Source organism: Raphanus sativus, chromosome 9 (assembly GCF_000801105.2).
Source record: "Raphanus sativus cultivar WK10039 chromosome 9, ASM80110v3, whole genome shotgun sequence".
Classification (NCBI taxonomy): Eukaryota; Viridiplantae; Streptophyta; class Magnoliopsida; order Brassicales; family Brassicaceae; genus Raphanus; species Raphanus sativus.
In genome coordinates, this window is record NC_079519.1 from 12,256,087 (window position 1) to 12,323,622 (window position 67,536).

Genomic DNA, 67,536 nt, shown 5'->3' on the forward strand with positions numbered 1-67,536 from the left:
TTCCAGTTCTCGAAATACCAAAATTTGAACCCGTTCGGATATCTAACCAATTTTGGTTAAAGTTCAGTACTACTTTTTTAGATTGGATTTGGTTCAGTTTTTTTAATTCAGATTTTGTCCAACTCTATATTTTTAATCATAATAAATTTTTAAACAAAAGTGATGATGGTTGGTTCATATTTATTTTTGGGCATGCAATAGTTGAATTGAGTATGTAGTGTCCTTTAAACGTACACTAATTTTCAGTCTGATTAGAACACATACGAACCTCCCATGATCTCCCAAAGTTTTTGCAACATAACAATTTCTAGATATCTTGAAAGTGATCTGAAGCTTTCTTATTTTTTCCGGAACTCCAGCTTGGCCATAATATTTTGCGTTTTGACTTAGCCCAGATTTGAGCTGTTTCTTCTAATACTTGCGTAGGAAACAAGGCTCACCACAACAAAGTCATTACTCCAATGACAAATACGTCAATTTCTGTGGCTTCCCTGACATGTCATGTATTAAGTGAATCTCCGTATAATGATCTCCCATACTCATATCTGATCGGGATCTTTCTCTCGAAAGTCCATCTCAAACTGTGTACTTCTTCATCTTCTCCACCTTTGTTTCCTTCTTGTCTTTGCTCCGAGCTATTTCTGTCTTCACACGTTGAGTGATTTCTCTTTCTTTTTCTTTTCTTTCCTCATTTCTCACTCTAGACTCAGTTCTGCCTCCATCTTCACACGTCGTTTCTCATTTCTTTTTTTTTTCTTTTTCCTCCTTTGGTTATATAACTTCACACGTCGAATGACGTCCCGAGAATTGTTTAGATTTTTAAAGAATGTAACGTTAGAAAACCTTGGTTGTTACGTCGAAGTTTCTTCGATCGTTTCTTAAAACGCATGTGTTCATAATAGAATTCGGAAGTTACATCCATAGTCATCGCTACATGAAACTCAAGTTGCTTCTCGTTGATAATTATATTGAAGGTAAAGCTAATAACTCGCAACAGACTATATATTCGAGTTGTATTTTCTACTGGAAAGTGATCAAGGAAGAAAGAAGCTCAAGTTTGGTTCGAAACAGATTGTTCCGGTGATATTCTTGATGGTTCAAAACAGGAGGAATAAAACTCGAGTAAAAAATGATGTCCCGAAAACTGTTTAGATTTTTAAGGAAAGTAACGTTTGCATTAAATGCAAAATTTTGTGATCAACATTCTCTGCGTGACACATAGGCGATTTCTTAAATAAAAGCTTCTCATGAAGCCACGTCATACATTATCAATTCACCGTTAAGAAAACTTTTAAAAATGCTTCTCCTTTAATATATAGGGGATTATTACAATATTCTAAGCTATTAAAACAGGAATACAAATAAAATTTAATCCTGAATTTTCTTAAACAATTACAATCTAATGCCACTGATCTAAACACAATAGTTTTATATTTTTCCTAACTCATTAATTTCGCACTACATTATGCCAAGAAAAGTGTTCTAAAAAGCGGTTTAGGCGGCCGCCTAGGCGGCACTTAGGCGCTAGGCGTTATAGGACCGTGGCGATTACTCTTTAAACGCCTAGATAATTATAATATTGTAATAATAAATAATACATAATTTATTATTCATAAATTGTATTAATTAATATATTTTAATATATATTCTTATGAAAATAATTTTTATCATATATAAATAATAGTTTTTACTATTATTAAATATAAAATATTACATATATTTAATATATTGCTATAATTTATAAATATCTACACCGCTTAACTAATAATCTAGACGTCCACTTAGTCGTTCTAGGCGCTAGACGTTAGGTCGCTGCCCGCTTAGCGCCTAACGCTTTCTTGAACACTGCAAGAAATTTTCCAATTATGCCAGTAATTTCTATATTAATGCAGTTATGATGATATCGTCAACTAAGTAAAGTAATAAACGTAATTAATACATTATGCCAATAAATATTCCCACTTAATCAATACGAAATATTTGCTTTAGACCAAAAACAGTTAAAATTATTTATTCAATATTTGTGTCACCGGTAAAAATATGGACAAACTAATTTTATATTTTTATTTTTACTAAGATAACTGATGATACCTATACATTTTTTAGTTTTTATCTACTTTATTTTTTTATTTATTTAGGACATTATTAAGTATCAACTAATAACTCATGAGATGAATAACTTCAAATTATAATGTATTTGTTTAATTATATATCAAGAAATTTTGGGGAAGATATTTAAAATATATGAAAACAGAAAGTAACAATACAAAATATATATTATATAGATTATATTTTGTTTTTTATTTATTCAAAAGACCATTAAAATGAAACTATAAATTATTCTAATAATTTTCTTCAACAAATTAATAACAATCATACAAACCCTAAGAAGAAATATTAATTGTATTTTGGGTCATAATGATCTATGATTCAAGTTAAGTCATTTTCTTTTTCTTTTATCTATGTTTCCAAACAACATTATATTTTTTCACTATTCTATTTGTTTCCAAACAACTCTAAAGCGTACTTCAGCTTTAATAAGATAAATGTATTTGTTAAATTATATATCAAGAAATTTTGGGGGAGATATTTAAAATATATGAAATCAGAAAGTAGCAATACGAAATATATATTATATTGACTATATTTTGTTCTTTATTTACTCAAAAAACCTTTAAAATGAAACTATAAATAATTCTAATAATTTTCTTTAACAAATTAATAACAATCATACAAAACCTAAGAATAAATATTAATTGTATTTTGGGCCATAATGATTTTTGATTCAGGTTCAGTCCATTATTTTTTTTTTAGTATAGTGTTATCTATGTTTCCAAATAACATTATATTTTTTATTACTATCTTTGTTTCCAAATAATTCTAAAGTGTATTTCAGTTTTAATAAGATAGATGTGACAAGTAAACAAAAATAACATTTTATCTATCTTCTCTATTAAAAGAGATGTGCGACCATTTTTATCTATTACAAAATAGTCATACTAAGTCCATATATTCAATTACATTTTTTGATTATTTACATTAGTTTATTTAATGTATAACATTTCTAAATAAGTATAAAGATATTAATAACAAATCTATTTTAACTGTAAATTTAAATTTTAGTTCTAGTAATAACAAAATCTGTTGAGAACAAATTTAAAATTTAAAAAAAAAATTAATTAATGCACTGATTAATTTCGTAATTAGTAGTATACTATTATTATAAATTAATTTTAATTAAAACTTATTATAAATAAAATAATAAAATTATATGCAAACTTTATATAAGTATAGTCTATATTATATTAAAATAGAATTAATAAATGAATTATATATTAAAATTATATTAAATTGGTAAGCAAACATATTTTGAGAATACTTTCATTTATATAAATAAATAAAATATCATTCACCGTTTAAAGTGACTAAAATATCATTCACTTTTTAAAATGATTAAAATTCGTAAATTGTGTAATAAGTTTTACGAAAAATATTGTTTAACTTATGCTAAATTTTTATATTTTAGAACTAAATATTATCTATTTATTTTTAAAATGACAGCAATCTATTATCTAAAAATGATTATATATGAAATAGTATAATATTTTATATTTATAAATGAATTAGTGCTGGTCAAAATCTAGTATATTATTAAAACTAGAGTACAAAATAGAACAAACATTTTCTCACCAATTTTGTTACACTTTTTCCTTCATTTTTCACTCTTCATAATTTCATTATTAATTACTTACCATAATAATATATCCACAGTTTTTCATTCCTTTTTACTCATCTAATAATTACTCATTCTGTTTCAATTTAGTTGTCATCATAGAAAAAAATTTCGTTTCAAAAATTCTTTTACGTTAGTAAATCCGATTGCCTTCACTGAATATATCATGTTAATACCATTAATTGTCGCCATTTAGTATACCAAAACTCTAAATTATACTAAATCTACATTGTACACAGGATGAAATTTACATATTACTAGATGACCGGTCCGCACCCTGTGCGGGCATTGTACATATTCAAATTATGGACTAAATAGTACAAAGTTTTAGAAGTAACAGATTTTATATCATGAGACCACCGTCTTTGGGATAAAGCATCAGGCACAGGAAAAAAGTAGATAACAATTGAGTACCCTGCCTACGAAATATTCTGAAAAACTGGTTTGTAGATAACATTCAATGTTTTTGTCTCCGACTTCCTTTCTTTACCAGTTATTAGGATTTTTAATCCAGATCTCGACTTAATCTTGAAAGTGCAACATAGAGCTGACCATGAGAGAACACTGTCCTAGGCAGAAACAAACCAACACTTTCTAGTGTTTGACCTCGACTTTTGTTGATGGTCATCGCAAAAGCCAATGTAACTGGAAACTGTCTTCGACGCATTCTGAAGAGAAACTTTGTGTCAGGTAGTGTGACAAACATTTTAGGAATCCAGACCTTGTCTCAAGCAATATTGTTTCCAGTTATAATTCTACCTTCTATCACATGGAGCAGTAACTGAGTAACAATTAGCCTAGTACCATTGTAGGGCTGTTCGTTTGGTCGCCGCCGCTACCTGCGTCAGCGGCTGCGTCAATTATTTTTAAAAACTCTTGTTCGTTTCGTTGACGCCGATAGGTGCGTTGACGCTGCGTCTGACGCTGCGTCTGTCGCCGATTACTTGCGTCGATCGCTGAAAATTTCGGCGTCTGCGTCAAATTTTTCCGCGTCTATTTGTCTATTTACGTTTTTGCCCTTAACCTAATTAATTTTTTACACATTCTTCTCCTTGGTTAATTATTTACGCAGACGCAGCCGCTCTCTTCTCCTCCCATTGACGCTCCTTTCTGTGCTTGATCTCTTCCATCTCTCTCGATCTCTCTCTCCATATCTCTCCATCTCAGCTCTCTCTCTCCATCTCTCTCGACCATCTCCATCTCTCTCGACCATCTCCATCTCTCCATCTCAAGCCCTATCTCCATCTCAAGCCCTCTATCCATCTCTCTCGATCTCAGGCTCTCTCTCTCTCGACTCCAACGCATCTCTCTGTTCTCCGACAAACCCATCTCGAGTTCTCTGTCTTTTAGGTAATAGGTGCATTCTCTGTTTATACTGACAGTGATGGGCTCTGTTCTAAAACATTTTGATGGTATGTTGCATACTCTTCAAGTGTGAGATGAGTTGATAAAAGTCTCTGTCGAGGATTGTTCTGAGTGGTAAGTGTTTTGGTTTCACATTAGTTTTAGTGTTTGAAATCTTTTAGTGTATTAATGATGTTGATAAGATTTGAAGATTTAAGTTTTCTGTGTGTTTGTTTATACAGGAGTTGGATTTGCTAGAAGAAGACGCAAACGTCTGCAAGTTTGATTGGTCAAGTTGATTGTTTAGGCAGTACATCATCACTCATTTCTCTGAATATTTTTGAGGTTTGGTGGAGACGGGCCTTCTGGAGAAGGAAAGAACAGAGTCAAGAGCTTACTCGGCTAAGAATCATAGCTTCAGTCACAGAGTAGGTTTCATATCATAACTAGAATCTGTCTGAAGCATTAGTTCTCTTCATGAAGCTTAATGGATTCCAGAGATATCCAGGCTCCAGTTTAAAGACAGTTGCTGACTAAAAAAAATGAGACCTGATTATATGGTACGGTGCTTTGAGGCTGAATGTTGCATGAAGCTGCAGTGTTAGTCTCTGCAGATGCAGTATAATATACATTAGTTTATCACCAGAATTCAACTCTATAAAATAAATCAAATTACTACTGCATACGTACCAGGTTCTGCTGAAAGGGAAATACGATCACGTAATATAGAAAGTTCAGGTGACAAGCCACCAGAATCCAAAACTTTCAAGTACTTCATTGCCGTTGTAAGAAGCCCTTGGCTGGCCAATATCTCAGCATAACTCTCAAAGAGTTTACAAAGAGATGCGCTGAACTTTTTGTTGCCAGTTGCCAAAGCAAGAACAAGAGTCTTCTCCATAAGATCCTATTGAACGAAAAGGGCAGAAAATATAAGTAGAGAAGCCCAACTTAATTTATGCACAAAACCTGGAAAGTGATACACACCTGAAGAAGCTCAGCATAAGATCTTCCTTCACGCTCGTTTGCAAGGCTCCTTGACCAAATTTCTACTGTTCTGTCAACATTGCCTGCGCAAATGTAGCACAGAACTGCAGCCAGAGTGTTACCAGCATCCATCAACTTTGAGGCAAGTACATCACACAGGGTGGCCCATTGTTCTCCTTGTGCAAACTGTTTGCCAGTGAATACAAGAGCAGCATTCATTAAAAACTAGTTTTATAGTGACCAGAATCACATAGCAGTTCCATGCATCATGTCACACTGACGAGTTGTTCATCTCGGTTCATGAGTAAGACATGAAAAGTAAAGAGTTCGAGAAGCTTACAGTACAGAGTAGAGCAAGAGTTTCTTTCCAGAACTTGGGTGACCTTATTTCGAAAAGTACAGAGTAGAGCAAAAGTAAACATATTTGCCTTATTTGTTTGAAGTGATAATTTCGAAAATTAAATGTATGATTTTGATGTATTATTTTTATTTTTATTTAGCTTATGATTTATGACATCAAATATTTTTATATTTGACCAAAAATTTATTACCAATTAAACATAATATTCTTATGGATGTAAATATATTTAAACTACATTTTATTTATTTAAAATACAATTTTACAAATTTTTAAAAATAAAATATGAATAAATGAAAATAGTCGCAGCGTCAACCAAACGAACAACCCAAAACAGCGTCATGCGTCGGCGTCATGCGGCTGCGTCAATTTCATGCGTCTTCGAAACGAACAACAATCGGCGTCAGCGTCAGCGTCGGCGTCGGCGGCAACCAAACGAACATCAGATAAACGAGTTTGACGCAGCCGCTGACGCCGACGCCGACGCCGACGCTGACGCTGAAACCGGCGGCAACCAAACGAACAGGCCTTGTATAAGTCATCTGCAAGATCCAGGTTACAGAGACACATAATAGGAGCACCAACCTTCAGCTTCAAATAATGTCTAGGCAGTCCAGCCACTTTAACACTGTTCAAAAACTCTGCAGGATATACTACATTTTCTTCTACATCAACATCGGATGGGATAATACTGACAGAGCTAAGGTAAACCTTCTCTTCACCTGAAAGCATATGTAAATCATTTACTTTAGTGACATGTAAAAAGTTACTGGAACATAAGAATAAACACAAAACATGTTACCTGGCAACTGTGAAAGCATGTAATCATTTATTGTATCCACTTCATCATTTGTGGGAGTGAGAATGGCTCGATGTCTATACAAATCCTTATCTTTTGAGGTTTGAAAAGCTTGTCCATAAACCTCTTTTGCCATAGTCTCAATAGAATCTTCTCCACTATTTCTTATCAGAAAATCAGAAGGGATGTCAATCTCAACTTGACCGTCGTTAGGCAAATTTATTTTTCCATCTCCAATATCTAAAATCCATTTTGAGAAGGATTGAAGCTCTTTTGCTGAATCATCAGTAAGACCAGCGAGCAATCTCATGTTTTTTGTTAGCTTCAAGACTTTGCAGTGCTCCCAAAGATATGACGAATTCAGAGCCGTCAAAACAGTCTCTCTCTCTCTCTCTCTCTCTCTCTCTCTCTCTCTCTCTCTCTCTCTCTCTCTCTCTCTCTCTCTCTCTCTCTCTCTCTCTCTCTCTCTCTCTCAACATTTAGTTTCTCTCTATTTCACTTGTTTCATCTATTTTATATCTCTTTGTGTCTCTCTCTTACCCTCCCTTTGTCTCTCTCTCTCTATCATAATCTTTAATTTCTCTCTATTTCACCTATATATATATATCTCAGTCTCTCTTTCAGTCTCGCTCTCTATCTCTCTTTATCTAAGAATTGGAATGGTAACGTGCGGGACAACTTTGGGACGAGTACGGTGAAGTCGTAATAGTAACAAAAACATAAAGATATATAGGTATATGTAGAGATTTTTGTTACTATTCACAACGCTGCAGGCGGTTCGTCACCATTCGAAGCCTAAATACCTCTTTCTCTCTCTCCCTTAAAAAATAACAAAAATCATTAAAATAATATTTTTATTCTTTATTGTGAACATACATAAAGTAAATTCATTAATTTTTAAAATCACCCAAACAAAAAAATTTCAAAAATAAATTTAGACGTTTTAAACTTATGGTTTTGATTGATCAAATAAATATCCTAAAAACATTACTTTATTTGGTAGCCTAATTCATTGTTACTTACTGATCTACATCTTGATTTGAATGTATATTGCCAGTCTTTTCATGTAATTTTCTTTATGCAGTTTGTTGTGTGTTATGCACTTCTAACCTGTCTTGTTGGTAAGTTATTTCAATTGTTTAATTGTAGATGTCCGGTGACTTTTTTCACATGAAATATTCTCTCATTGGTAATCATTGTTTAAGCAAGTGTGAAACACCTAATATCAAGGCACACATTAACACATTCCATTTTCGGCTGTCTGGCATAACTATAGTGATCTTTAAATTTGTAAGGTCACTACACAATCTAGAAGAAAACGATGCAGCCATCATGTGGTCAAGTTAGGGCATTTTTCCCGCGACCATGGTGACAGTTTACTTTTGTCCCCTAGTAATATTTGAGCAGTCTAGGTTACTAATCTGAAGAGAATCACTATTATTTTGTTCAGTCTCATATAAAGATTCTCTTAGGGCCTGACTGGTTTAACCGTAGCGGTTGCGTTTGCGGTTGCGGGAGTTTACGGGTGCAGGTGGTTGCGGTTTCAAGCGTTTTCTAGAGATTTGTACGACTGGTACAACGGTTAGTAATTATTGCGTTTGTGGGACTCTTATGACTGGTAAACTACCAAACACAACATCTGTTAAATAATAAATTAACAATATTTACATTTTATATAATTATAAAAATATTTAAAATTATAAAAATATAATAAATATAAAATTTATATTTATAAAATCATATTATTAAAATTTTAAATTTATAGAAAATAGTTTGGTTTTAATTTTTTATAATATAAATTAAAAATAATATGTATACATTTTACAATTTCTATTATTTCAATTTAAAAATTTTATTGGATATTTTTAGTATTATTTTTATTGGTTTTGTTTTTAAAGAAAAAAAAATTATCCTCCCGCAACCACCCGCAACCGCAAACGCTAGCTGGAACCAGCTTTTGATTTTAAGAGGTTCGGAGCGGTTTGAAGCGATTTGTAGCGTTTTCTATGATTGTTTCGAAACGCTAACAACCGCTGCGAACCGCAAAAGCTGCGTTTGCGGGTGGTAGCGGGGAAACCAGTCATGCCCTTACATGCTTAGCCAAGTTACTTCGAATTGCTCAAGTCTCCACCATTGTATTTTAATTCCAAATTTCAACAGAATAGCTGTCCTATTCACAGCCAATAATTTAAAATTCACACTAGTATTTTTAATATATAAAATGGATCCAAACAGAACACAATTGTGTTGGAAGTAAAAAAGTTAGAAATAAACAGAGAGCAATGTCCAGGAGAGCGAATGAAAAAGAGAGCAAGTAAAAGTTTGAAAATAATCAGAGAGCATTTGATAGCTTATGCTTCTTTGGCCTATCTTCACTCTCTTCGTCATCTTCTTAATCACCTGTCACAAGATTAGTCATGCGTACTTCAACTATAACACCCTATCCTTCATAGTCTCTTGCCAATGTATCGATATTCTTCATATATATCTTTCCTCTCACCATCGTCCTGCAATACTAAATCCAAGATTCAGATTGAAACTCTTACTTAAGCTAAGAAATGATAAAAAGAAAAATACAGACAAACCCAAGAAAATATTTCTTAAGAAAAAATGGAGATTCAAAATCAGAAGTCAAGGTGAGGAAACTGAGGAAAAATATATAAACTGAGAAGATTCACATAAAAAAATACAAAGGACTTACTTCGAACTTGAAAATAGTTAGAAATTCTATAATTTCATCACCACTCAAAGGTCAACTTGAAAATAGTGATACAGTAAAAAAATGAGAACTGATTTTACAGAATATGATTTTTTTTTCTTTTGTGATAGTGATTTTCTTAAAATATCCTACAACATGAAACTAATCACACTTGGACATAACCCAAAAAAAAAAATCAACCATGATGTATAAATAAAGCTGATTGACCTTGATTTTTATAGAAGACAACAGTCTAATTCATGTAAAAAAATTGAAGAAAATAAAGAGTGATCTAATCATATATGACTTGAAAAGAAAAGTCATTGTCATAATTCATCTACAAATTAACCTGAGTCTATTTAAATATGTCTCTGCTTGATCCATTCTTTGATAAACTCTCACTTCTCAGAAAATCAGTCAGGTTCAAGACACCTTGTAGATGTTGCACAGTGCTTTGTAAGAAAACAAAAACAGTTTGGTGTATTGGAGAACAGAAATCAAGCTCTATAAGAAATGAAACAAACAAAGTGGGTTTGGTTAATAAGTACCTCGTTGACACCAGAGATTCTTTGTGTGAAAACAAAATGTCTTCTTCAAGATTGCCCGTTCATCAAAGTCCTCCGTACTTATCTAAACAATAAATAAAACAACTTTTAGAAAACATACCAATCTGTTAATAGGTATATTTCCAACATAGAAACCTATATACATATGATCCATACTAATAAAGTTACATATAGATTTTTACCACAAAGTTGTATCTTACTTAGTGCTGATACTTATTGGTAGTTCGAAAACCTTCAAAAGATCACAAACATAAAGTTTTTAATTAGAAAACAAACAATCAAAATGTGAATATAAGATAAGAATTCATGGGAAAGAAGCTCATTTTTTCAGCATAATAAAAACAAATTCGAGAAAAACAAAAACAGATCATATCATGTATGGCTTCATAGGTTATTAGAAGTAACAAAAAAAAAAACTAAAAGCATACAAAGTTCAGTGCTTTTGTTTTCTGCTGAAAATATCTTTTATATATAATAAACTGATTAACGTTTTCAAATGATCAAACTTCCCTTGGAAGTGAATGTTCTCATACTAATGACGCCAAAGTAATATTTATATAATAAATAGTGAAACCGTTTAAGGAAAGATATTAAATTTGTATTGTCATAAAATGATATGCATATGATATGATGCGAAACTTGTGCAAGTAATCAATATTAGTAAGGTAAGTTAATAAAAATAAGTTCCTAATTAGATACAAATCGTAAATGCATTAAGCAATGTAATAAATATGATATCAAGAGTGAATGGTTTACCGTATTTGTAATAAGGAAACTTATTAATACACGTATTTATTAATATTCTTGCGCAAGGAACGAGTTATGAAGTTAGTAATTAGTGTTACTTTCCTATTAGGTTGTCGATGAACAAAGAAACAGCAAAAAAATAAGGAAAAAAAAAGTTTTGACTTACCTCTTGAACGATCAAAGCAAAGGAGAAAACATCAGTTTTTGTGTCATATTCTTCGCTAGTGAAAACTTCAGGAGCAATATATGCTTAATCGATGGATCCTGTAAAGATCAATTTAGTGGCTGTGGATGGGTCTGGATGGATAGTGGTGGGAAGCTTCAACTCTTGGGAACAAGAAATATACCTAGACGAGAATCAACCTTGCACTTGGAATTAAAAGCACTGCGATGGGCGATGGAGAACATGCTTCAATATTCGACATGCCAGAGATTTGGTACATACCGCAAGGATCTGATTGCTATGATCAAAGAGCCTCACGCTTGACCACGCTTTGCTACGGAGCTGGAGAGGATAGAAACGCTACTGATTTGCTTCTCGGACTTCAAAATCTCGTATGTTCCTCGAGCGCGCAACCAGTTTTCAGATTTTTTAGCTAAGACAGCGAGATCGTTCTATAGGAAGTTACTTTTTATTAGTTGTTCTATTCCGGTCTGGTTACCCAGACCACCTCAAGTTTGAGTAATAGAATAGCCGTTTGCCGTCAAAAAAAAAAAACTTCAGGAGCAATATATCTGCCTATAATGTGGATATAACCACAATAAAACTTAAATTAAGTAATCAAGAAATCTTGGCCAAGCAGATGGGTGAGAGATAAAAAACAACAAACAAAAACTAAATAATTTTACCTTCGAGATTCTCCTGCAAAGCAATGAACTAAAACACCTTTCTCTTTGCGGCCACCATCAATAAAATCCAAGCAAATATCAAAAAAATCAAGCAGATTCTCCCATTCTTAAGCAAAGCAGCCATAAAAAAAGATATGTGTTAGACAACTAAATGATAAGAGTTCGGTTAAAGGAGAATAAGTATATATCACTATATTAGTAATAAACACTACAAAAGAAAATAAAAATGAAACTGTGTGATCTTGACTTTCAAAAGAGAAGAATGGTTGTATTGCTTGAACTCGACATTGAACTCTATATATATAAAGTGAGGATGAAGAGTATTAATGACGTCAAGAGTATTACTTGCGAGACTTGCGCAAGTAATCACTATTATTAAGGTATGTTAATAAAATTAAATTTCGTGTAAGAAAAGATATTAAATTTGTAGTGTCATAAAATGATTATGCATATGATATGATGCGAGACTTGCGCAAGTAATAACTATTAGTAAGATATGTTAATAAAAATTAGTTTCGTTTAAAGAAATATATTAAATTTGTAGTGTCATAAATGATTATGCATATGATATCATGTATTACTTACACAAGTAATCACTATAAGTAAGGTATGTTCATAAAAATAAGTTTCCTAATTATATATAAATCGTATTATGCCATTAAGACATATAATAAATGATCGACATCAAGAATAAATGGTTTTCTGAATTTGTAATAAGGAAACTTATTAATACACGTATTTATTATTATTTTGCGCAAGTTATAATTAATGAGATTAGCAATTAGTGTTACTTTCCTATTAGCATCTCGACCACACAAAAAAACAAAAATTACAAAAAATCAACCAATAGAATCGCTAGATTTCGGCTGAGAAGCTCTTATGAGCGACATGTGTCAAATGTACTTCGCTTTTAATATATAGGAGGATTTCTCAAAGATTATGTAATCCCAAAAATTTGGTGTAAGTATCTATATATTCCAAAGATTCATAAAATATATGTTTAACCATAACACTAACCAGTGATAAATCAAAGTTTTCCGCATAAGTTAGTTAGGTTTAGAAGTTACATGTGTGTTTCTTAAGAAAACTGTTACAATTTTCTTTTAGTTTTTTCTCATATATATTAATATATAATTTTCAAATTATATATATTTATGAAATATATTGGTTTATTTAAATGAGTTACATTGTATAAATCTGTTGAACAAAAAAATTGTATAAATCTAAGGTTTGTATATGTATGCAAAACAGTAAAATCTACTTCCAATTTATATATATTTAAATATATAATATTGTGTTTTAATAATCAGACTTCAAATTTAACATATTAGAATCATGTTAGATGTTTTTTTCTTTGTAGGTAAATAGTCTATGTTATCATACACATAAAATAATAATAAATATTTAAATATTTATTTATAATATTTAAAAAATTTGTAATATATAAATAATTATTTAATTTAAATGTATAGTATACATGTGAATAGTTAACTTTTAATACAATATAATATTTATATGTGTTGTTTCACATATATATTCATTTATCTTATAATCAAATAAAATTAATAAGATAAATATAAAATAAAATTATGGTTTATAACAATAAAGTCAATTACAAACATGTTACGTATTCAATTTTTATGTTTAAAAGGCATGTGATGACAAAAAAAAAATGTTTAAAAGGCATGTAACCTTTTAATATATGGTAAATATTAGAAATATTAACCACTACACACTTTAAAAATAATTAATATATATAAAAATCAAATCAAATATCTGCACACGTATGCGGATAAAGTTCGAGTTTGTAATTATGATAATATGATTATGTATGAATAATTCTTTCGCTCATCTCCTAGGGTGAACCTATAAGTTTATCAACCAATAAAATTTATTTATTTTATATTCAATATCTTTTAATAAAAATATAAAATATTGTCACGTTATATTATATTTTTAAAACTTAAAGATAAAAATAAATAAAAACAATAGTAGTTACAAACAAAAAAAAGTTAAAAGCAAAACACTAAACCATATACTCTAAATACTACGCCCTAAACCTAAATACTAAATTCTAAACCCTTTGGGTAAACCCTAAACTCTTGGGTAAACCCTAAACCCTTGGGTAAACCCTAAACCCTTGGATAAACCCTAAATCTTAGGGTTTATGATCTATCCAAGGGTTTAGGGTTTATCCAAAGGTTTAGAATTTAGGGTTTATGGTTAGTCTTTTGCTAACGGTATTAAATTAGAACTATTTATTTTATGTTTTTAGTTTTTTTTTATATTAAATGATATATTTATAATATTTAAACGTTATTAAAAATTAATATTTATAGTTATAATAAAAATTAAAATTAAAATTTTAATAAATATTTTGATATAAATTTTAAATTTCATAACTAAAATAATATAAAAGTGGGTCATATTTTTTTCGATTCCGAAATCTTAGCATTCCTTAAAACAAATAAAATAAACAAAAATATTTGGAATTAAAATAAATTTGTAAAAGAAAAACAATCTTACGATGTAGTTGTTTATTTCTATAGTTTGATCTGTGGCCGTATAAATATTTATTTTCACTTTAAATTTGTTCTTTGTACTAATGATTATATATATTTGTAAATTAATAGGTATTACATAATTGTTACATTATATACAAAATTTGTATTACACAATATGTATTACATAATTGTTAAATTTGTATTATATAACTAATTAGATTTATATTATGAAATCGTTATATTAATAATTTATTCATAAATGATTTTATATGATATATAAATTGATTTTGATGTTGTTCATTTAAAATAAAATGAAAACTAAGGGTTACTTCAATTTTGTATTTCTATTTTAATGATATAGATTGCTTGGTTGCTAATTATTCACAAAATCTTTCATTTATTGTTGACTCTTAGTCTCTTACGACAAATCAATTGATCAAGAATTTATTTGGAAAAATAAGATAATATATTTTCTCGTAAATATAATAATTAAGGAAAATCTAGGCTCTGGTTTCTATATTTTATACATACAATAAAGACTCCACTTTAATTATAGGTTTGGATAGACTAATAAAGGATATTTTGTTTGGATTCTGAATTTATTGATTTGACTTATGTAGAAAGATTACAAAATCGATTTGTATAGATTGTTTGCATTTTATCCTCTAAGAAATATATTTGTATCTATCTCGGTTATATGTTACAGTAATTAATGTGTGTGTTGATCATTTTTTTTTTGAGAATATGTGTGTTGATCATTACACTGCACATTTTACTCCACAAACAGGTGATATCCATATGATAACATGGAGAACGTGATTGAACATTGGACTTTTAGGATTAATGAATATATGTATGATAGGCTAGCAATGAAGACTTGAAGTCATGATTTTTATTTGTCTTAAAAGCTTATAGTAATCCTCCACTGTTTGTATGCGAAGAAGAAAAATGCACGTTACGGTTAAAGCAATGGCACAATAAAAAAATATATATATTTTACCATTTCCATTTTCTCTATTTTTCACACTGTAATTTAGCTGATAAAACAGATTACATTTAATAAATTGTTTCCGTTTTTGTAGGTATGAATTTGAATTAGGAAAATGTATTTATTAATTGGAAATGACAACATTAATTAATGTAAAGATTATTTATAACTTCAGTGGCATTAGAGTGTAAATAACTTACAAAACTAAGGAGTAAATTATATTTGTACTCCTATTTTAATAATATAGATAGATATGCCAATTTTTAATTCTCTTGTGCTTTCAATGTGCCTATTAACTCTATTACTGATAGTACAATTAGTTTTTTAATTTGTTTGAGTACGTACACAATACTACCAAACCTCTTTATAAAAATAATTTGACAATATTTTTTTTAAAAGATACTGAATATGAAATAACAAAATAATATTGGTTAGGTTCACCATGTGGGTGAACCCAAGAATTTTTCGCGTTATAAGTATTGAATTAGAATTTACTAATTTTCTTTAGATTTGATTTCAGTTTTTAGTTATATTGTAGTAAAGAGAGAATGAAAATAATTTGAGAAGGACTGCAAATCACGTGGAAGAGGAAAATTGAAGAAGAAAAAAAATGAGGAGAAGATGAAATGATCTGAGGAAGGTTTTGAGAAGAATACTTTAGATGATGTAAAAAGGTTTGGAAGATAGAGAAGAAGTGAATCCAGAAATGTGGAAGAGGGAAAAATATGAAAAATGAAATGAGGTAGTTAAAAAATATGAAAGATGAATTGAGGTAATTTAAATTATCCCTCTTGTAAAAATGCTAAAAACCAATTAAGTTTAATGTTATGTATTGAGTTACAATATAGTAGTCAACTTTAGATTTGACTTGAATTATTAGTTGTATTGTAGGTAAAGAGAGAATAAAACAAAAGTACTTTGAGAAGAAGGCCTGGAGTTACGTGGAAAAGAGAAAATAATGAAAAGAAAGTGCTAGGAAAGACAAAATGATGTCATAAAGACTTTAAGAAGAAGACTTTAGAGGAATGTCTACACTTACGTGGATAATGGAAAATAATGAAAAGAAAGTGAGGAGTAACATGAAATCTTGTGAAAAACTTTGAGAAGAAAGGTTTCAAAAATAAGAATAATGGAAGAAGGAGAAAGATGGAAAATGAATTGAGGTAATTTAAAAACATGAAAGATAAATAGACCAATTTGAACTTAATGATTTGATGATGGATATATAAGCATATTATCATAGTTACAAGTATAATCACAATGCTAAACAACATTAAGATCTTCTAGATTGGCGATTAGAAGGTTCGACGTTTTAATCGTAGCTATTGAATTTTCTTCTCCGCGTTATGGTGTCCCCAACTCGCAGAAAGATGGACGTATTTTCGAAGGTGGACTTTACTTCTCCGCGTTATGGTCCCCCCCGACTCCCAGCAAGATCGACGTCTTTGCCACGGCATCAAGGGTGGGTGGCTATTGATTGATTATATATATTTGTGTCTACCAAGTTTATAACAGCACCAGTCGAGTAACTATAGATTTGTAGATCAGAATAATCTCGACATACTCTTGTCTTGAGCAAGATTCCAAGTTCAGGTAATTTTCCCCAATTTTTTCAAGCTAAGCCTATCTCATCTTAATATGTGTAATCTCTTTGATTTAGTTAAATTCGTGCCCTACGCGGGATTTAAATTAATCTTAGTTTTCTTGATGTTAACTTAATCTGTCCACTAAGAAAAGTATTAAACGTTTTTTCAAAAAAAAAAAGAAAAGTATTAAACATTCGTCTAGGGCATAGTTCTATAACAAAATTAATTTAGATCTGTTTCATAAATGATAGTAGACGTGATGTTTGGGACTTCATAGATAGTGCACTAGTGGTAGTGAACTGTAGAAAAACTGATTTGTAACTATAGAAAAACTCTTGTATTTCTCATATGAAACAGATTTCAAAAAAAGAAAAGAAAAAAAAAAGACTTATTGATTGGAGATACGTATATGTTTTAAATGCTTAGAACAAATGAATTAGTAGTAATGAATTAATTTGTCTTTTCAGAAAAAAAAATGTTTGAAAGTTCAAACTGTGAACAAAAATAAATTAGTTCTAGAAAACATTGAACAAAAATAAAATAAATTTGTATCTGCTTAGGACAAATTAAACGGTAAGAACGGTTATGTGAGTTTTCTTGAATTTCTTTTTTTTTTTCCTTTCCAGATTAGCTCAAGTATAAGGTCAATGGCGGCTGTTGGAATAGTCTGTGGACTACTGTCGAAATACTGGAGTTCCGATAAAGATGGAACCAACAAACAAAACCAGAATGCTTACACAACTGCTTGTGAAGAAGATCCAAAGCTCAAATCATATGGTTCTTTGTTTGAGCAACGATTCAACAAATTGAAGAGCGAGCTCGCTGCAGGAGGCAAAACTGAAAATTATTCCCTAAACTCAGTCAAGTCGCTGTGCGGGTTTCTAGTTGAAATGAACGAAGATATGGCCGAGGAAATTACCGCCAGCAAAGATGTATTGGAGAACGAAGAACTAAGGTCTTTGGTTGATCTCTATTATGAGAGTTCCACGAAAACTTTAGATCTATTTAATACCGTGGAGAAGTGCACCAAGAAAGCAAAATTAAGCTTTTTGATCGTTAAAGTTGCGATCAAAAAGTTTGAAAAAGAGTCGATGGACGACACGGATTTTGAAGGAAACCTGAAGAAGAAGAAGAAGAAGTACGCCGAAACGTTAGTGGAGCTGAACAAGGTTAAAGCTATGGGCGATCCTTTTGGTGACGAGTATAAGAATCAGTTGGAATCTGTACGCTCGGAGCACCTTGTGCTTTTAAAGAAGATCCATGAGCTGCTGGTGAAGATTGATAAAAAAAGGCGAAATTAAAGAGAAGGAGGAGACTGGTGGCTATTCTTTACGCTTCTGCGGCTTTGACTTTTATGGCCGTAGAGACTTACGTATGCATAGCATTCGTACCTCCGTTGGCGTTCAATACTGCCATTACGGCTGCGACTGGGTTGAACTACATGATTGGAACTGCAGGAATATTGATCAATGAGGTGATGAAGAACCGTGAGAGGGATTTGGATAGACAGAAAGAGTTAGTCAAAGATATGGAGAACAAGACGACTCTCAACATCCAAGGGACAGATACGGTAAACAGCCTAGTCGAGAAGCTTATTGGGAGGCTCTCATTGATTCTGGATTCTGTGGATGTTGCTGCAGTGAATAGAGAAGAGGAGGCCGTAAAACTTGTGATGGAAGAAATCGTTAGCGAAGTGACTGGGTTTGCTGAGGTAATCAAGGAAGTTGGTGAAGCTGTGGCTACGTGTAGCACATGTGTCGCTGCGGGGAAAGTACAAATTCTGGAACACATAACCAAATCAATGTCATCGAAAGGGAAGAAGTAAACTATCCTATGTATTTACACTTTTATATATATATATATTTTTTTTGACATCATTTACACTTTTATATTTATGTTTGAAGTGTGCCAAACTCGTATTTTATGTGTGAATCATAATTGGGATTTACGTCTCATTGTCCTTTCAGTTTGTCATGTCGGCCATATCCATCATATACAATAGGATCGATTTATGTTACTTTTAAATAAATTAATATTGTATTATTTCTCTTTTGCTTTCAATGTGCCTATTAACTCTATAACTGATAGTACAATTAGTTTTTTAATTTGTTTGAGTACGGACACAATACTATCAAACCTCTCTCGGAGTCAAATAAGAATCTTTTGCACTATCTGATAATCCGACTTCTCTTCTCCATGAATTTGAAGTTGATTTTCCATATCAATTAACTTTGTGTTGAAAGTTAATGTATTGAGAACTCCCTTTCACTCATCTTCAAATTCTCATACTCTCTTTTAAGAAATTGAAGATTAATCATTTTCACTTGAGAACTCCCTTGAAACTCCATCTCTAGTGCATTCCAGGCATCCTTTGAACTTGTTGCAGGAGCAATTCTTGGAAAAATAACATCGGAATCTGCTGTTTGGAGTATTTGCATTGCCATCATATCTTTTATAACTTGATCATCTCTCTGGTTAATGCTGGCGTGTTTTCAGAAGACAACCTCAATGTAACTCCATTTTCTATAACATCTCAAAGCTTTCTCGTCTTTAGGATTGTCTTCATTTTGATCTTCCAAAAACTGTATGTTTCTCAATTGAAGATCGGAATTATTTGCTGTGTTGTCTCCATATCTATGTCAGCAATTATATGATCAGAATTATGTTATGTAATATCACAATCCTCTAATTATCAATATCACGATTTCTGATTATCAATATCACAGCCTTTTGATTATCGATATCAGGCTTTCTGATTTTTAATATCATAGTTTTAATTTCTACTTTCTCTTATTTTATTTTTTTTGCAGACTGTTGCTTGTCTTTACACTTGAATTGGCCATCGAATCATTGGAGCTCTGATACCATGTTGATTCTTATCTATACTATTAAAGCAAAATCCCTAATAGGATTCTACCCTTGGTTTTCTTATATAATTACAAGGTAATGCCACTCTTATATTTATTAGTTTAATTAATTAATTTTTATCTAAATCTTAAAACGTATTCTAAAATTTAGAAAGAAACTTATTACAGCATTTATAAAGAAGCTATTCCCATATATTCTAATCTCTCTTATATTAAACTATTAATACTTACTATAAACGAATCCACGAAAATGATATGCTTTAAATACATGTTTGTTCCTCTCTTAAATACTGTAAATTAATGGGAAAATCCCATGTAAAACCTCCGAGGTGGCAAGCACTCCCATTTTAAACCTCCAACTATTATGTTTCCATAATAAACTTTGAAACTAAAATCATTTTTAATAATAACTCTAAAAGTGGCTCCCATGTTTTGTGTAGTATTAAGGTGTACAAAATTACAAATTTTGTTAACGTCGTAGTTAACTCCGTTAGATTTAATGAAACATGTGTTTTATTAAAATTATTTATATTTACCAGTCTATATTTTTAGTTTAATTACAGGAATTAATTTAAATTATTAAATCCATGTCGTCTGTCTCTAACATATCCCACGAAGTTTTCTTTTTTTCAATATTCGATATACTTTTCTGAGTTTTCTGTTCTTTGCTCTCACGAACTTTAACGACGGCTAAACCCTATAAACCAATTTAGGGATTTTAAATCAATTCCTGTAATTAAACTAAAAATATAGACTGTTAAAATATAAATAATTTTAATAAGGCACATGTTTTATTAAATATAACGGAACTAACTACGACGTTAACAAAATTTGTAATTTTGTACACCTTAATACTACACAAAACACGGGAGCCACTCTTGGAGTTATTATTAAGAATGGTTTTAGTTTCAAGGTTTATTATGGAAACATAATAGTTGGACGTTTAAAATGGAAGTGTTTGCCACTTTGGAGGTTTTTTCATGGGATTTTCCCTTTTAATTAATTATTCCACAAATGTGTGAGTTAATCATGACATATAATGAATTCTAATATTTTCTACCATTACACTTTATGATCATTCAACTAATAATAATATCATGTTTCATGTACATATATGTCAGACCATATTTTTCAACATAACACTGTATAGATATAATCATTTAAAATTTTTGTATAGAACCTTTTAAAAAGTTCCTGTACTGATACTACTCATATGAAGACGTTTATTATTAAACATTAACCCTGAAAATCACTTCGCCCTAAACCCAATATGATGTAAAAATAATCATCCAGTTTGATACTTTAATAATATAGTTATATAAAACATTAACTAAATAAATACATAAAATATCTCTCAATTTTTGGTATATTTTTAAAACAGCATATAGAGTATGGTTAATATTATATATTTCTGTTAATATTCTAAATTTAATGTTAACTATTATCCTAATACTTAGGAATAACCAAATCATCATCCTAGCAATATTTTTTGGTTTCTTAAATGATATAATAGAGCCAGAGCCTGTATTTTTAAAATTAAAATTCTAGAAAACTTAATACTTTGTTAAGAGTATATAGTAAACATTTAAACTTTTTTCTATTTTTTTTTTGTAACACTTAAACCTTTTTCTATAAAAAAGACATTTAAACATGCTAACCCCAAACCAACAGTACATAGAATCATCCCATTTAAAAACTGAGCTAATAGAACTATATAAAACATTAACTGAATAGATATATAAAATAGTTTATGCACCTCAAAGTTCTATACACATAGAAGCAGTACAATTCCATATTTAAAGCACTTCAGGTTTGTTTATTATCTAATGGGTTGGAGTGAAGGTATTTTCAGGGGGAAAACGGCCAATTCCATCATGAACATGATCTCTCCATTGTTTTCATACACGAACTATCGGATCAAGCTTAAAACACCATGAACTAATTATTTTTTTGAATTTCAACCATAAACTTTTGCAATCTGGTTAATTACTACATAACCGTACCTGATTTCGGTTTACCTAGCTTCGGGTGCTGACATGGCACACACGAACCTATAACAGATTTGGTCGGTTTAGTGACGAACCAAATTTAAAAAAAAAAAAATCTTTTTGACAAAACTACGTAGTTTTGTTGCCTTGACTTAACACATACAATTTGGGGAAAATAATTATTAGGGTTAACGTGATTTGCAGAAACAAAACGAAGAAGAAGAAGGAAGGAAAGAGAGGCGACATGGGAGATGAGCCAGAGAGGGATGAAACAGAGAGGTATGAGGCAGATTCAGAGGCAGAGAGATATGAGGCCGAGAGGAATGAGCAACAATTTGATGAAGAAGCAAGAGTAGAAAGGAATGTGGCTGATTTTGTTGATGAAGATTTTGATGAGTATGCTACACCTGTATGTTCAGACGATGATGAAGATGGTGTTGAGAAAGAAGGGTACTTGAGGTACATAAAAGGCAGTGGTGATCTGAAATTAAGACAAGCTTTTGACAGTTTGGAGGCTTTCAAAAAAGCTATGGTTGACTATGTGCTAAAGCATAGGTGGAATATTAAGTATGTGCGTTGGGAGAAAGACAAATCAGAATTGAAATGTGCTAGTGAAGCTGAAGAAGGAGAGGAACAATGTATGTGGAAGATTTACTGCTCTTATGAAGAACCGTTGCAGAAATGGCTAGTTAAAGTGTTAATGAAGGAGCACACTTGCATGAGGAGTGGACGTTCAAGACTGCTTACACAAGAGGTTATTGCTGGGTTGTTCGTTGATGACATAAGGGAAAATCCTAAATTAATGCCGAAAGAGATTCTAGAAGATATTCAGAAGCGTTGGGAGTTAACTGCAACCATAGATCAGTGCAGGAACGCAAAGAAAAGGGCATTAGAAATTATCAAAGAGGAGCAAGACTTACAGTTCTCACGGCTTAGAGATTACAGAGTTGAGTTATTAGAGTCGAATAAGGACTCATCAGTGCATCTAGAGACAGTCCAAGGTGACGATGGTAGTGATGTATTTTACAGATTCTATGTCTGTTTTGCTGCATTGAAGAAGACATGGACCTCCCACTGTAGACCTATCTTTGGTCTTGATGGATGCTTTCTTAAATGCACAACAAAAGGTCAACTGTTAGCAGCAGTCGGGAGAGACGCCAACAACCAGATGTTCCCCATTGCTTGGGCTGTTGTTGATGTTGAAAATGAACCCAACTGGAGATGGTTTATTGAGAAGCTGCAAATCGACTTAAACCTGCAAGATGGTAATGGATTTACTGTGATTTCTGACAGACAAAAGGGGTTGTTAAATGCTGTAGAAGATTTATTACCACGGGTCGAGCATAGGATGTGTGCAAGACACATCTACGCAAACCTAAAGAAGGTATATCCTAACAGAGCTGACATGAAAGGATTGTTTTGGAAGGTCGCAAAGAGTTACAATACAGCTCAATACAACAAAAGGGTGGATGAAGTTAAGGCATACGACATGGATGTCTATAACTCAATGATGATGAAGAATCCCAAAAACTGCAGCCTTGCTTTCTTCTCACCAACATCTTCATGTGATGATGTAAGTAACAACATATCTGAATCCTTTAACCATGCCATAGACCCTGCAAGATATATGCCATTTGTGGAGATGTTAGAGACGATACGCCGAAGAGCTATGCTTCGGATAGAGGCAAGAAAAGTTATATCAATGAAACACAGAGGAAAGTTTAGTATTAAAGCAGTGGAGAGAGTGGAACTAGAGCAGACAAAGATCAGGCCGTGTCAGGTATATCCTTGTGGTCATGAAAGCTTTGAAGTGAAGGAGAAAAACTCATCATACAAAGTAAAGATGTTGGAGCGTAGTTGTACGTGTAGAAAATGGGAAATTTCTGGGTTGCCTTGTCGTCATGCACTGAAAGTTATTGTAGAGAAGAAGCGAAAGAAAGAGGATTACATTGGTGATTGCTATCTCACTTCAAAGTGGAGAATGCAATACCAAACACCAATTGAGGCTGTTCATGGTGTGAATTTTTGGAACAAGACTGACGAGGCTGTGATTGTGCCTCCAACAGAAGATACAGATTCAGTGTTAGGAAGAAAGAAGATTCCTAAGAGGATAAAGGGGAAGAACGAGTCACCGAGCAAGAAGAAAACAAAGGTTACACAAGAGTCTCCAACAAAAATTTCTAGAGCAAGAAGAACCATCCATTGTGGAAGATGTGGAGCAGCTGGACACAACACACGAGGCTGTATTGGCATTGGTGTTGAGATTCAACGTCCACCCAAGAAGAACAAGACAAGCTCCCAACAACCAATGCTTAGCCAAGAGATCAACTAAAATGTTTTTTCTGTTTTTTTCTGTCTTTTTCTAGTTTTTATTGTGTGTTGCTATGCTATGGTTATGTTTGATGTGTTTTGAAACTAATTTGTGTTATCTCCAAGACTTTTGTTTGGTAATGGTACTTTTTTTTATGCAAAAGCCACTGTTTTTGGTGTTTAAAATAGAACATCGACAGCATAAAGAAGAGATCTCTGCTGTTTTTTTTTTCTGTTTTTTCAGAAGAAACTCTGGTTTTGTTCATTTTTTTTTCTGTTTTTACAAAAACCTTTTCTTTGTTTCTCTCGAACTGAGGGATCACCCCCTCCTTTCTTTTCTTGTCCATTTGGGCATATTAATCAATGGAATTATTTCAGTGAATAAAAAAAATAGAGGCAAACACGTTTCAGACATGACAAGTTCATCTTCTTACTACATAATACATGTCTTATTACACAGATAATGCAGATTTATAACCAAGCTACATAAAGAACTTATACAAAATACCAAACACTACAACACACACAACCATGTTCTTCAAGCTCCTAAGTTCCATCTTCAGTGTCCTTTTCGAATCCTCTTCCTCTCGGCCTCATACCTCTCTGCCTCATACCTCTCTGTTTCATCCCTCTCTGTCTCCTCTCTCTCATTCTCAGCTCTTAATGACTCATATCCTTCTGTCTCTGGCTCATCTCCCATGTCACCTCTCTTTTCTTCCTTCTTCTTCGTTTTATTTCTGCAAATCACGATGAGCCCTAATAATTATTTTCTCCAAATATGTGTTAAGTCAAGGCAACAAAACTACGTCATTTTGTCAAAAAGATTTTTTTTTTAAAAAATTTGGTTCGTCATTAAACCGACCAAATCTGTTATAGGTTCGTGTGTGCCATGTCAGCACCCGAAGCTAGGTAAACCGAAATCAGGTACGGTTATGTAGTAATTAACCAAATTGAAAAAGTTTATGGTTGAAATTCAAAAAAAGAATTAGTTCATGGTGTTTTCGGCTTGATCCGATAATTCGTGTATGAAAACAATGGAGAGATCAAGTTCATGATGGAATTGACCGTTTTCCCTATTTTCAGGTTATGCCCAAATCAAAACTCACTAATATTTCTATATTTTTTGTTGCAAACGTATTATAAAACCCGTATAATACACTATATTTAGTTCTTTTTAGTTACAAGTAAACAGAATTATTATACACATTTTTGTTGTTTTTTTTTGTTTCATACAAATATTAAAATATGTAATTAGGAATGTTTTTTGTATTGTATTTGAGAGATATTTTAAGAGTAGAAATATTTTGCAACGATAAAAAATCAACACTATTGTATATTTTGGTCATCAAATATTAAAACACATAATTGTATAATTAACATAATTTTTATCTCTACTTAAAAATATTATAAGGAAATAAATCCCGCGTTTTGAAAGCGCGGATCAAACTATAGTGAGTGTTTAAAATTTATAAAAAAGAAAAGAAACAAAATATGAAAATAATTAACTTGCTCTGTTTTGTGAAAGAAAAACAGAGTATAACTCTTATTGTATTACACTCAATGAATATCTAATCTATTAAAACTGAAGTACAAATCTATTAAAACTGAAGTACAAATAGTACTTAACCCTAAGTTTTTCTTAATATTTACCATTATATGCCACTATGCTTATACACAGTCGTTTTTGACTTAACAAACTGTCTTATAAATTAACGTGCACTTAAAACGGAGTGAAATAAGACTTGGTTTAATTTTGACAAGCACGTTTCACTTAAAACCAGAGTTAAATATGACTCGGTATGATTTTGACCGGTTATGTCGCTTCACTTAATCGAGTTAAATGTGCCACCAACTATTTATGACTCGGTTTAATTTTGTTTGCAGAAATCAAAACACACATGTTTTAATACACGGTCCACTACATAAAATACCAATATTTCTATGTTCGTCTGAATTATTATCCAACATTTTGTATATACATAGTTCGGTTCACAACATAAAAAAACAAATTCTGTAAATTCTTAACCATGTAAATACCAATGTCTTGGTTTAGTTTGGTCTGCAAAATTCAAAACAAACGTGTTTCCATACAAAATAAGGCTCGGTTATTGATCTACAGAATCAAAACCAATATATCATTAGATATTATTGGTGCACTAAATCAAAACAAATTTAACTCCTTTGATTCCTAACATTGATAATATTCTTTAAAAAATTCCTATTATTACGCAAGCATCTAAGAAGAATACAACCAACACAATCTACATATAAACTTGCAAATCACGTTTGGCTTATTTAGACATAAAAATATTCTGATAACTATGATAATCCCTTTTTTATTAATAGAGAAGCAAATTTGAAGAGTAACATTTGTTTTGTAATATATTTACAGTCATGCCATTTTAATGATGTGTCATCATGACAATCCTCCTTAGCTCATGTTTAAATTAATCCTTACTTATCTAGACTAATTACAATCTATGCCATTGGTAACAGTTATATAAATTATAATGTTTTCTTAACCGTAACTAATGAATGAATTCGTATGGCTCCATCATTACGAAGAGCTCTTCTACACTTGATTATACACCTCTTTCTAATTATACTGCAGAACCAAATAAATATCAGTTGTCGTCGTAAATATCATTGTCTGTTAGAAATATAATAAAAAAGAATCACTGTTACCAATAGAAAATTCTGTGTGGAGGTACCGTGCCATTAGTTTTTTTTTAACATATTTTACAATTAATATATTAAACATTAGAAAATTCAGTTGGCTATATTCACTTTTTCATAATATACACATTAGAGAACTCAACTCTAAGAAACTCAGCATTCCAACATTGTGACTGGTATCATTCGGTGTAATTGGTTTCCAATTGTATTAAAAAAATGAATGGTTTTTAAAAAGTATTGCGCATATATTTTCTTTATAATATGCGTTCTTAACAAATAGTGATGTGACTATATTCCTTTATTATGGAGATTTCAATATTTTGTTTGTTATTTAACTAGATTTTTGAGCTATTTTTTAATCATGGGAATATGTATTATATTCAGTAGAAGAGTCAATCACGTATTAGAATAAGTATATTGAATTATTGTTGGGATGTCAATGTAATTTTTAAATGGTCACTCGAATTAATTAAAAACGGGTTTTACACTCCGTATAATATATATATCATTAAATATACATAAGGTATATGCATAATATAATATTTCTATAATAAGGGGATATATATAATTTATTTCACAAAGCAAAGTATATGCACAAGTTTCTATAATAAAAGGCTATAAATAAATGCCATCATTGATTTGCAATGCAAAGATGAAGAAATAGATTAAAAACATTTATTCTGCTAATATAGAAATGTATTTTTTTTTTTGAAAAGGAGAAATGTATTGATGTGTTGATATATTACTGGTTTCCTTATTACAAAGTTTCCTAAAATTGATATATTACTGGTTTCCTTATTACAAAGTTTCCTAAAATATACGTAAACCCTTCAATCACGCTAATCATGGAGTGCAAAATATATATTGACCTCTTTGGAAATAAATGACAGGTTAATGATATATATTCCAGTTATTTCGTGTATATTTATTTTGTTAAGTTCAAGTGGTGAATTAGTAAAAGTAAATATGGCAAAACAGATTTCATACCATAATATGAACATTTCACATTTAATACCATATACACATATCCCCTATATATTATTTGAGAATTATTTGAAAAATATGAACCTTTATTTTGTATTAATTTTAAAAGATCTTATTCTAGGTGGCGTTTTTAAGTACTCATAAATCTGACGTGATAGCCTCATAGAAAATTTAAGCAAACCATATTATAAAAAATGCATATTATAATCGAACATATAGGAAGTTTCGCATATGATCTCATTAGTTGATATTGTATGTCAACACAATCGATATTTAATAATCCTTCTTCTATCTTTCATCACGAGATGGAAACTGTTGCTTCAGCCATTTGCATATCTGTTTGACACCTGCAATAATAAAATAAGCATAACTATTATCACAATATAATGTCAACATTATATATAAATTATTATATTATGTACGATTTAGTACACCAAACACGTTTGCAAACTATCTACGATTTAGTAATTTGAACTAAGGGTATTCAGTTCGGTAAAAACTGGACCAACTAAAACCGAAACAAATCGAAATAGAAAAAATGGTTTGATTTGGTAACACTGTATAAACTGAGTAGATGTTATTTTTAAAAATGTGGTATATAGATATGGTTCAGTATATAAACCGATCAAACCATATAAACCGAACAAACTGATTAATTAAAATGTCTTAGTATAGTTTTATGTAAATACCATAATATAATATATATGTAGTTTATTTTATTGATATGATCTTAATATTTAAGACTTAATTATATATAATTGGTTATTTCTAAGTAAAGGCTTTTATTGACATATTTTTGTTTAAAATTTACTATATTATATATATTTTATCTTTTTCATCTTATTAAATCTATAATAATTATAATTTATTTAAAAATTATTTTTCATAGTTAAATAAAATAGAAAAAGTTCTATTTAAAATTAGAGTAGTGCTTAATAAATTGATACAAAATTAAATTGAACAGATGTTATACAAGACAAATATATTTTATTATTTTAGTATAAATTGAATAAGCCAAAAATCGACATTATATAAATTCGAAGCAAACCAAAATAGATATGATTTTAACATGGTATCTAATTTTTATCAATCAAAATATCAAAAAACCGAACCGAGACCATACCAAAATTGAATAAACAAAAAAACGACAGTATATAAATCGAACTAAACCAAAATAGATATAATTTAATATGGTATTGAATTAGCCTTTCAATTTATTTTTGATCATATATCAATCTGTCTATTCTCCGACCGTGACAAATTTTGTTTACTATCCAGAAGAAAAAGGTGTGAACAATTTCTAAAAATTCCAAAATTGTGATAATTAGCCTTTTAATTTATTTTTGATCATATATAAATCTGTTTATATATGATACAATTAACTAAAATAATTGAACGTACTTTTGTTTGTATGGATTCAAAATATCAAACAAAATCGGCCAATGAAAAAATTCATAAATTAAAATCCACAATTCCAATTATAATTATTTTCCGTTAATTTATAAATATTATGTGAACAATTTCATATTATATATATAATAAAGCGACCAATTTATAATTCTTATATTATCAAAACCATGTTTTTATATTTTATTTTTTTACACTCACCCTGCGCAACGCGCAGGTCTTATCCTAGTTTAATCTAAAAGGAATGAATATTAATTAATTCAAATACATATATTATCATTCATATCTCAACTGATAATCGAGTTGCTTATAGTATTCTATTTAACCTCTAGCTTTCGGAAGTCAATTATATTTTTTGGACCATAATGTTAATGTATTTACTGGATAATGCATAATGAAATCAAATCAAATAGTATATCCTAATGTAAATAAATATGAAATTAATAGAAAATGTAGATTCTGTTAGCCAATGCTATTAAAGATCAAATTAACTTTCATATAAAAATTATTTAAATTTTACTTTCTGTATAAATTTATATTGATTTTTTTATTTTATATGGTCAGAAAATTAACTGCATAGATGATATAAAATAAATTGATAGAACTTTAAATGAAAATTGCTAAATCTACCACATTCCTAATAACACATTTTATGTTTACCTTAACCATATTTATCCTCATTTTTAAAGAGATAAATAAACACTTATAAACTTAGGGTTAACTAATCTAGACTTAGGATTTAGAGTTGAGGAAAAAAATTTAAAATGCGGGGTATATAATTTTAATAAATATATAAATAAATATCTAAATATTTTTTTATAAAAAAATCAAGATACATTCAAAAATAATTTTTTAATTTTTAAAAGATTGCAAAAAAGGAAAAATCGGAGAAAACATTTTAAAAAGTTCGAATTTGGAAAGTTATAAGATATTTTTAAAATATTTCTTTAGTGAAGGTAAACATGATTAACGATACCAATAAAAGGTAAAAATAAAATTTCTCCATTTTAAATTTATAAAAAATTTAAAATATATGGTCTGAATAATAAACTAAAGTATCACAAATCAAACCATAAGACTTATGAAACCATTAAATTGTTGTGTTGTGAAATGTATTTGTAATTATCAAAAACCTACACCCGCGCGGGTGCGCGGGTCAAAAATCTAATATACTATTAAACTAGGATCCTATTGGTTTTTTCCCCTACAATGCCCTTTCATTTCCACCGTTTACTATACATATTACTGACTTCATTAAGGGTATTTACGTTAATTATGCTTGCACAATTTTGCCTCTTATTGGACGTTGGGTATTTAGTGAATATAGGCCCAAACGGAAGAGTTTTGTAAAGTATCAAAAACCCATGCTGGTCATATACAGAAAAAGTTAGAGAACAGAACTTTAAGAGATCGGAATGGGGGAAGTCCTTGATCGGATGAGGTTTGACTTTGTTTTCAAATCATATTCACCTCTTCAAGCAATCGTTTTCGTCTTTAAATCGCCATGGAAATCGCCATAAAAATATGACCAGCATGTGTTTTTGATTTTTCTATCTTCGAATTGCCATGGAAATCGAAAAAAAAACGTCGACAGCAAAAAAAAAACTTTCATTTTCTGTTTTTTTTTATATCGATGGTGATTGGTGAGATAACCAAAGACTTTGTCGGTAGAAATCCAAAAAGATTGGGCCATTTGGGCCGAATAGTCATGTGTCCAATTTCCATATATTTCTACTTGGGCTATTCAATCTAATTTCATTTCTTTTAAAACAATTCCAAATATTTTCTTCATATGAATATATATTAAAAATATGATTATTATATTTTTCCTTTTCTTCTTCTAATTTAAAAATTTCATAAATTATTGGATTATTTGTATTTAAATATGTAAATATTTATTAAAAGAGTAATATAATAGTTTACTAACCATTTAAAATTGTAAAAAAAATGACTTTAGGAAAAAAGATTAACAAATTAAAATTGTATATAAAATAAATTTATAAAAAAAACTTCACATCACAATAAAATTTATTCAATATAAAGTACCACTTTAAATCCTTTTACAACATCATCAATCCAAATTTTGAAATCTGATCCTTGTAATTGTTAATAACATAATATAAAGAGAATCAAAGGTTGTGGAAATTTCTGTATTCTTATTGATCGCATACGAGCTTTACATATATGCATCTCAAGGAGAGTCAATATATATTATCTAATACTCTGTTACAACAACGTTCCTGAAATATCGAAACTAACACAAAGAATATCTGTATCTTATCAATACGATGGTTACCGTTAGACCAGCATACTTCAAACTCCAATATAATATACTCGTCAACATAGATGTCAAAAACTGGTTCTCCATAGATCTCGAGTTTGTTGCAGAGATCATATTATTTTTGCGAAAAGAGATTAGAATGATCGTAGCCAATCAGTCGATTTCCAGTATGGCCGTCTTGTTGGCTGTGAAAAGTGTCATGCTTATCTAGTCGTTGTGAAACTAGTTCGATCAATTGATGTACTGATGATAAGGATTGACTCGTTTCATGAGTCTCCAGACGTTTACGGCTCGACTCAGCCCAATCATTTACTGATTCGTTGCTGCATCGATCCATTGAAGAAGTATAGTTGTCCGAAGCCATGATTATAATACGTCCAAAAACATTTAAAAAAAAAAAATCACGTAACACAGAAGATTAAACCCATAAACCAATATAGAGAATCAACTCGACATGTGCCATGGACAATAATGTACTTGCGGATAGAGACATCTAAAATAATGTTGTATGTGCATTATACCTAAAAGAATGTTATCTGTGATGATGCGAATAGAGATAACTAAAACAAGTAAAGTCCACAAAACAATCATCTAAACCTATCGATTTCCTAAACCATCCTATAGATTTTGGTTTATGATATACGTACATATACATGAATTTATTCAAATTTAAACCACCTATAAAATTTAGCTTAACTTTCTAAATAAACCAAATCAATAAATACTCAATCAAAACATAATATCGTCTATTAATCAAAATATAATATATTCAATGTGATATCCAATTTAGAACTATATCCAAAAGTTTTGCTAATTATAAAAATAGATTTGATTCCTAAAAATTATCCTATTTATTAATTAGTCGATCTCGATTTGTATATCCTATTTTTATATTTTAAAAACTAACATATAAATTTTTAAAATTCATTATATTTTCTATAAACATGTATACCTAATTTATAATTTTTAATATAACATCCTAATTCATATTTATTTATTTATCTATACTATTAAAGCAGAATCCCTAATAGGATTCTACCCTTGGTTTTCTTATATAATTACAAGGTAATGCCACTCTTATATTTATTAGTTTAATTAATTAATTTTTATCTAAATCTTAAAACATATTCTAAAATTTAGAAAGAAACTTATTACAGCATTTATAAAGAAGCTATTCCCATATATTCTAATCTCTCTTATATTAAACTATTAATACTTACTATAAACGAATCCACGAAAATGATATGCTTTAAATACATGTTTGTTCCTCTCTTAAATACTGTAAATTAATTATTCCACAAATGTGTGAGTTAATCATGACATATAATGAATTCTAATATTTTCTACCATTACACTTTATGATCATTCAACTAATAACTAGATTTTGACCCGCGCTTTCAAAGCGCGGGATTGTTTATATTTAAAAATTCATTTAAAAGAGACAATATTGTAAAATCTATTTTTTTCAGAGACTTTAGATTCTTTAAAATACATTTGTAATTGTGCTGATCATTTATGTTTTTTATGATTTTTTATTATTAAAAGTACTAATATATTTTGAGAAGGATTTAAAAAGAGCGGATTTGTTTCCTTCTTAATTTCTTAAAATAAAATTTTGCAATTAATTGGGTAATGTAATTTTTTATAATTTATTTAGCAAACATAAAATTAGCATCTTTATGATTTTTTGAACAAAAATTATCGTCTTTCTTTATTAATATTTTATTAGTAAATTATGATGTTTACAAAATTTGGATTGATGTTGTGAAAGGATTTAAAGTGGTATTTTCTATGCAATAAATTTTATTATAATGAGAATTTTTTTGTAAAGTTATTTTATATACAATTTTAATTTGTTAATATTAATATACTAAGCTATGAATAAATATTTACGTTTTTTATTATAATATTAAGATATTTTAGGAATGTCTAAACATAGATTAAAATAGAAATAAAAACTGATAATCATATGTTTAATCATGTTTGTTAGTACAAACTAAATATTTGAAATGGGCCCAAATTTCACAAAGAAATAGGAAATGGAAATACAACATATACTAATCGCGGCCCAAATAGCCCAAAGTAAAAACATCTGAACCGACAAAATTGTGTGGTCGATGACCATTCAGTTTTAAACAAAAAAAAAAAGAAAGAACAGAATTTTCGGTCTCGATGTTATTTAACGGAAGACGATTTCCATGGTGAAACTCATGATATGAACGGCCGCGGTGTACTTCCGGTGGTAAAGATGGAAGCGACTGCTTGAAGAGGTTAAGATCGACGGTAGCAATCAAAGAACTATCGATTTTTTCAGATTTGCTGGAAAACTTCATGACGATCCAAACTCGATAGATCCACAGAGGACTTCTCTGTTTCCGATCTATTAGGTGATTTTCTCTAACTTTTCCTTGTAACAGAGATAAAGAGTTTAAAAAAAAAATCTTACTTGTTTTGCATGTTGAATCTGAAGGCATCCGTGAAAGACATGATGAGTTTGAGATGGTTGACGAACTTCACACTTTCAGCTCTGTTTGACATAGTCCAAAGAAGATTTGAAAGACCACAAATGGTAAATCATGATTTCACGTATTTCTTTTTGATCCATAGTTAAATAGTTAATAAAAATCTAATGGTTTTAAAATTGATTGAAAAAAAATCTGGAAACAAAAGACATAACAGTGGCAAGAGCACGTAAGATTAAGTTGTATTGTTAAAAAGGGTTAGTTTTTTTTTTGGCTTTCAAGAATAATATACTTTCAGAGAAGATATTCATATTCCAAATACGAAGGTTCTGGGTATCATTCTTCTATGAAAGTAAACATGATTTTAAAATAAAAGATAAGTTTTTTCCAGATTCTTTGTCTTCTTTTACATTAATAAAAATTGTACTTCATAGAAAAATAGCATTATTAGTTTATTAATATATGTTTGAATTTTACATTTGACAGCAGGAATAAATTTGGATCCGGATAAATACGTTGGAAGTAAACATTTACCATCACGAAAAGGGAGATCATGGGACAGAGACATGACTGCAATGAAATACAAACCCAAGTAAGTAAATTTTAAAAGCTTAAAATTGTAGTAACTTAGGTTTCGAACTGAAACTGGTTGTTAGAGGAATAAACCGCTAGATTATAGATAGATTTTCTTTGAAAAAAAAGTAAACAAATCAAAACATTCTTGAAAAAGTTAGGATTGCTTACATTCTCATCAGCGAAGACGAATTCCATAGTTCCCCCCCCCCCCCTTGATTAATGTTTTCTTCAGTAGCAGCATTCGATGTGTTGATTTTCGATTTAGAAGCCATATTTTTGGTTTGACGGAATGAGTTTGAGTAGGAAGAGTCGTCAGTATTTATAATAGGAAGAAGTAGTAAGAAGAATAGATTAGGCATTTCAAAAACTTGTAGGGTACTCAAAATATTTTGCGAGATTTTTATAGTTAATAGTATTAAATGCAGTTACCAATTTGTCACCAGTAATATTATGTGAGTAAGTAACACACAATCTAGATTATAGATATAATTTTTGAACCGTGAAAGTAGCCTTTGCAAGTGATTAAGTTACAGGCGTATCTTATTTTTTTTCTAAAATTGGTTGTACATTTATTTGCACCATGATTGTAGATAAATAATATCTTCCACTTTTTAAATTGGCAAATCATATAGGGAATATCTATGCTATTAATACTTGCCGAAATTTAGGAGTATGTTAATCTTTTTAAATTGATAACGAAAAATAAGGGATGATTTGAAAAATTATAGTTATAATAGATTTGGTATCCAAATCTATTCATTAAAATACCTGTAAATTTAGATTATCGATTTTAAATATATATTGTTTTAAAAAATACGAAATAGACCATAGTAACTTGTGATTAAATATATTTATTTTAATATTTTAATATTTGAAATTTTAAATATTAAAATATAACGTATATGCAAGTGTTATATTCATAATACTTGATCATAAGTTTGGTACGCAATCTCTATCTCAATTTCATGAATGATGAGCTTTTATACCAACAAAATCATCTAAATAAGTTCATCAATACGTTATATTCATATTATTTTTGATTTTCATTTCAGGGTATAGGGTTTGAGAAAAGGAAAAAAGGATTTGATGGGGTTTTCATGGTATAGAACCTTGATCATGAAGATGAATATGATGGGCTGAACAATCATTGCTCATTGGATTTTAAAATGAAAAGGATAGTCTGCAGCGGGCCTTAATATGTATGTTGGGATATAACGGGCTATAATAATCAAGGTTTCTGATTGGTCTGGTTATTTACGATTTTTATTAAAAAAATGGTAATGGCATTTGGCTGTAATTTACTTGAAAAGGCAGGGGCAGAATCCCAGTAGGGATTCTGCTTTAATAGTATAGATAATATCACGTTTCATGTACATATATGTCAGACCATATTTTTCAACATAACACTGTATAGATATAATCATTTTAAATTTTTGTATAGAACCTTTTAAAAAGTTCCTGTACTGATACTACTCATATGAAGACATTTATTATTAAACATTAACCCTGAAAATCACTTCGCCCTAAACCCAATATGATGTACAAATAATCATCCAGTTTGATACTTTAATAATATAGTTATATAAAACATTAACTAAATAAATACATAAAATATCTCTCAATTTTTGGTATATTTTTAAAACAGCATATAGAGTATGGTTAATATTATATATTTCTGTTAATATTCTAAATTTAATGTTAACTATTATCCTAATACTTAGGAATAACCAAATCATCATCCTAGCAATATTTTTTGGTTTCTTAAATGATATAATAGAGCCAGAGCCTGTATTTTTAAAATTAAAATTCTAGAAAACTTAATACTTTGTTAAGAGTATATAGTAAACATTTAAACTTTTTTCTATTTTTTTTTGTAACACTTAAACCTTTTTCTATAAAAAAGACATTTAAACACGCTAACCCCAAACCAACAGTACATAGAATCATCCCATTTAAAAACTGAGCTAATAGAACTATATAAAACATTAACTGAATAGATATATAAAATAGTTTATGCACCTCAAAGTTCTATACACATAGAAGCAGTACAATTCCATATTTAAAGCACTTCAGGTTTGTTTATTATCTAATGGGTTGGAGTGAAGGTATTTTCAGGTTATGCCCAAATCAAAACTCACTAATATTTCTATATTTTTTGTTGCAAACGTATTATAAAACCCGTATAATACACTATATTTAGTTCTTTTTAGTTACAAGTAAACAGAATTATTATACACATTTTTGTTGTTTTTTTTTGTTTCATACAAATATTAAAATATGTAATTAGGAATGTGTTTTGTATTGTATTTGAGAGATATTTTAAGAGTAGAAATATTTTGCAACGATAAAAAATCAACACTATTGTATATTTTGGTCATCAAATATTAAAACACATAATTTTATAATTAACATAATTTTTATCTCTACTAAAAAATATTATAAGGAAATAAATCCCGCGTTTTGAAAGCGCGGGTCAAACTATAGTGAGTGTTTAAAATTTATAAAAAAAAAAAGAAACAAAATATGAAAATAATTAACTTGTTCTGTTTTGTGAAAGAAAAACAGAGTATAACTCTTATTGTATTACACTCAATGAATATCTAATCTATTAAAACTGAAGTATAAATAGTACTTAACCCTAAGTTTTTCTTAATATCCCCTATATATTAATTGAGGATCTTTTAAAAAGATTGAACCTCAAGTTTGTATTAATTTAAAAGTGCCCCTTCCTACGTGGCATGATTTTAAGCTCTGGAAAATCCTACGTGGCGGATTAATAGAGCAACATATTTAGAGCATATGTTAAAAATAATCATCCTATGGAAATTTAAAAATTGTGTTACATCATATAACTTCACGTAGTATATGTTTTATGTAATGTCATTAAATCTTTTTAAAAGATCAGTGAGAAGCTAGCTGAGCCGACAAAGACTGCCGTATACAACAGATAGGGGCTTCTTGATAAGCTTCAAGACGAAAGCTGGCCAGAATATGTTGCTGAAGTCACAAGCTCACCGTCGAGATTGATCAAGGACAAGCCGTTGATGTAAACGATGACCTCGCTAGAGAGATGACGTTCTACACTCAAGCCCTCGAAAGGACGAGGCAAGCTTTCGAGAAGCTCCAGGAGATGGGACTGCCTTTCCTCAGGCCGGCGGATTACTACGCGGAGAAGGTGAATTCGGACACGCACATGGAGAAGGTGAAGTCTAAGCTTCTGTACGAGAAGAAGCTGATGGAGCAGTCTGAAGAGAGGAGTAAGGCTAGGGATAACAAGAAGATGGCTAAGGAAGTACAGTCTCAGAAGATGAAGGAGCGCGCTAAGCAGAAGAAGGATGAGATTGAGTCTGTCAAGAAGTGGAGGAAACAGATGCAGCAGAGTGGGTTTATCGAGAAAGGAGGTGCTGGAGAGCTTGATCTTGAGTTTGGAAACGGAAAGAGTTTCCAGAGAGGAGGTGGTAAGAAGAGACCAGGTGTGTCTCCCGGTGATGGTCTTTAGCTTTGTTGTATTCCCAAAGAATCATCACAAAGAAGTACATGATTTTAGCTTTGTTGAGAGTCTACAAGGTCCATGTATCTTAGCATATAATCGTGTATAATCTAATCTTAGCTTTGTGGTTTCTAATAATTTATATATGACTAGATTACAGGTCTAATATAATCCCAAAGAATCATCACAAAGAAGTACATGATTTTAGCTTTGTTGAGAGCAGACGTCACTTTCCCCTGTCAGTAAAGAAATGGATAATTGTGTTTTCAGTTTCTTGAACAAGTTGCTGAATCCTAAAGAGAAAAGGGAAAAGTAGAGAATGTGTTAACTTACGTGTTCATTATCACGGTGATGTTGTCTCCTTTGAGTAGAATCCTTCCTGAAAAGGTAGGCATTTACACGAGTCAGTGAACCATAAGAAAACAAATCAAATGAAATGAGACCTTTTATCAGAGCTTACTGTAAGTTTTCGTTTTGTTTTTCACTTAGCATGTTGAATATGTTAGTAATAGAGCTTCATAAGCATGAATCGATGAGATTCATCGCATAGTTTGTTTGAAAAACCGAGTTGGCTCAGTACTGTGACTAGGCATTTGTGGACATTGTTTGGTTTGGTTCTTAGGGATAGTAAACTTTGCATTGCTTTACTTTTGTTCTTCTGGAGTTATAACTGCAGCTGTTCTTTAAGGTTAACTCTGTTTAACTATAGAGAAGTGTGAGATTGATGATTGTGTCATTGTTATTACTTCATTTTGTAATTTTGCCTACTTTTACTTGGATACAGTATTTTACTATCCTTTGATTCTTCTCTGAGTTAAAGATTGAATCTTTTCTTAAAACTATGTTCTCATTCAGAGAAACTTAAGATGTATGATTTTGTCAATATTCTCATTCGCTTAAAACTTGGAGGTGTCTACTTTGTATGTTCCTGGTTCCACTTTCGAATGTCTTTAGATATGTGATTGTATCATTCTCACTGGTACAAAACTTGGAGTTGCTTACTTGACTTTGGATTATCCCTTTAAAATCTTTTTTCTTTTTGCTGTACTTTCATCATTCTGAGTTACAAAGAAGTACTAGATTATATAGAATATCACGATACATCAAAGATTTATTTTGAAGTACTAGATTACTAAATTATATAGAAATTAGATTATATAGAAGTACTAGATTATATAATTGACAAAAAAAAAGAAGTACTAGATTATATAGAATATAGAAAATAAAAGAAAAGCTAATTTAAAATCTGCAAACAAGCATCCTTTAAGTATACTTAAAATTAGACAATAATCAATATATATGTACTTTACGAAACTACAAATCGACATCTAGATATATATATATATATATATATATATCGATATCTACAGAACTTACATTTTCTCCCAAAATTGTTTATTCAATATGTTTATATGGATTCAATTTTCAATATTGAATTGTCTTTTAATCTAATAATACTTCAGTATTTTTAAAACAACCCTAACAAATAGATGACTTTAGGTATAATATAAAAACCACAAATAAATACAGAGTTAACCTTTATTTAGAACCTTTGAAATCGATACATTCTGTTATAAATCGATACAGTTCAAGATTTTTTCAACCCGGATGGTTATGTTCAGTTTAAAATCGAACCAAACTGAGAAACCAATGAATTTATGTAACTATTTGAATTAAACATAGAAGTAATATCAAGATACTACAGTAAAAACTATATAAATTAATAATATTGGAACTATGATATTTTATTCATTTATAGAATTATTAATTTATAGAAAGTTTTTTAATTTTTTTCTATTTTTATTTATAAAATAAGAAAATCTTTTATTTCACCGTATATACATCGATTAAATTTTAGAAAATTGACTTCCATATTGTTTTATTATATTATTTGGGGTATTTTTTATTTTTATAGAACTTGAATGTGGTTTTGGATATGATTTTACTAAATATTATCAAATATATCGTTTTTCTTTGTAAATATAAAACCAGTGATATAATGTTTAGTTTGTACTTATATAAAATTTATATATAGATAGATTATTAGTTTATAAAAATGATATAACAAAATGGTTATATTAACTATAAATGATTGTATACCTATGAGTGATTTTATACAATTTGATTTAAAGATATGACATTTGTTTTTTATACAAATATCATTAGTCTTTTTCTGATTTTTTTTCTACAACGCTGATGACCTAACAAAATGGAAAGGTAGTGTTGTTCAAGTTTGTAAATGTTCAATGAAGAATATACATATTTATATTTTTTATATTTTCTTTATATGGAAAATAAATTTAATTTCACGTTTTCAAAATTTAGAAACTTCCTTAGCATATATATTGTATATCGAATACATGATTGGGCATATTGTCCAATTTTACATTTCTTTTTTCTGCAAGCAGTTAATTTTGGTAGTACTTATAGCGCAAGAAATATTACCTATCACGCAAAATTTATGAAAGATGTGTATTGCCATATAGATTAAAGATCGTAAATAACCATTTAAAGATCAGATATTGCAAATACGAATTTTATGGGATAATGCTAATTTTTTTACGTGGCGACTTGGGAATCAATCGAAAATTTGTTATCCCAAAATTAAATGGTCAGAGAATGTTATATTATATAATATATCCATTATGTACCATTAATTTATCAAATTAAAATTTATTATTTATTATTTTCTTAAATAAAACCGACAAAATTAATTAAAATGATTAAAATATATATATGGCAACTAATCATTTTAAATAATACGTATTTGCTAAAATCTGTATACTTTCTATTATTTTTAATTCTTTATTATAATAATAAATTACACAATTACATTAATCATATAATAAAAATTTAGACTTTTTGTATATGTTGTATTTTGAATTTATCAAAACGAGTATAAATTACTAAAAACTGTTAAAAGTCTTACATAAACTTTTGTGATCAAACTTCAAAATTTTTTTCTATAATAAGATATAATGATTATAAAACCATATGAATAAATAATTTTAATTTAATAGATGTTTATGTTTATATATATCATATCATTTATATATATATATATATATATATCATATCATATAATTTAATTAAAATTATACATCATATGAAAATATATACTTATATTTTGATATTTGCATTGAACATATATTGAAAAGTTAATATTTTAATTTTTAGATATTCATTTTTCAATGATTATAAATTATTGAAACCACTAAATATCTCACATTAAAAAAAAAATCGTTGGTGTAAAATTTTGTTACACGAATATGCAAACAATCATAAATATATATGAGTAGAAACTTCATTTAATAAATATTTATATTAAAAATATACTATATATCTATGTTAATATCATTTAAATTTAATTATATATCATATACTATAGATAAGACTGATTGATTGCGAATAAACAAGAGTGGTTGTTTAATTTATATGAGCATGCCAATTTATTATATAATAATAATTTTTTTTAGTTATTTTAAATATAATTAATATTTTATTATTTCATAATATGCAGAAAACATTAAATAAGTAATAAATATCAAATATTTATTCTGCGAGGCGCGGATCTTAACCTAAGTATATATCTCTTTAATAATTTTAAATCTTACATTTTCTAAATCTCATGTCAAAAGAAAAGAACGAAATGAGAATAAACTACAAAATCAAGATTTATATCGAGTAATAACCAAAATGAAAAAGCGACAAAAAAAAAAGAGAATGAAGACAAACGGATTTGGCACATAAACTTCTCATAAACATAATTAACTTTTAAATCGCTAAATCATGACGAGTTGTCATAGTTTCATTGTGACTAAATAGTAGGCCTGAGATTTTTTGGCTTAAACGTCAGATTCTTATACGATAAGTGATTCTTTTATCTAAAATATTTTTAAAAATACGATCAGTTCATCAGTAAACAAGTTATGTAATTAACCCAAAAATTTTGAAAAATGTTTAAGAGCCAAAAAATATTTATTCGAAAAAGAATATAAATTTTATTTTTCTATACAATATTTCTTAAATAATTTTCATATATATTCACCCTGCGCAAGGCGCAGGTCTTATCCTAGTTTACCATTATATGCCATCCAATCTATTAAAACTGAAGTACAAATCTATACTATTAAAACTGAAGTACAAATAGTACTTAACCCTAAATTTTTCTTAATATTTACCATTATATGCCACTATGCTTATACACAGTCGTTTTTGACTTAACAAACTGTCTTATAAATTAACGTGCACTTAAAACGGAGTGAAATAAGACTTGGTTTAATTTTGACAAGCACGTTTCACTTAAAACCAGAGTTAAATATGACTCGGTATGATTTTGACCGGTTATGTCGCTTCACTTAATCGAGTTAAACTTAAATGTGCCACCAACTATTTATGACTCGGTTTAATTTTGTTTGCAGAAATCAAAACACACATGTTTTAATACACGGTCCACTACATAAAATACCAATATTTCTATGTTCGTCTGAATTATTATCCAACATTTTGTATATACATAGTTTGGTTCACAACATAAAAAAACAAATTCTGTAAATTCTTAACCATGTAAATACCAATGTCTTTGTTTAGTTTGGTCTGCAAAATTCAAAACAAACGTGTTTCCATACAAAATAAGGCTCGGTTATTGATCTACAGAATTAAAACCAATATATCATTAGATATTATTGGTGCACTAAATCAAAACAAATTTAACTCCTTTGATTCCTAACATTGATAATATTCTTTAAAAAATTCCTATTATTACGCAACCATCTAAGAAGAATACAACCAACACAATCTACATATAAACTTGCAAATCACGTTTGGCTTATTTAGACATAAAAATATTCTGATAACTATGATAATTTAATCTAAAAGGAATGAATATTAATTAATTCAAATACATATATTATCATTCATATCTCAACTGATAATCGAGTTACTTATAGTATTCTATTTAACCTCTAGCTTTCGGAAATCAATTATATTTTTTGGACCATAATGTTAATGTATTTACTGGATAATGCATAATGAAATCAAATCAAATAGTATATCCTAATGTAAATAAATATGAAATTAATAGAAAATGTAGATTCTGTTAGCCAATGCTATTAAAGATCAAATTAACTTTCATATAAAAATTATTTAAATTTTACTTTCTGTATAAATTTATATTGATTTTTTTATTTTATATGGTCAGAAAATTAACTGCATAGATGATATAAAATAAATTGATAGAACTTTAAATGAAAATTGCTAAATCTACCACATTCCTAATAACACATTTTATGTTTACCTTAACCATATTTATCCTCATTTTTAAAGAGATAAATAAACACTTATAAATTTAGGGTTAACTAATCTAGACTTAAGATTTAGAGTTGAGGAAAAAAATTTAAAATGCGGGGTATATAATTTTAATAAATATATAAATAAATATCTAAATATTTTTTTATAAAAAAATCAAGATAGATTCAAAAATATTTTTTTAATTTTTAAAAGATTGCAAAAAAGGAAAAATCGGAGAAAACATTTTAAAAAGTTCGAATTTGGAAAGTTATAAGATATTTTTAAAATCTTTCTTTAGTGAAGGTAAACATGATTAACGATACCAATAAAAGGTAAAAATAAAATTTCTCCATTTTAAATTTATAAAAAATTTAAAATATATGGTCTGAATAATAAACTAAAGTATCACAAATCAAACCATAAGACTTATGAAACCATTAAATTGTTGTGTTGTGAAATTTATTTGTAATTATCAAAAACCTACACCCGCGCGGGTGCGCGGATCAAAAATCTAATATACTATTAAAGTAGGATCCTATTGGTTTTTCCCCTACAATGCCCTTTCATTTCCACCGTTTACTATACATATTACTGACTTCATTAAGGGTATTTACGTTAATTATGCTTGCACAATTTTGCCTCTTATTGGACGTTGGGTATTTAGTGAATATAGGCCCAAACGGAAGAGTTTTGTAAAGTATCAAAAACCCATGCTGGTCATATACAGAAAAAGTTAGAGAACAGAACTTTAAGAGATCGGAATGGGGGAAGTCCTTGATCGGATGAGGTTTGACTTTGTTTTCAAATCATATTCACCTCTTCAAGCAATCGTTTTCGTCTTTAAATCGCCATGGAAATCGCCATAAAAATATGACCAGCATGTGTTTTTGATTTTTCTATCTTCGAATTGCCATGGAAATCGAAAAAAAAACGTCGACAGCAAAAAAAAAACTTTCATTTTCTGTTTTTTTTTATATCGATGGTGATTGGTGAGATAACCAAAGACTTTGTCGGTAGAAATCCAAAAAGATTGGGCCATTTGGGCCGAATAGTCATGTGTCCAATTTCCATATATTTCTACTTGGGCTATTCAATCTAATTTCATTTCTTTTAAAACAATTCCAAATATTTTCTTCATATGAATATATATTAAAAATATGATTATTATATTTTTCCTTTTCTTCTTCTAATTTAAAAATTTCATAAATTATTGGAATATTTGTATTTAAATATGTAAATATTTATTAAAAGAGTAATATAATAGTTTACTAACCATTTAAAATTGTAAAAAAATGACTTTAGGAAAAAAGATTAACAAATTAAAATTGTATATAAAATAAATTTATAAAAAAAACTTCACATCACAATAAAATTTATTCAATATAAAATACCACTTTAAATCCTTTTACAACATCATCAATCCAAATTTTGAAATCTGATCCTTGTAATTGTTAATAACATAATATAAAGAGAATCAAAGGTTGTGGAAATTTCTGTATTCTTATTGATCGCATACGAGCTTTACATATATGCATCTCAAGGAGAGTCAATCTATATTATCTAATACTCTGTTACAACAACGTTCCTGAAATATCGAAACTAACACAAAGAATATCTGTATCTTATCAATACGATGGTTACCGTTAGACCAGCATACTTCAAACTCCAATATAATATACTCGTCAACATAGATGTCAAAAACTGGTTCTCCATAGATCTCGAGTTTGTTGCAGAGATCATATTATTTTTGCGAAAAGAGATTAGAATGATCGTAGCCAATCAGTCGATTTCCAGTATGGCCGTCTTGTTGGCTGTGAAAAGTGTCATGCTTATCTAGTCGTTGTGAAACTAGTTCGATCTATTGATGTACTGATGATAAGGATTGACTCGTTTCATGAGTCTCCAGACGTTTACGGCTCGACTCAGCCCAATCATTTACTGATTCGTTGCTGCATCGATCCATTGAAGAAGTATAGTTGTCCGAAGCCATGATTATAATACGTCCAACAACATTTAAAAAAAAAAAAAGAAATCACGTAACACAGAAGATTAAACCCATAAACCAATATAGAGAATCAACTCGACATGTGCCATGAACAATAATGTACTTGCGGATAGAGACATCTAAAATAATGTTGTATGTGCATTATACCTAAAAGAATGTTATCTGTGATGATGCGAATAGAGATAACTAAAACAAGTAAAGTCCACAAAACAATCATCTAAACCTATCGATTTCCTAAACCATCCTATAGATTTTGGTTTATGATATACGTACATATACATGAATTTATTCAAATTTAAACCACCTATAAAATTTAGCTTAACTTTCTAAATAAACCAAATCAATAAATACTCAATCAAAACATAATATCGTCAATTAATCAAAATATAATATATTCAATGTGATATCCAATTTAGAACTATATCCAAAAGTTTTGCTAATTATAAAAATAGATTTGATTCCTAAAAACTATCCTATTTATTAATTAGTCGATCTCGATTTGTATATCCTATTTTTATATTTTAAAAACTAACATATAAATTTTTAAAATTCATTATATTTTCTATAAACATGTATACCTAATTTATAATTTTTAATATAACATCCTAATTCATATTTATTTATTTATATTTTTAACCTATAAGAATATTGTTTTCATATAGTGTATATCATTTTCTAAATACATATATATATATCTCAAATTTGTTCTTTTGTTGTCGAGTATTCGTCATAAAATACATGGTTTAACACGAAAAAAAATTATAACAAGAAGACAATATAATACAATCAAATATTTAAATACATCATTTAGGATTAACAAAAAACATTGATAGCTTACCGAAAATTCATATCCGCGCTAGTAAATATCTATTTATATAAAGAAGAGTTCTTTCTTTCCTGAGACCCTCCACATCAGATGCCAGCGTAACAATTAGAGCTCTGCCATGCTGACACGTGGCGATTAAGTGAAACGGTGTGTGCTGAGTTATTTCTGCGTCATATGGGCTTTAATTTGGGCTTCTTTCACGCTAAATTCAACAGCTTTTTCTCTGCAACGATACCTAGGTTTAATCGTCTTCATCGACTGTCTTCGTCATCTATGGCTCTTCTCGAGCCGGATCCATCACCATTAAAAAATATCGCCATTAATGGAGTTTATTGAGGTTGTGTGAGAAAAAAACTGCCTGAGGAATCACTATGTCGATCTTGATTCGCGTCTGTTCGCCTTACATTCTTCTCCACCAAAACGTTACGGATTCATCCATTCATTGTCATTAAGAACCATTTTATTCCTTTGACTGACAACAAGCATAATTAATCATTCAATGCTTCTAATTCTCTCCCAGGTTTATTCACCTATATAAAGGTTTGTCCTCATCTCATGAACATCATCCTCTCAATTCCAAAAAAACAGTCTGGTACTTATTTTTCAGTTTTATGACTAACTCATCCGTTCTTCTCCCTGATTTGCAAGCCGCTGTTTTTCCACCGTCGAGGTGCCACTGCTCAGATTTTTGGAAGCTCAGAACGTTAAACGCAGTAGAGAGCTGATGGGTAAATATGTTTCTCATCGATGCTAAGGTAATCTTGTTCACAAAACCCATTATCATCTTCGTTTCAATCTAAAGCCGGTGAATTAACTCATAATTGTCAAATTGTTGTCAAAATCTTAACTGAACATCTTAGGGATTCATTTTTGAATCCATTTGGTTACTTATTCTTTTTACATGTTAATTTCACATGGTATTTGTGAAATATAACAGCCCCGTATACAGATAATGAGAACAGTAACATGTCGAAAAGTCTCTTTCTTCGCATATTAGCAGATTTGGATTACACTGACTGATTTGTTCCAGCAACGGTCACACAGAAATTCGTTTTTCCTAACATGCCCGTGTACAGCCTCCCCAACTTATTCACAATAAAGAACAAAGAGATTTATCGTTTGGCTGACCACAGTTTCGACTTAGTTAGACAAAGCCACAAACAGTCTCAACTCATAACTGACTAAAAATTAAAGTTCAATTACAGCATTGCATAGAACGTCATTAAACATAAATTCTATGTTCTAAAGTCTAAACTAGAGTGTTCCGTATGTTAATCAAGAAATTGAATCAAATGTCATAGTACGGCTTGGGAACAAGTGATGTTCCGTAACTGCCCGAACACATGATAAGTAGGCACATGTTTATATTTCCGTCCCTGTACATTACCACTCTGAACTCCCTTATATGCAAACAAACATACTCCCTCTGTTCGTAAATATAAGATGTTTAGGTTAAAACACACATATTAAGACAAAATCATTTTTTGTCTAGAAAATAGAGTTTAAACTACAAATAATGGTATAAAGTATAAACCCAATCCACCTACTAAAAAAGTTGTTTCTCTCTCTATGCGACTCCAAGGCGATTAGGGTTTCTTCACCTTAGTCTGCCGCCGTCGGTGTGGCCTCTCGTCCACCGGTGAGAACCTGTTCTTTCTCCCTCCTCTTCCTTTCTTCAATGGTTTCGATGCTGCTCCTTCATGGTTCAGAGTCACTGTTGCTCCTCCCCCCACCTCCTGAGCCGCTGCCATTTGTTTTTCTTCTAGATCTACTCACTGGGGTCTCTGCTCCAGACCCTCCAGATCCTCCCGACGCTTCTGAAACTCTCGCACTGGATCTGTCCTCTTTCCTCTGCCATTGTTTCACCTTAGCAGCTGCGAGGTCTCCTCTTCATTCTACAACAACATCTGACTCAGTCTGTTGCTGATTGTTTCTCTTGGAGTGAACCTTGTCAAGCCTCTGCTTCTTCCTACCGATGATTGCAGATTTCAGATCTATAATTTCATATGGGGGAAAATTCGTTTTTTCTTCCTGTTAGGCATAACTTGGAAAGGTATGACCCTTGTGACCCCTCTAGATGTTTCTATTTGGGATGGACCCTACCTTAGATTTGGATTCCCTGTCCTCCATATAAGAAACCATTCACGACCATTACCTCAATATGAGGATCTTATGCTTCTTGTCAGTCATTGTTTTACTCATTATGAAGCTGTTAGGCACTTGTTTTGCCTTCACTTACCTCAGTACGAGGCTCAGTTACCTCAGTATGAGGATCTTATGCTTCTTGTCAGTCATTGTTTTACTCATTATGAAGCTGCTAGCTAGGCACTTGTTTTGCCTTCACTTACCTCAGTATGAGGTTCACTTACCTCAGTATGAGGCTCACTTACCTCAGCATGAGGTTGTTGTTCGAAATCTCTTTTTGAGCTCATCACAATATATTTGTATGTTGGTAGTCTTCTCTGATGTTTCAGGTCTACAACTCAAAAATATTAGAGATGGAGTTAAAAAAGCCAACCTTGGCTTCGTATTTTCAGACTTGTTTGTCTGGCCGTGGTGGTTCTTGCAACTCTACAGCCCACTATGGTTGCAGGTTTCCACACAATTCCAAGGCTCATCAAGATGGTGCTTGATCACCTCTTTAGCCAAGTTCCTTGCTGCCTTCTATGCATTTGTTGCTGCAGCATGTTCGGGTAGCAGTTCACTGAGTGTGTTCTCCAATTCCCGTGGCTTCATCTCACTCAGCACTCATGGTGTTTCACATTTAAGTTGCTTGTGTGTTATGTTTTCTTTTATCTATGTTTGTGTTATCCGGTTTGCTTTTGATACAGCGGTTTCTTTAGCTATTGTGGCTGTGTTATTGTTTATGTTGAACAATTCCTCCTTTGATGGAGTAGTTTTATTAGTGGAAGTTGGTTTGAACAAAAAAAACAACTACAAATTAATGGTATTCAAGCAATTATAAAATCCCCTAGAAATTATTTGTGAAGTGATTTTACACATGTCATCTTCACATTCATTTTCACCAAAAAAATATGACATGGCATACCAGAATTGATGACATAGCTCATGCTAAAATGTGACATGGCATACTACATTTAATGTTAACTTTAATTTTTGGTAACTTTAGATAATATGGTAATAACTCATAAATCATCACTAAAATCAATCTTTTCAAATGTCACTAAATAATATAATGAAAAAAATTTTAATTTTTTAAATATTATTTAAATATATTTTTAAAATCATACAATTTTATTATTAAACAAGATTTTCAAATTTTATACAGTCTTTTCTAAAAAATTAAATTTTAAATCATAATATAATTTATTTCTTTTGATATCTACAAAATTTTAGAAATTTTATTTAGATTTATATTTGATAATTATAAAGAATAATATCAATTTTATTTTATTTATACAAATCTATTTAAATTAGGATTTTAAATATAACTAAAATATAATTTTAATAAATTGAATTATTTATTTTATCTTAGTTTTATGTTTAATAGATTTCTATTTTTAAAATATTAACAAATTTTTATTTTTAAATATAATTTAAATCTAAAATTTTATTGCTGCACATGATGCAGAAAACAGCTAGTAGATAGTTATATATGATTGGTCATACAGTTTTTAATAAAATAAAAGTTATCTAGAAAAATGAAAACATCTTATATATTGGAACATCAAAGTTCTTTAAAACATTCTACATTTAGGAATGGAGAGAGTATTAAAGAAAAAATAATTCATGTTTTCCTTTATTTGAGAAAGGACTTAGTAAATAATTTATGTTTTTTGGTGTTAAACTCAATCGACCATAACTTTAATCAATTTCATTATATGTACTGCTCTCTTCTTTTTCATTAGTTATTTTTTTAGATTATACACGCATATTAAATATTAAATTATTAAAAAGAAAAAAATATCAAAGATTTTAATAAAAAAATAATTAGTTATTTATTTTAACCCTGCTTCAACCAATAATATTTCAGAATATAAATGTTTATATAAAATACTGTTAATGAATTCATATATTTGAAAATAGATTTGCCACCTAATTCTCCAAACAAAAGAAAATGACTTTATGATACTGATATAAACATTGTATCGGAATAAATGTAGGGAAAAAAGCTGTATATATATATAACTTTTTTAAAGAACTAAACCGTAATAAAATACTGATATAAAAATAAAAATCTAATAGAGTCTGAATGTGAAATTTAATATAAAACAACTTAACAAAAAATATACCAGAACTGAAAATAAATGTCTTAAAACGATTAAAAAGATCTATGCTAGCATATAAAAATAGAATTTTTCTTTATTCAACTTATTTTAATTGTATTAACAAATTTAGTTAAACACAAAAAGCTAAAATGATTTTGTTTATAATAAAATTTTTAATGGAAATAAATTAAAAATTAAGAAGACAAACCACAAAATATCGGTTTGCATATAATATAAAAACCAAATATTTAAAAAATAAAGTAAATATTTTAAAAACAATGTAAAGATAACAAACGTTTTTATATGTAATGGGATATATTATATATGTTTTAAATGTAACACTAAACTTTTAAAATTAAAATTACATTAAAATATTAAAAATTATAGATAGACTCCATTTAGAAGAAAACTAACAATACAACTTTTATACTTCATGTATATTTTCTTTTTATTTGTAGTTTCAGCATAAACTATATAAACTGATATATAAAAATTAATACATTTATTTACACTCAAATTATAAGAATTAAACAGAGCACAATTCAATAAAATAATAAAATAGAAACTAAAAAGGATTATAAATACAGAGTTCTATTAAACTAATAAATTAGGAACTATAATTTTTTATTAAAAATTGGTAAAATATAATTTTTTCCATTTTCTGAACCTTTCAGCTTAGAACAAAAAGAGTATTTGTTGATGGCGTCATGTGACTGGAGTATGAATGCTTGCAATATATTTGATTAAAATGGTGGGTATTTAGTGTGTATTTTATGTGTATTTTATGTTAAAATGTTAATGGGAAATGGTACTTTCCACATTCTCAAATTATATATATATATATATATATATATATATATATATATATATATGTATACATAAATAGTTCAATATATTTTGTTGGTAGAAGAATTATTTATATAAATGAAATATTTTGGCTGGTTTGATTTTGTTGTTGTGCCTATAAGACTCTAAGAGCATACCAAAATGTTACGATTTTATCATGCTTTTATGAGATAAGAAATCAACTTTTTCTTATTTTCTAATGACATTCAGTTTAATTTATCATATTCAAGTGCAATTTATCGTGTTTATATATGTAACTGTAGAGAGTAACATCTGAAGCAACTTTACATGTTGTCGTTCTAAGAGAATACTTTTAGAAAGAAGCTAATTGGGTTGAGATATATGACTTCAAATTATTTGCATATGTAAATAATAATTGTGTACATTAGTTGCGTTACAGGATTCTTAATGTTGTTTGTATAGTAGAAAATGTATTACACAATCCGAATATTTTATAGGATAAAACATATTAGCGGATTTATCTTCGCCACAGATAAAAAATAACTCTTTCTTGATAATAATTCTTCTATGTCCTTTTTCTTCGATATATATATATATATTGTAATGTGCACATTTATATAATAATAAATAATGTACTATATATATTATCTAATATAAAACTAAACATTTGAAACCAAAATAAATATTTAAAATATAATGCTATTTACCAAAGAATAGTGAAGGTTCTACCATTTTAATTCAAAACAAAAATATGTATTATTATGATCTCAGAATTCTTTTATTATTTGTTTGTTTATAATATTTTTAATCTATAATGATTTTTAAATATTATAAATATTTATAAATAACTTTTTTTTGATCAACTATAAATAACTTTTATTATAATTTACATTGATAGCTTACCGCTTCCCTTACAATGAAACCGAACTGTTTATGTGTTCCAGAACTCTTGCTTTTCCCGAAGCAACCAATTTGCTACACTTACCCACATTTTCAACAACTTCCTTGATCTTCCCAGCAAATCCGTCTACTTTCTTAACGATTTTTTGCACCACAAGTTTCACGTCTTCCTCATCTTTTGTCTCTCCACTGTCTTCAAAATCGATGAGATACTTATTATTAGCTTCTCTACTAGGTTTCTAATCGACTTCATCGCTTCAATGTTGCTTTTTGTATTGTTCTCCGTCAATCGTAACAAATCTATCTTTGACTCCAAAGCCTCCTCATAGTCTTTCATCATCCCATAGACCCATATCCCTGCGGTTCCAACCGTTTTGGTCAATCCAAGCGCAACCGCAACCACCACTGGAGGTGCGACTACGATGCATAAATACATTGACAAGACAGAAAATGAGAAAAACGCAGCCCCGAAAACTATAGTCGCTAGTTTCCTCCTTTTCTTTACGTCCTTCTGCTTCTTATCAAGCTCCACTTGCAGCTCAGGGAACTTCTCGAGAAGCCTAAGCTGCTCCACGTAGACAGATTAGAACTGTTGCATGAACTCGTCACCAAAAGGATCTCCCATAGCTTTAACCTTATTCAGCTCCTTTAACGTATCCGCGTAGTTCTTGTTTCCTCCAAGATCCATGTCCATCTACTATTTTTCAAACTTCTTAATCGCGACTCTAATGTTCAGTAGGGTTATTTCTGCTTTCTTGACGCACTTATCCACCGTATTAAAGAGATTTAAAGTCTTTAGTTCTTCGTAATAGAGATCAACCAAAGACTTTAGTTCTTCGTTCTTCAACACATCTTCTTTGCTGTCAATAATGAACTTGGCTATCCGTGGGCTGTACCTCCACCCGGGGGTTAGGTCTGTGTCTTTAATAGACCCGGGTTTAACCGTTTTTAGTTACAAAAAAAAATAATGAACTTGGCCATATTTTCGCTCTGATCACGTAGATACCCACAGAATAGGGATAAATCTTTAGTCTGGCCCAGCACTGAACGAGCGGATCAGATTGCTGGTTTGTAGGTGAAGCGAAGAATCAAAGGATTTCAGCTCTGGGTCGTCTTGGCAAGCGCATACGTAAGAGTTCACGTAGTTTTCTGCGTAGTTTGGGAGCTTGTCAGTTAGGAAAGGCTTAAAAGGTGAAGTGCTAGTTCCACTCCTCTTAGAACTCACGCATCCTGAGTATTTCAACAGTAGTTCAGCGAAAAATCCAACAGGCGGCATTGACATATTGTACTGAAGCTAATCTGGAAAGGAACAAAAAAACCAAGAGAATTAGGGCAAAGCATAAACCAAGTTTAGGTTAACATCAAGAAAACTAGCTTGAGGGTGGCGTGCACTGCACGAATATAATCTACTAATTAATACTTAAAAGCAAGGAATAACACATTTTGACCCAAATAAAAAGAAAGAAGATTAACGCATATCAAGATGGTTGAATAGGTATATTGCTCAAGACAACAGAATGTCCAGATTACTTATGTCTCTGATCTACAAGAATCTATAGACTAGATGATAATCCGCGCCTTGCGGGGAATAAATGTTTTTAACTATGATGTATTCAAAATATTATAAACAATATTCATTTTGTTATTGATAATCTTTTTTACATTTGACTAAAGATGGGCATTCGGGTATCATTTGTTATGGTTTGGTTCAGTTCGGTTCGGATCTTTACGGATTCGGTTTGGTTCGGTTCAGATCTTTGCAGGTTTAGTTTGTGTTTAAAAAAAATTAAAGTTCATATAAACTTTTAATTCCTAAAATTATAAAAATAAAAATAATATATAACATATAAATTTCTATAATATATGCCAAAATATTTAAAATTAACATAAAACTGGTTTAGCCTAAATATTTGGATAGAAAATCAATAGATATTTTAAGTATTTTTATCGTTTAGCTATTTTAAACATGTACTTTATTTGTATATATTACCAGGTATTTTGGACACCTGAATATTTCGGTTCAGATCAATTCGGTTTCAGTTCTCGAAATACCAAAATTTGAACCCGTTCGGATATCTAACCAATTTTGGTTAAAGTTCAGTACTACTTTTTAGATTGGATTTGGTTCAGTTTTTTTAATTCAGATTTTGTTCAACTCTATATTTTTAATCATAATAATTTTTTAAACAAAAGTGATGATGGTTCATATTTATTTTTGGGCATGCAATAGTTGAATTGAGTATGTAGTGTCCTTTAAAGGTACACTAATTTTCAGTCTGATTAGAACACATACGAACCTCCCATGATCTCCCAAAGTTTTCTGCAACATAACAATTTCTAGATATCTTGAAAGTGATCTGAAGCTTTCTTATTTTTTCCGGAACTCCAGCTTGGCCATAATATTTTGCGTTTTGACTTAGCCCAGATTTGAGCTGTTTCTTCTAATACTTGCGTAGGAAGCAAGGCTCACCACAACAAAGTCATTACTCCAATGACAAATACGTCAATTTCTGTGGCTTCCCTGACATGTCATGTATTAAGTGAATCTCCATATAATGATCTCCCATACTCATATCTGATCGGGATCTTTCTCTCGAAAGTCCATCTGAAACTGTGTACTTCTTCATCTTCTCCACCTTTGTTTCCTTCTTGTCTTTGCTCCGAGCTATTTCTGTCTTCACACGTTGAGTGATTTCTCTTTTTTTTCTTTTCTTTCCTCATTTCTCACTCTAGAATCAGCTCTGCCTCCATCTTCACACGTCCTTTCTCATTTCTTTTTTTTTTTTCGTTTTCCCCCTTTGGTTATATAACTTCACACGTCGAATGACGTCCCGAGAATTGTTTAGATTTTTAAGGAATGTAACGTTAGAAAACCTTGGTGGTTACGTCGAAGTTTCTTCGATCGTTTCTTAAAACGCATGTGTTCATAATAGAATTTGGAAGTTACATCCATAGTCATCGCTACATGAAACTCAAGTTGCTTCTCGTTGATAATTATATTGAAGGTAAAGCTGATAACTCGCAACAGACTATATATCCGAGTTGTATTTTCTACTCGAAAGTGATCGAGGAAGAAAGAAGCTCAAGTTTGGTTCGAAACAGATAGTTTCGGTGATATTCTTGATGGTTCGAAACAGGAAGAATAAAACTCGAGTAAAAAATGATGTCCTGAAAACTGTTTAGATTTTTAAGGAAAGTAATGTTTGCATTAAATGCATAATTTTGTGATCAACATTCTCTGCGTAACACATAGGCGATTTCTTAAATAAAAGCTTCTCATTAAGCCACGTCATACATTGTCAATTCACCGTTAAGGAAAATTTTAAAAATGGTTCTCCTTTAATATATACTAGGTGACCGGCCCGCACCCTGTGCGGGCAATGTACAATTTCAAAATATGGTCAAAATACTGGTCGGGTTTGGAAGTAACAGATTTGATATCATAAGAACACCTATTTTGGAATAAAGCATCAGGCTGAGTGCATATGATGGTAGTCAATATTTTAAAAGGAGGAGATGGAACAAAGTAACTTCAGTATCAAGAGGTTGTTATTGTGTATATGTATAATTGCAATGTTCGGAAAAAATATTTTGTTTAGGCATCAATTTTTTATTTCGAAATCGATAATTAATAGTATATATTTAGAGATGACTACATATTTTATATTATCAGTAATTAGAATTGGATGGTATATATGGTGTGATGAGTTTTTTAGGTGAAAATTATTGTATGCATGAACTTGAGGCGTAAAATGTATGTAGAGACATTAAAAGCAAAGATAATAAAATTGAAAATATTATCCATAAATTGTATAAAGTATGAAGTACAATTCTCGATAAAGAAAACAACTTCAATGAGAAACCTGAAAAAAAAAATCATTTTGTAAGAAATTGGACGGGTATTTTTGTATAATTTAAAAGATTTACAAATTTGTAAATTTTATCTTCTCCGGAAACAATATTAAATTAACATACCATGATCAAAATAGTGAGAACACTTTTTTCCGAGAATGAAATAGTATCGATCTTCATAGTCATCACCACCCATCTGCCAATACAAAAAATAAACAATTGTAACAATTTATATATATTAAAAAAGATACTGGAAAAAAATAAATAACAATCACGTACCCTCCCTACGGAATATTTTGAAAAACTTGTTTGTAGACAACATTCAATGTTTTTGTCTCGGCCTTCCTTTCTTTACTAGTTATTAGGATTTTTAATCCAGATCTCGACTTAACTCTTGAAAGTGCAACGTAGAGCTGACCATGAGAGAACACTGGCCTTGGCAAAAACAAACCAACACTTTCTAGTGTTTGACCTTGACTTTTGTTGATGGTCATCGCGAAAGCCAGTGTAACGGGAAACTGTCTTCGACGCATTCTAAAGGGAAACTTTGTGTCAGGTGGACTGACATACATTCTAGGAATCCAGACTTTGTCTCCAGCAGTACTGTTTCCAGTTATAATTCTACCGTCTATGACATGGGGGAGCAACTGAGTAACAATTAGCCTAGTACCATTGCATAAGCCATCTACCAAATCCAAGTTACGGAGACACATAATAGGAGCACCAACCTTCAGCTTCAAATTATGTCTAGGCATTCCTGCCACTCTAACACTGTTCAAAAACTCTGTTGGATAGGTAACATTTTCTTCTACATCAACATCGGATGGGATTATACTGTCAGAGCTAAGGTAAACCTTGTATTCACCTGAAAGCACGTGTAAATCCTTTACTCTAGAATAATGTAAAAAGTTAGTCGAACATAAGAATAAACAGAATCAAATGTTACCTGGCAACTGCGAAAGCATGTAATCATTTATTTTATCAACTTCATCATTTGTGGGTGTGAGAATGGCTCGATGTCTATACAAATCCTTATCTTCTGAGGTTTGAAAAGCTTGTCCATAAACCTCCTTTGCAATAGTCTGAATAGGATCTTCTCCAATATTTTTGATCAACAGATCAGAAGGGATGTCAATGTCAACTTGACCGTCGTTTGGCAAATTTATTTTTCCATCTCCAACATCCAAAATCCATTTTGAGAAGGATTGAAGGTCTTTTGCTGCATCATCAGTAAGACCAGCGAGCAATCTCATGTTTTTTGTTAGCTTCAAAACTTTGCAGTGCTCCCAAAGATATGACGAATTCAGAGCTTGCAAAACAGTCTCTGCTCTACCACCTCCAGGTATAACCGGTAAAATCTGTCTGAAATCTCCACCGAAAACAACTACTTTACCTCCAAAAGGTTTGTCTTCAGAAGATCTTATAATATCACGCATAGAACGATCCAAAGTCTCGAAACAGTGTCTGCTCATCATAGGCGCCTCATCCCATACAATGAGCTTTGCTGCTTTAACTAATTCTGCACGATCTGATCCTGGCTCCATTTTCTTGCAAGTAGTAAACTCGTCGGCATCTATCGGAATACCAAACCTGGAATGTGCGGTTCTACCTCCTTCCAACAATAATGCAGCAATTCCACTGGATGCGGTATTTAGAACAATCATACGTCTAGATCGGATTGCTGATGAGAGTGCTCTATATACGAAGGTTTTACCTGTGCCTCCATAACCATAAAGAAAGAACACTCCACCGCTATCATTTAAAACTGCATCCAAAATCTCGTTGTAAACCCCTCTTTGCTCATCTGTTATCATCGCCATAAGTCTTTCATTTTCCTTTAGCTGATCTTCCACAACATACTTAAGCTCATCATCTATAAGGCGATTGCCGTTGTAACAACCAAAATCATCTGGCTTTGGCATTAGGGGCCATTTCTGGAGGCTACGACCATTACTAAGCAAATGATTTTGGATCTCGGTTAGAGCAATGTTTTTGATCTGATCTATGGTCAAGTTCAACTCTGAAAATTTGATAAATTAATTAAATAAGAGAGACCTGATTTAAAACATATTTCGTTTAATAAGAAAAAAGCTCACCGGGATTTCCAGTTTGTCTTCGTTTCTTGTAGAGAATATCGTCGGTTAGATACTCCCAAGTAGCTTCCCACACAACATGAGGCTGAGATAATGTTTTGGATACCAACATTCTCGAAAAAAGCTTCCTCGCATACGTGCCAGAACTATTATCACTACAATCTTTGATAGCTTCTATGTATTCCTTGTCATCATCCATCAAACCCAAAGCATAGCAAGCATCTTCGTATGTAGAATATACAACACCATCAACTGTTCTTATATCCTCGTACGATTTCGGCCCTCTTACCCAATTTAGCATTACTCTTAAGAAATACTAGATCCTAACCCGTGCGCCCGCACGGGTGTTTTTTACTTGTAATTAGAAGGATATTCTCAATAGGTCCATCTTCATCAAAAAACACCAGCTCCTGATCCGGGAGATGAAATCCAAGTTTCTCTACAGAAGTAGTACGAAAATGTGTAGGAAAAGCAAGAACCCGCCACGACGACTCGCATGCAGTTATATATCTAATATAGAAATACGATAAACATAAATTAGAAACAACAATCGGAGACCTTAAAATGTAAAAGAAAGTAGTATTAAATTTTTAATAATGTAATTATTTAATTGTAAAAACTGAGTTTTTTTAATTTCATATACGATAGTATATATATTTGTCTAAGCGTATACTTTAATAATGTAGACTAATATTAATAGATTATGCATGTATTTTCGGTTCATGCACACATAGATACTAAGTAATAATAATAAATATAATAATACCTGCAGTCGTAATATGTTTTGATTTTGTCGATGACGCCATCTTCATCTTCTTTATCCATTGCAGCTGAAGCATAATCAGGTCCCTTATGGATATATTTGAAAAGATACTTAACAACACGCGTTTGGATGCACCACTCGACATTCATATGCGCGTGATATCGAAGCATGAGGTTTCTATTGTAAGGTACAACATATCCATTGTCTAATCTGATTCCATTTTTCTCAATGAACCTACCATCAATACGACGCATGTAAGCTGGAAATCCATTTGCGTCAATCGATGTCCTGATGTTTAGTCGTTTCGGAAACATCTTAGAACATTTACCGTTAACCATACATACATTATCCTTCTTTGCTGGACCGCAAGGACCATGCATCATACAATCCCCAACGATTGCATACAGGTCTGGATCTACCGTCTTGTCAGGTATCTCAGCCGATATAATAGTGTCTATATGATCAGCTGTTGGAAATTTGGCTCCATTTTGCATGAAGACGAGAATATGAGCGTGTGGCATTCCTCTTTTCTGAAACTCAATCGTGTACATTACTGACAAAACAGAAAAGAAAACATTTTAAACATTTTAACTGATGAAAATACTATGTAAAGTAGTTCCTTGAAAAATAAAACAAAAAACACCGGCATCACTGGAGAAAATTTGTTAGGAGATTTACCTGCAGAAACTGGGCCAAATAAGGAGCCGTCCTTTTTTGTCAAAAACTCAATAAGATTATCGAGTTTCATCTTGAAAACTCTACACAATATTTCAGGTCTGTCTTCGGTGGTAAGGTTATATTTTTTCAGATACCTTGTAACTTCAGGCCATTTTGGATTGCACGTAAAAGTGATGAAAATATCTGGAAATCCATAGTACTTGCACAGAGCCATGGCATCGTAGTAATGCTGCTTCATATAACGTTTTCCTCCGGTGAAAGTTGCTGGGATGAAAATTCGGCTCCCTTGCTCAGCCATCTTAGCTCCGCCTTTTGCAGCTGCTTTCTAGATTGCATCATAACTAACTGACCGGAGTTTTTTCTGATTCAGCCATAAGTAACGCAGTCTACTCGATTCTATCATTGTGTAGGCGTCCACAAGGAACTGATGAAACAATCTTCCTGATCTCGTAATCGTGGGTGCTTCCCCCTTCCTCTCTAAAATGCGAAATGCAAAGTATTCACGCATAGTTACATTTTTGCGTTTTCTCCCAGCCGTGTCTTCAAAACCAATTGGAATATTTAATCGAAAACCATCCTCTCCATATGGAAACAGTAGTGGATACTGCAGAGGCAAATACGCCGGATGTAATTCACTTATCCTTTGCAACTTTCCACTTGTACTCTCTAGAACAATATCTCGGGCTCCATATTTAAAACAAAATCTCCACGTATCAAAGCAGCAACTTCATTTGCAGTGGGCAGATTATGGATCCGTCCATCAGATTGCCGACTTTCAATCAACCTCATCCTATAACCTGTTGATCCTTCCACGTCGAACCTATCTCTTGCAGACCTAAAAGCCTTAACATGATGATTATACTGATCTAACATATTCTGCAGAAGAAGAACAAGTGGTTCTCTTATTTTCTTAGCGCTAGCTCCGTCAGACCTGGACAGTATATTAAGAATCAAAAATAAGTTAAAAAATTGTAGACAGACATGCAAATTCCTAAAATATAGTCATAATAAGTTCAGAAAGTCTACAAAATTACCCGGCATAAGCGTCAAGTCTAATTTTTATCTCATTTAAAGTATCAATGATATACAGCTGGGAGAATTTTGGAGCTTGTCCAGGCTCGGGAACTATATCACAAATACGATGATAGTTCTCACCGGACATTCGGAAAACAAATGGTCTACGACCATTGTTAATAGAATGATCTATCTTGCCCCCAAGTGATGTGAAAGAGAACATCATATTGTAAGCTCGTATAAACTCTCGATAATGTTTACTTAATTCGTCTCCTTTGCATAACAAATACATTAACTCCATTGGAGGATTCGCGAGCCGAGGAAGCACAACTTTTCCATGTTTACAACACATTGAGAAGACAGGTTTCTTGCTACGACGGCGTTTTGCAATTCTTTCACCATACCACATGTATGCTTGACAAAACCTACAATTCCAAACTGGATCCCCTTTGTCGTAATAACCTGTATAAAAAATGACTTCATTAGGATAAAAAATAATCAAGAGATTGTACAATTTTGAAGTCATCACCGTTTTTTTGTAACCCGATAGTAATAGATGAAGTAACGGTATGATTTTCTTGTTGTGGGATATGTTGTGGTGATGGGTTTATCAAAGACTCTCCACCAGGATAGCCACTGTAAGTCTGATTGTCGTCATATTCATCTTCATTTTCAGACTCACTCTCCATTTCATATCGATTATTATAAGCTGCGTGCAAAAGTAAATCACAACATATAAAATCGAATATCATCAATGAATATAAATAAATGTCTAAGTATATAGATGGAAAAGAGTTTATACCTTCAGGATGGTCCTGTACGATGAACCTTGGTGGAGGAATGAATTCATTTGTTTTGTTTTGGTTTGGACACTGAGTAGCTGGAAAAGATTGATTTAAACATATAAACGAATGTAAGTATGTTAGAATTTCCTGAAATTGGTAAACATCTACAACATTTAAATTGCTGGCGGGTCATCATATTATTAGGATTAAAACAGGGTCAGTAATATCTTCAGGATTTGAATCTGTTTCAAACAATGGTGGAAGACCAGAACTCGATGGTCCTGTAATGTTCGAACCTGGCCTTGCTGTTTTTGGAAATGTTTAAGTTTACTCGCACTTTACATATAGTACAATACAATATATATGCCTTCATTATTATTTAAAACCCGTTGTTACCTTTCTTTTGTTTAGTCTTTGAATTTACCGATGGAGGTGATCCAATTATCTTACGTTTCCTGAAGGAAATGTTGGTACTCCCGATAATAGATTCTTGATTACCAATTGAAGCTAAAAGATAACATTGTTTTATTATAAAAAACTTTTTATGAATCAGAGTCCATTATTACTATTGTCTATACTATTTCTTTAAAATAATACTACTTCAAAAATAACTTATGTTATCGGCCGTGATTAGTTACCGGTTTCTATACTCGATGGGTCCATGTTGGTTACAGAGCCACTGCCATTTGAAACACTTAGTGAAGTTTGGGTTGAAGTACAGGTACCTGCAGACGTAAGTACAATAACCTTTGGAAATAAGAAATGTAATATCGAGAAATTTTTGCATAATTGTTCTATAGAAAAATCGTAAGTAGCACTGGAAAAGAAACTATTACCGATATTTGGTACAAATGATGGCTTTGTTGGCTTGAAAATCCTTGTCACTGTTTAATTTAACGTAGATCATGGTCAGAAATGTTTTGTTCTTTGGCAGATTAACAAAAATCAACGTCCAGAAAATCAAACCGAGAAGAGAGCAACCTCTATTTGTGGTAGTAAGGCCTATTGTTCTTTTGTTATTCAGTATTTCCTTTCTCGCAGATCTAGCTTGCTGTGTTAATCCAGGTTTAGGCTCCGATGGCTGTGGATTGATGGGTCGAAATACTTGATTTGTAACATTATGAAAGGGCGTTCTAAAAGGATTGATTGTTGTTTCTGGTGAAACGTTTGTGATGGATGACTTTTGTGTTACATTCCTCCTTGGAGTATTCTCTTTGTCATTGATACCTATGTTATCAAAGTGTGGCAGCAAAAACAATCATTATTAAAAGTGTGTCACTTCAAAATGTCTACCAATTTCTTATGAAATATATTTGTTTTAGAGAATTTTATTTTGTTTGTATAAATTTTCAATACGAATCGGTTACCTATACTCAGTTATATATACACAGTTGTACGAAAATTATAATATATTCATAAAGGTTTATATTTATTTTAAGGAAAACATACCAATTTTTTTAATCTTCGGTGGTTTCTTCCCACTGTCTGTTCCCAGTGGATTACTTCTCTTCATGCGTCAGACTTTTCAGATATTGCTTGTGTCTTTTGTAAGAACAGGACTCTAACTATAGAATTTTCCGAATGCAGTTAGAAAAAGGCTTCAACAAACTTATATAGTTTGACAGAAAATGAAGACTATAGAATTCAGAAGACGACATATTTAATCAATATAATAAAGATAGATTGATGACCATTAGGTTTTACCATCATTTGAAATATACGCAAAATCATTTGTTGCCAATTCTAAAGTTGGTATTAATTTCTTACCGTGTTTATATTCCTTGCGTAAGTGAATATGATATTTTTTCGGAAAACAGTTGCTATTTTTATAATTGACGAATCATCTGTTGTTAGCTGTGTACATTTATTGTAAATGATTGTTTTCGTAAGTTTACCATATATAGAACCCCAATATTTTTCACCTTAGACATAAAATCTTTTTTCGGATCTAAATTGTAACTGATTGGGTTATTCTTTTGATAAATTTTTAAAGATTAAATGTGCTATGATCTCTCCCAAAGTGGTATAGTAGTTGTTTTATAAACCAATTATATAAAAACAACTTATTATTCATTGTGATAAGTAAAAAAACGCAAAAGGAAAATAATGGTTTTTTATAATAAAATTGTTTTAAAAAATGCCAAAAACAAATAATAGCTTAAACGCTTGCACTTTCAAGTGCATAATGTCTTCAACTTTCTTCCTTCATTTTGGATTAGCATCGATTCTTTTAATAATCACTCGTCATCCGAGTCATAATCATGAAATATGACAACATGTGGCTGCATAAATAAATAATTTTGTTAGAAAATGTAAATATACTAAAAATAGTTTATATAAGAGTAAAAACAAAACTTACATGTGGATGAAAGAGTTCGATTATTTCTGCATTGTCAACAACTGAATCAACAACATATGCTGAATTTTGTTCTTTTTGACCATTAGATTCGATTGTCAGCATAAATAGAATTTTCCTCCCAATCAATTCAGTTAGAGATTGTGGTACAAAATGTGGATTTTCCTATAAAACATAATTATTCATTTACGATGTAAAGTATCGACATAATATATTCTTTAATCCCCCTATTCAAAATGAAGCAAATACCTGAGGAGCCTCTTCGACCAACTGAAACGCAGGTCTTCTTATTAGCTTCTCGGCGATATTGTTGAAAAGCACAAACTTGGCTTCAACATTTGATTCATCGCTAACACGTACAACCAAGTGGTAACTAATCGTATAAAAGCTAATTAGTATATGAACTTTTAACAAAAATGAGAGTATAAAGTCCGGAAGGTTGAAAACTATAAACTTACCAGTTAATACCATTATCAAAATCCTTTCCTACATCTTTTGCAATTGTATTGAGGGTTCTGGTGAATATTTTGATTCTCTCCCTCAATACCATTTAATTGTCTATCCATTTTTTCTGTGCAAACTTTGCAGGCCGTGTAGTACCATGGTTTTCCAAATCAATGGCCTCGATTTTAGCAACAACCATAAACTTTCCAGACTATGAAACCAGCATTGAAAGGCAAATCATATTAAAAAATTAGATGCTGAGAATTACTTTTGCCTTATACAAAAATACATTTTGTCAATTTAGTAAAAGGACGAAATATTTACCGAATTTGATTCAATAATTTCAGATATGGATTTCTTCACGGTTGTCACTGCCATTTCTCTGTATACAAAAAATCAATATGAAAATCATGGAGGTTTATATAACTTAATAACAGAGAATATATATAGTGGATATTATAACCTCTTTGTGCTCAATATGATCTACACAATGGTCGAGCATATAAACATAATTTCATACTTATAAGAGCATATATGAAATTAATAAGTCAAGTAAATATTTTCCTTGAGCAACAAAATATTGTTATACATATGAGAATGGCGAGGAGTAATGGTGAAGTAATTTGAAACATTTATTATAGTTAATGGCATAAAATATATGCCTTCCTAAAGTTATTTCGATCACACCATTAGTGCATTTCCTAAATTGACAGCTTAATTTAAGTAAGCAAAATTATAGAACTGCAGAAATATATTATGTAACTATTATTGGTCTAATTGATGTTTTACTTTCTACATTTTTTATTACTAAAATAACTTATTTTGATGCTAACTATTGGTGCATGCCAAGAAAATCAACGACAATATCCTCTTATTAAATGACAATACAATTACCACAGCTTTTAGCCTAGAAGGTGTAGACCCTTCTGCATGTGTCGTCCCTTCTCCTTTTTTAGCACGTACTTCTAGCATCCTTGGTAATAACAACTTGGTAACAATTTTTTCCTTCCACGTAAACAGCATTCTTGGCACGTTCAATCACATCATGTAAGAAATAAAATTATTCTTTATAAATATCCTACAACTTCCTACATTACTTTCACAACATTCTCATTATCAATTGCGAGTAAACAATACCTTAATTAAAAGAATATAACTTCCCGAGAAGAAAAACACTACTTTGAAGATGGGAGAAGATGCATCGGTAAACAATTATGACATCATATCCATCGTGATTCTGCGTCTTCAAATGACGATCACTCCAACTCAGATCGCACCAACTACTTCAGAAACATTTCCTTGTCATATTTTGCTGCCAACCAACCGAAATGCTGTCTAAGCACCTTATAGAGTTCAGGAACTATGCTTGGAGAGTGGGAACCCTGAGGCACACTATATTGAGGGCATTCTTCAATTGTTCGTAAAGGAAGACGAGCAGGCAGGCCTATATCATTTACGCCAATCATCGGATGGAGGTTATATAGACGGTACGTATCTTTATGGTTTGTCACTGCTTGCCGTAGAACGATTTCATAAAGGTCAGAAGTATTTGGATAAACTGGGATGGAAGGAAAATCGTTCAACCTCCGATCAATGCTGGGAAAGAGTCAAGAAATCTCTGACTGATATCCCGTACTTCATGAATCAAGGCTACTATATAGCTCGTGCCAACCTTGAGACACTCTGTGGTTGCCGCTCAAGGAAAAGACGTGGTCGAGTATGCAACCATGGTTACTACTATGAAAGGCTTAATCAATTTGTTGAGTTTGCTATGAGTAAAAACAACTAAAGGGAGAGTTTTCATCTGTTATTATCTATAAACGCATGTAAAAGTACTTATGTTTTTACATGATTATTTATCTATTTCGTTCAATTTTCTAAGTTGCTACTTTGTTTGTTTTATTTGAATATTTATATAATATAGAATCAAATAACATATCCCTCAGTATATAAACTACTGATTAACTTAGATAATACTATATACGTAGTTAATGTATTATAAAAAGTTATGATTACATATGTCTTGAAAATTTCTACAAAAAGGACCTAACAACCTTTGTAGGTTCATGAACATATGTCTTTGAAATTTCTATAAAAAAACTAACAACTTGTAACAATAAGAGATAGAATTTGGTGACACACGTTATTTACTAAATAGTGTTTCCATGAAGGAATAATTTAAATGAAAGGTCGACACAATCTTCAAAATTCATAATATTAATTGATAACAACTATTTTTCCTTTGGTACTTTCAATATAAAAGTTAATAGGATTAATTGACTTTAGTCGCGATGGCATTTAATTACTCGGGTTTCTAAAATGAAAGATAAAAATCTTTTGTAATAATACAAAAAGAAATATAATTCATTTAAATTTCATACTATTACTTTTGGTAAAGTAATTCACCTTCCAAAAACAAACGGAAACCGTAAATGGTGTTTCATATATGGTAAGATTATATATTAACTTATCACAATGAAACTACTTTAATATTGATTGAATGTTATAAATATGATTGACGTTAGCAGGCAATTTATTTGCAATCAAATCTTCTTAAAAATATAATTATTAAGATCTCATGTAATAGGTACAAAAGACATTTATTTTAAACACTCAAAAAATTTCTTAGGCATAATATAGGTGTCAAGTAATTCACCTTCTTTGTAAACGACAAATCAATGATCTTCGGATATTAGAGGAGGTGGCACCAAATATTACGATGCTGTATCTCTAATAAATACTTAGAAAACTCCAAATTTTGTCTAAAATAAAACAAAATGTTACTAATTTTCAATAAATTGGACAAATTAGGTCTTAATATGTAGCAAACTTCAAATCTGGATATTTGGTGCCCATGATTTAGCTTTTGAATCCCAAACAAAGTTACAAAACACACCGTCAATATGAAGACTTTAGATTTACTACCTGAGGTATTGTTTGTTATTTCTCCATCCAATACACAAACTTGGATTTATCTTGGTCTTCGTTGTTTCGAATGAATATTGCTCTCTGTGTATAAATGTCATCATATTGTGATATCGATGTCTATGATGGAATTCAATCTCTGTATGATTCTCTACTTTTTCGTAAACCTGCAAAAAATATATACGACAGGTTATTCCCTCGAAGTACTCCAAGTATAATTCATTGTAAATATTTTATAAGATAAAAATCACTTACATAACAATAGGAAGACTGTGAAGTTTGATCAAATGTGCATAGTTCCTAAAGAAAATAAAGCATGAACCTTAACTCAAAAAAGTAATGTTCAGCATTAATGTTTGGATCTCGAGAGAGA

General features: G+C 30.6%; 4 protein-coding genes, 1 long non-coding RNA gene and 3 pseudogenes across 5 annotated transcripts; 5 read left to right on the top strand and 3 right to left on the bottom strand.

Moving 5' to 3' along the window:
- Positions 1-5,317: 5,317 nt before the first annotated feature.
- Positions 5,318-6,508, bottom strand: LOC108829720 (protein transport protein SEC31 homolog B-like). Its single transcript, XM_056995410.1, has 4 exons — positions 6,402-6,508; positions 6,062-6,247; positions 5,768-5,981; positions 5,318-5,685 (listed from the first exon to the last, which is right to left on the bottom strand). The coding sequence occupies exons 2-4, from the start codon at positions 6,191-6,193 to the stop codon at positions 5,594-5,596; spliced, it is 438 nt and encodes a 145-aa protein (XP_056851390.1). The 5' UTR covers positions 6,194-6,247; positions 6,402-6,508; the 3' UTR covers positions 5,318-5,593.
- Positions 6,509-17,002: 10,494 nt separating this feature from the next.
- Positions 17,003-19,206, top strand: LOC130499824 (UPF0496 protein At5g66670-like; annotated as a pseudogene).
- Positions 19,207-22,210: 3,004 nt separating this feature from the next.
- Positions 22,211-24,343, top strand: LOC108838828 (uncharacterized). Its single transcript, XM_018611699.2, has one exon. The coding sequence runs from the start codon at positions 22,256-22,258 to the stop codon at positions 24,341-24,343; it is 2,088 nt and encodes a 695-aa protein (XP_018467201.2). The 5' UTR covers positions 22,211-22,255.
- Positions 24,344-33,782: 9,439 nt separating this feature from the next.
- On the top strand, positions 33,783-36,252 carry LOC130499515 (uncharacterized). Its single transcript, XR_008938371.1, has 4 exons — positions 33,783-34,056; positions 34,140-34,238; positions 34,618-34,723; positions 35,760-36,252. It is a non-coding gene; the product is annotated as an uncharacterized LOC130499515 (long non-coding RNA).
- Positions 36,253-36,796: 544 nt separating this feature from the next.
- LOC108808258 (probable rRNA-processing protein EBP2 homolog) lies at positions 36,797-38,339 on the top strand (annotated as a pseudogene).
- Positions 38,340-47,995: 9,656 nt separating this feature from the next.
- LOC130500049 (putative transmembrane protein At3g54730) lies at positions 47,996-49,282 on the top strand (annotated as a pseudogene).
- A 3,131-nt stretch (positions 49,283-52,413) lies between these two features.
- Positions 52,414-53,529, bottom strand: LOC130500050 (UPF0496 protein At5g66660-like). Its single transcript, XM_056994749.1, has 4 exons — positions 53,291-53,529; positions 53,026-53,143; positions 52,856-52,947; positions 52,414-52,813 (listed from the first exon to the last, which is right to left on the bottom strand). Exons 1-4 carry the CDS (start codon positions 53,527-53,529, stop codon positions 52,414-52,416), a joined length of 849 nt encoding a protein of 282 aa, XP_056850729.1.
- Positions 53,530-56,389: 2,860 nt separating this feature from the next.
- Positions 56,390-59,937, bottom strand: LOC130500051 (uncharacterized). Its single transcript, XM_056994750.1, has 7 exons — positions 59,640-59,937; positions 58,965-59,514; positions 58,554-58,708; positions 58,202-58,420; positions 57,173-58,125; positions 57,052-57,058; positions 56,390-56,970 (listed from the first exon to the last, which is right to left on the bottom strand). Exons 1-7 carry the CDS (start codon positions 59,935-59,937, stop codon positions 56,390-56,392), a joined length of 2,763 nt encoding a protein of 920 aa, XP_056850730.1.
- Between the last annotated feature and the right edge of the window lie 7,599 nt (positions 59,938-67,536).

Bases quoted from the DNA above. Each gene is read 5' to 3' on its own strand.
- LOC108829720 (XM_056995410.1), bottom strand. From the start codon at position 6,193: ATGGATGCTGGTAACACTCTGGCTGCAGTTCTGTGCTACATTTGCGCA. The intron at 5,982-6,061 runs GTGTGTATCACT...TTCGTTCAATAG, and splicing joins CTTATGCTGAGCTTCTTCAG to GATCTTATGGAGAAGACTCT. The intron at 5,686-5,767 runs GTACGTATGCAG...CTGCATCTGCAG, and splicing joins TTCCCTTTCAGCAGAACCTG to AGACTAACACTGCAGCTTCA.
- LOC108838828 (XM_018611699.2), top strand. From the start codon at position 22,256: ATGGGAGATGAGCCAGAGAGGGATGAAACAGAGAGGTATGAGGCAGAT.
- LOC130500050 (XM_056994749.1), bottom strand. From the start codon at position 53,529: ATGCCGCCTGTTGGATTTTTCGCTGAACTACTGTTGAAATACTCAGGA. The intron at 53,144-53,290 runs GCCAGACTAAAG...GTGGAGGTACAG, and splicing joins ATCCGCTCGTTCAGTGCTGG to CCCACGGATAGCCAAGTTCA. The intron at 52,948-53,025 runs GTGGATAAGTGC...GAAAAATAGTAG, and splicing joins CTTTAAATCTCTTTAATACG to ATGGACATGGATCTTGGAGG.
- LOC130500051 (XM_056994750.1), bottom strand. From the start codon at position 59,937: ATGGCTGAGCAAGGGAGCCGAATTTTCATCCCAGCAACTTTCACCGGA. The intron at 59,515-59,639 runs GTAAATCTCCTA...CTGTTTTGTCAG, and splicing joins ATTTGGCCCAGTTTCTGCAG to TAATGTACACGATTGAGTTT. The intron at 58,421-58,553 runs GTAAAAAACACC...CTACATACGAAG, and splicing joins GAATATCCTTCTAATTACAA to ATGCTTGCTATGCTTTGGGT.